The sequence below is a fragment of the Phaseolus vulgaris genome, chromosome 2 (assembly GCF_000499845.2).
Source record: "Phaseolus vulgaris cultivar G19833 chromosome 2, P. vulgaris v2.0, whole genome shotgun sequence".
NCBI classification, from domain to species: Eukaryota; Viridiplantae; Streptophyta; class Magnoliopsida; order Fabales; family Fabaceae; genus Phaseolus; species Phaseolus vulgaris.
Window position 1 is genome coordinate 4,458,199 of NC_023758.2, and position 60,948 is coordinate 4,519,146.

General features: G+C 30.8%; 8 protein-coding genes across 8 annotated transcripts; 1 reads left to right on the forward strand and 7 right to left on the reverse strand.

Annotated features, from left to right (window-relative positions):
• Positions 1-1,801: 1,801 nt before the first annotated feature.
• LOC137810405 (small ribosomal subunit protein uS8z/uS8w-like) lies at positions 1,802-3,771 on the reverse strand. The gene is made up of 4 exons (XM_068611645.1): positions 3,697-3,771; positions 3,375-3,515; positions 3,117-3,277; positions 1,802-2,192 (listed from the first exon to the last, which is right to left on the reverse strand). The coding sequence occupies exons 2-4, from the start codon at positions 3,505-3,507 to the stop codon at positions 2,094-2,096; spliced, it is 393 nt and encodes a 130-aa protein (XP_068467746.1). The 5' UTR covers positions 3,508-3,515; positions 3,697-3,771; the 3' UTR covers positions 1,802-2,093.
• A 6,914-nt stretch (positions 3,772-10,685) lies between these two features.
• On the forward strand, positions 10,686-11,659 carry LOC137809876 (uncharacterized). The gene is made up of 2 exons (XM_068610937.1): positions 10,686-11,471; positions 11,588-11,659. The coding sequence occupies exons 1-2, from the start codon at positions 10,686-10,688 to the stop codon at positions 11,657-11,659; spliced, it is 858 nt and encodes a 285-aa protein (XP_068467038.1).
• A 4,724-nt stretch (positions 11,660-16,383) lies between these two features.
• Positions 16,384-18,802, reverse strand: LOC137810406 (tryptophan synthase beta chain 1-like). The gene is made up of 5 exons (XM_068611646.1): positions 18,297-18,802; positions 17,813-18,172; positions 17,251-17,684; positions 17,054-17,148; positions 16,384-16,783 (listed from the first exon to the last, which is right to left on the reverse strand). Exons 1-5 carry the CDS (start codon positions 18,627-18,629, stop codon positions 16,602-16,604), a joined length of 1,404 nt encoding a protein of 467 aa, XP_068467747.1. The 5' UTR covers positions 18,630-18,802; the 3' UTR covers positions 16,384-16,601.
• An 11,590-nt stretch (positions 18,803-30,392) lies between these two features.
• On the reverse strand, positions 30,393-39,947 carry LOC137810407 (homeobox-leucine zipper protein PROTODERMAL FACTOR 2-like). The gene is made up of 13 exons (XM_068611647.1): positions 39,726-39,947; positions 39,262-39,422; positions 34,090-34,366; positions 33,864-33,981; positions 33,375-33,563; positions 32,840-33,274; positions 32,553-32,654; positions 32,230-32,430; positions 31,957-32,131; positions 31,564-31,835; positions 31,301-31,396; positions 30,819-31,202; positions 30,393-30,723 (listed from the first exon to the last, which is right to left on the reverse strand). The coding sequence occupies exons 3-12, from the start codon at positions 34,317-34,319 to the stop codon at positions 30,837-30,839; spliced, it is 2,184 nt and encodes a 727-aa protein (XP_068467748.1). The 5' UTR covers positions 34,320-34,366; positions 39,262-39,422; positions 39,726-39,947; the 3' UTR covers positions 30,393-30,723; positions 30,819-30,836.
• A 3,075-nt stretch (positions 39,948-43,022) lies between these two features.
• Positions 43,023-45,910, reverse strand: LOC137809597 (COBRA-like protein 10). The gene is made up of 2 exons (XM_068610710.1): positions 45,213-45,910; positions 43,023-44,438 (listed from the first exon to the last, which is right to left on the reverse strand). The coding sequence occupies exons 1-2, from the start codon at positions 45,781-45,783 to the stop codon at positions 43,039-43,041; spliced, it is 1,971 nt and encodes a 656-aa protein (XP_068466811.1). The 5' UTR covers positions 45,784-45,910; the 3' UTR covers positions 43,023-43,038.
• Positions 45,911-46,696: 786 nt separating this feature from the next.
• Positions 46,697-48,959, reverse strand: LOC137810408 (pectinesterase-like). The gene is made up of 2 exons (XM_068611648.1): positions 47,628-48,959; positions 46,697-47,549 (listed from the first exon to the last, which is right to left on the reverse strand). Exons 1-2 carry the CDS (start codon positions 48,577-48,579, stop codon positions 46,852-46,854), a joined length of 1,650 nt encoding a protein of 549 aa, XP_068467749.1. The 5' UTR covers positions 48,580-48,959; the 3' UTR covers positions 46,697-46,851.
• Positions 48,960-50,937: 1,978 nt separating this feature from the next.
• LOC137810409 (pectinesterase-like) lies at positions 50,938-53,219 on the reverse strand. Its single transcript, XM_068611649.1, has 2 exons — positions 52,228-53,219; positions 50,938-51,785 (listed from the first exon to the last, which is right to left on the reverse strand). Exons 1-2 carry the CDS (start codon positions 53,186-53,188, stop codon positions 51,088-51,090), a joined length of 1,659 nt encoding a protein of 552 aa, XP_068467750.1. The 5' UTR covers positions 53,189-53,219; the 3' UTR covers positions 50,938-51,087.
• A 4,709-nt stretch (positions 53,220-57,928) lies between these two features.
• On the reverse strand, positions 57,929-59,939 carry LOC137810410 (pectinesterase-like). Its single transcript, XM_068611650.1, has 2 exons — positions 58,933-59,939; positions 57,929-58,748 (listed from the first exon to the last, which is right to left on the reverse strand). Exons 1-2 carry the CDS (start codon positions 59,933-59,935, stop codon positions 58,051-58,053), a joined length of 1,701 nt encoding a protein of 566 aa, XP_068467751.1. The 5' UTR covers positions 59,936-59,939; the 3' UTR covers positions 57,929-58,050.
• Between the last annotated feature and the right edge of the window lie 1,009 nt (positions 59,940-60,948).

The window sequence follows — 60,948 nt, forward strand, 5'->3', positions numbered from 1 at the left end:
AGAGGAATCAAAGAAAGAAAAACGTTCACTCTCCCAATCGTAAGGTTCATTAGATTTGGGTGCGAAAGATGAGAACAATTTAAACGAGTCTCTATACAAATCCAAGGGTCCAAGGTGAAGAAAAGAGAAGCATATTTCATTGCATTTTCTTCTTTTGTATATAATATTTTTCAAACAAGGATGAATATTTGATTTATTGTTTAATGGTTCTCCACTATTTTATTAACCTACTCCTTAACTATATACTCTTTAACTTTTCATTTCAATGTTATTAAGAGAAATTATTTTTGAAAAAAAAAATACTAAAAAAACCGAAATAAAAAATGCGATACATAGGCAAGTCAGTACCTTTGTTCCCGCTAGTATTAGATAAAGTTATAAAATAAAAAGGCAGTTATTGCATTCTTCATTTCAATATTTTTTTAAAAAAACAGTTGAGTAGTAAATAGACTTTTGTAATGTAAAAGACTTTTTTCGAAAAAATTTACATGTTTTTAATAAAAACAGTAATAATAAATATTTAAAATGAATAACAAAATCAATCTTTCTCTCTCTCTCTCTTTGGGAATATAAATTTTTCTTGATATTAAAGTTTTATATAACTACTTTTTTTTTTATGATAAAAACAACTTTGGAATAACAATATAAATTACTGGTCAACATATTGTTTAAAACTAATTTCACTAAAATAATGTTATATTTTGAATGATCAAAGAAACAAAAATATATAGAAGATAGATATACCTTATAAAGGAGATAAAAGATATATACCCTTCAGAGGAAAGTGGTATCTATTTGATACAAGAAATTATAGTTTCTAATTCTTTTATTGACAGGTATTTTGTATTTTAAAAGTATTACATGGCAAATAAATTGTTTTACCAACATATATAATTTTTTATTTCAAACAATGTGTTCCAAGACAGTAATTTTTAGTTTACATTTTTATATTATTTTTTTTTATTAAATCATTTCATAAATTTCTCTTTCACTCCTTTCTCATAAAATAAAATTTTATATATTTTATCTCTTTTATCTCTTCTTTCACTCATAAAGTGGAGTTTTTTTTATTGTTTTGATAATATAAATTATGTTATTTTTTATTATATAAGATATTCATAATAATATACAATAGTTTTTGGATATTTTATATTAAAATGTTTACTGTAATATTCCAGTATTATACTTCCACACACACATATATATATATTTCAAATTGAACTGAAAATAAATTAAATATTTTATTTATATCAATTAGGTATATATATGAGATAGAGGGTATTTCTCAGTATATATTTTTATTATATAAGATGTTCATAATAATATACAATAGTTTTTGGATATTTTTTATATTAAAATATTTACTATAACATTCCAGTATTATACTTTTATATATATATATATATATATATATATTTCAAATTGAATTGAAAATAAATTAAATATTTTATTTATACCAATTAGGTATATATATGAGATAGAGGGTATTTCTCAGTATATATTTTTGTAATGATTCTACTGATAAGATAGAAGAATACTTGTTTTTATTAAAAATATACGTTAATTATTTTTAAAAAGTGGTCATACTTATAGCTTTCACAAAGAAAATACTTAAAACTTCTTAATAATTATAAATTTTATCTTTTTTATTTCTATTTTTTATTTTCAAAAAAGTTTACTGAACCACTAAAATTTTAAAAAATAATTTTTTAAACTATTATTTTATGAAAAAATATGACAGGCTTAATTCGAATCTAACCTAGAATGAACTCTAGCCAAAAGAAAAATGAAACGCCTTCACCTTTCTCAAAATCAAATATACCTTGTGGAAACCACAAAAAGTTTACCAGATACAATTTGCAGTGCCTAAAATTAATCTTAGCATTTGGTTCGACAAAGAAAAATTATAGAAATAAAGATTAGGACGAGAGTGGTTTTCACAAACAATAAAATGCAAAATAGGCAATAGGAAAAACTACAAAAAGGATCATTTTGCTCTCTATAATTTACGTCGCAAGCAAACTAGCACATTCTCCATCAAAACCGGTGAATCTCAACCTGAAATCATTGCCAACCACAAACAAAAAACTATCCTAGTAGAAGAAACCCAACACTTTACCACCAACATTCTTTCTCCTGGCCTCTTCATGATCCATGATACCAGCAGATGTTGTCAAGACGATATACCCAAACTGCGTGATTATTACCAATCAAAGTTTAGGGGCAAACAGGACAAACCATATGCATACACCAGAATAACGGATAACATTAAGTTCAATAACAGATAGGATAGCAATTTCAAATCAACACAAGTAGTTTTAGCTCATCTCTAGATTAGAGGAACTTGGAGGGAATGAAAAGGAGATTTCAAACATTTTTAACTGTAATGGCTATAGAACATCCCTACTTATGTTTTGAAATTTAAAAGTACAAGAATACAAAGAGTAAATCAATTTTTAAAACACTTCTCCTGTCCTTATAAAACCAAAAAAGAAAATGATTGTTTCCCCTCTCTCCCATAAAAATTCCTCATCTCCTCTCAACCAAACATAATATCTAATCAAAATTTCTCTCACCTTCCCTCTCCTCATTTGAACTAAACAGTCGCTGAATTAATAATCCTTTTAGAATGAATTACTTTCAGTAGTTACTTTAAAATCTGTCAATACTCCTTCCTTTTAAACTTTAAACAACTACCTTACTAAGGAACACACTGCAATGTGTTCTTGGTGAGAGAACTGTCAGTATAGAAGTATCCCAAAAAATCAAGGGGTTACCAAAAATAAAATCAGGGGTATGTGTGAATTGAAAGAAGCTAAAGGAGGTCTTGGCGTAATTTTGAAAAAAAAATAAAACTTAACATCAGTGTCTTAATTAATCTTATCATTATGTTTATTTTCATAAACATCATGTAATTCTCTTATCTCAAAGATTAAAAAAACTGTTCCAATCCCTTCCCCTCCAAAACCCCACATCCAAACACACCATTAAAAGATGCTTCATAACAAACACAATGTTGAGAAAATATGACTCAAATAACTAACTAACTCATCAACCAGATTATATCTTTTTTACAGCTTAGGCAAAGGCATGATTCAGCAGGGTTACAAGGCTACCTGTCTGGAAGGAAGCAGTCTAGCAGTCCAACCTTCAATCTCTTTGACACCAACATCAAAGCGGGGGCTTATAACCCCACACTTATTCAGCCTCCCATTCAATTCCACCACGATTTTCCCAGCCCTGTGATCATCAACATACTCAAACTCACCAATGTACCCTACAAATCACCAGAGCACAACAAATTGTGACAACACTGAAACAAGTCGTTATTATATTCAAGTAGGTAATTAGGGTTTAATGTTGAGAAAAAATACCATGCTTCTGCATCACCATGAGGAATTTTATTATAACCTTGGAGGATGGTCTAACCATAACCTGGCGCTTCCCACGCTTCTCGGCGTTGTACATGCTCTTGAGAGCATCGTTCAAGACACTAACCCTCACCATTATCACAACTAAAAAACCGTTTACGAGGATACAAAGTAAGAATAAAATTGCACAGAAGAAACATAAGTTCATTCATAAAAATGATAATCGAAACGAAGTTGGAGTGGAGTATAAGAATAACAATTGAATATGAATGAAATCGAAAGGACGAAGGCTTGGGATCGGTAACAAATTGAAAGAAGTTCTTACCAGAATTGAACCTCAGAGACGGCGCGGAGTGAAAGACCTTCGCTGCGCAACCAAACAAGTTATTATGTGTTTCTTCAACGGGTATGGGGCTTGGGCTTGGATCGACTTTTGGGCCCACCCGAGTTTATATTAGGCTACTCCTATTCACACCCCTATGTTCCGATATGCACACTCTACTTTTTGTTTCTTTTAATTAAAACATCATATTTACCCTTTTCCCCTCCTTGTCAAAATACTCTTATCTTCTTTCTACTCACACACCCATAAAAATTAATTAAAAGCAAGTTTATTTTCCCTAATTAAATTAATTTTTTTATCCTCGTATTATCATGTGTATTTCCTCACGAGAAGCTTTTGTTAGCAGTATCTTTAAAAAAATTGAATGTTTTTCTAACATTTTAAAAAATATTTTACAAGACACTAATGTTTTTCATGTTTTAAGAAATACTCATAAAATGTTAAGGAAATAAAAGCATGTTCTCAATAGTAATTTTGAAATAAAAAATAAAAAATGCTTTTAGAACGCTCTCTTTGTAATTTAAAATGTATTTTTCAAAACAATTTTTTATTTTTTAAAGGTTTTCTACAAATTATTTTAAAAAGGCTAAAACATAACAATATTTTAGAAAATATATTTAGAATGTAAAAGAAAAATATAATATTTTAGAAATTACTTTTTTTAATCTCTTTTCCTTCTAAAACCTATTTTCTCAAAATATAAAAAATACTCTCTAAAACACCTCTTTTCTATAATCCGGAAGATATATTTTGAAACCCAATTTTATTTTTTCCAACATTCTAAAACAAACTTCTGGGAATATTTTTATTTATTTAACATTTCAGTAAATATTTTTCAAGACCTAAAAAATGAAAAATAAAATAATATATATATATAATTTTAAATATATTCAGGTTCCTCTTTGGTTCACAATAAATAAGAGAATCCACTTTAATAACTTCTAATAATTAATTATTTGTATTATTTTGTCTAGCGGTTAAATACAAAATTAAAAAATATATAAATGCCTAATGAATTGATTAGTTTTTATTTTAAAAGTGCATATTAAGTGTTAAAGATACAATAAATGGTTAAAATATTATCATAACTTCTTCGCTTATTAAGAAAACGAGATGAACAAGAGAAAAATTGGAGATGAACAATAGAGAGCAAACAACTAGAGGCGATAAGAAAAATAACGCATAAAACATTCCTATAATAAAAAAAATCCAATTTGTTAAGATTAAATAATTTTGATACATTAATTATTATTTATAGAAAAAATGTTAACGTACCTGTCATACTATTGTTGAAACATTACTGATGGTTGGAAAGTATTTTTTCTAATATTTTTATCAATCTGAAAATTTCTTTCAACTAATACTAACCAAAAAATATATATATTTTTATTGATGTTGGTCGAATTTTCACTTAAATAATTAAAATGTAGTAACATGTTTGTTAATATCTTAACAGAATAAATAATAAGAATATTACAAGAGTTTTAAGGTAGAAAAATTATAATTATTATAGTACCGAGTACTTAAAATATAAGTATTTATAATATATTATGTATTTATAATATTTATAGCAGTTTGTTTTGTAACTCGACATTAATATTTATTTACATTATTCACAATTGGCAAGTACCAACACAATAGGGTACACATTAAAAAGAATGTGACATGACATCAACGATTACGGATGAAGTAATTATTTTATTGGATCTCTATTTAAATTCATAAATTTATAAATATTTTTATTATTAATTGAGAAAGTTAATTTATCTCATCTTTTTATTTAGTCACTTACAAAATTTATCTGTATTTTTATTAAACGAAGAATCTTATAAAATAATTCGAAAAACTTACAAGTACTATCAATATCACAAAAGAATCATAGCTCATCGTGGATAACGTATATAAAAATTTATGGGATAAAAATCCTACAATTACCAGTGAGTTAATATCACGAGTTCTCGGTGATAATTGAATCGTGACAATAAATGATTAATAATGTTATGTTCTAAGGGTCGTTGATATTCAACATGAAAATTATGAGTAAATAAAATAATATAAAATAATAGTTTTTTTTTTGCTAGAGATTGTGAGTTGACTGGTAGAATTGGGCCATGGATCCAAATGATTAAATTAATATATTAATATATTGATATTTTGATAACTTTGAGATTCGTATATAATTGTATGATTAAATTAATATATTAATATATTGATATTTTGATAACTTTGAGATTCGTATATAATTGTACGATGAGTTTTATGGGAAATTATTAGCTAGTGGAGCTGAAATGAAAACCTAGTACAATAATGTATACAAAACCTAGTACACATGGTCACGATGGTTTCAACATTATTATTTTCTGCTTTTATTTAATAATAAAAAATATTTTATTTTATTTTCAAAATTTACTTTTATTAATTAAATATAATATCTTATTATTGAAAGAAGTTATAAAGTGGAAGTAAAAGATGAGAATATCAATGAATAATTTTTCTAAAAAATACTTTTGAAAACAATTCCTAAATCATGGTTAATACAAACTTCGTTATAAGTTAATTAGTTTATCAACGGTTAAGATTATTGTCAATAACTATTTTGTATGACGATTTAAGTAAAAGAAAAATTGTCATAACATAACTTAACAACAACGAACTGATATCAATCGGGGGATGTAAAAAAAAAATTGTCGGTAATCCCAAAGCAACTAAATATAGGAGTAGTTGTATGTCGATGAAAATTGTAACATATAAATTAAAAGTTAGTATAAGTCTTTATATAATAAATTAATTTATTATTGTATTTTTTAATTATAACATATTATTTTATTTTAACTTTTATCAACATGACTGACAATTGTTATTATTTATTGTATTACAATAATTACACTCATATCTTCTGATTTGTTTATAACACTACAACCAAAATCAACATAACTAGTTCAATCAATTAACAATGCAAATATGGAAGAATAATACAATTTAAAAACCTTTTAAACATTATTATATTTGTTCTTATTAGTCGTTTTTGTCAATAATTTAACTTTGTTAACGTAATAATATTAACTCATTTTAAAAAAATAAAACGTTTAAAATGAAATTGAAAAAAAATCTAAAAAAAAAATATTAAATGTTAATAGAATATAGATTTTTTTAATATATAATTAAAAAAAAATATTCAACTCATGTATTGATTATTTATATTATTATATTATTATATCATATTATTGTTTTAGTTTTTAAAAATATATTTTTAATATTTTTTTAACTTCTATTTCTTTTATTTTGTTATAACTAAAGAGGATTTCGACACCTAATAATTTTTTATATTTATTTTATATTCACTTTTTTATTCTTTATTCTTTATTTTTGTTGCTGAATGGGCCTTGTGTCAAGAGAATTTTTCTGTTTATTTTATATTCACTTTTTTTTTTCTTTATCTTTTCTTTTTGTTACTAAATGGACCTTGAGTGTTGCTGCTGCCTTAACTGATATGATCTGGATTCAATCCCTTCTGCATGAGCTGCGAATCCGTTTCACTACACCACGTCTATACTGTGATAACTTGAGTGTTGTTCAACTAGCTGCAAACCCATCATGCATTCTAGGTCTAAACATTTTGACTCGACCTTCACTTTGTCAGGGATCATGTACTTGCTAAGAGTCTCACTCTCATTCACTTACCATCTCAATTTCAAGTTGCAGACATATTAACTAAGCCTATTTCTGACTCTCCCTTTCACTCCTTCAGGTGTAAACTTAGGGTGTTTGATAAATCCTCCCACCTAAGAGAAAACGGAGGCGCGTTTAGGGTTTGCGGCGGCGCGTTTAGGGTTTGCGAAGGCGCGTTTAGGGTTTGTAGCGGCGCGCTTAGGGTTTGCGGAGGCGCGACAGCGTTCCATCGGACCAGTGAGGAGCGACGATCAGGGGCGGCGGGCGTGCATTCATGTTTTCCACCAGCGCGGCGGCTCTGATCGCGTTTTGTGCGAACCTCTCCACCAAGTGCAGTGGACGAAGACGACCAAGGGCTGCAGGGGCGGCGCGCAACTGGGTCTGTGCGCAGTGGTGGTGCGTGGCGGTGGTGCAGTGAGCTTTTGAAATGGCAGAGGGTTCTAATGGTTTCATCATCCCATGGAAGTGTTTAAAGGATAGGGAAGAATCTCCTGCGAAGACTGTATATGCTAAGTCTGGACAAAAGAAAACTTTTGCTCAGGCTTTGGGAACTACATGTGATATTCCTTTGTCCGAGTTACCCACTCCTTATATTAAGGGAGACATGATTGTGGTCCGGATCGATGAAACAGAATACTTGGCTGGCCTTGAGGATTGCAAGACTCATTTACATGGTCGGGTTATTCTTTCTAAGGGAGATAAACCTCTCACACACCTAGACTTAACTAAAAAGTTGCAGGCGGTGTGGAAGGCTCTTGGACCGTGGAAAGCAATTCCTCTTGGGAAGGGTTTTTATGAGTTTGAGTTCGCTTCTTTAGAAGACATGCGGTGGGTTCTCGGGATGGGTTCCTTGAAGTTATCTCCGGGTTTCTTGAGACTTTTTGCCTGGACAAAAGATTTTGTTCTGACTACCATGAAGAGTACAAAAACTCAGGCCTGGGTTAGAATCTATAGTTTGCCTTTGGAGTATTGGAGGCCACATGTGATTTTTTCAATCATAAAATGTCTTGGTACTCCTTTGGTTTTGGATGAGAATACTATGAGAAAGAAAAGGGGTATGTTTGTTAGAGTACTGGTGGATATTGATATGTTGTCCCCTCTTCCTGATCATCTCTGGGTTGAACGCTCAGACTTTACCTTTGTAGCTGGTGTGGAATAGGAATGGCTCCCTCCTTTTTGTTCTCACTGTAAGGTGATAGGCCATGAGCTTGCTCAGTGCCGAGTGATTCATGATCAGGGTCGTGCTCCTGGGTCTCAACATAAATCTTTTCATAAGATAATTTATGATGAACGAGATCAGGGGAGGACTGAGGTCCCAAAACAACGTAAAGAGTATCGTAAAAAAGATCCGCAACCGAAGCAAGTGGAAGGTTACACTGATAAATTGACCATTAATGCTTCTGCCGGAGCTAAAGCAGGGTCACTCTTGGGTTATACTGCTATTGATAAACCAGGTGGAGTGGAGGACGATTTTGCTGATATGCCTTCTCTTGAAGATGTCTCGGATCATGAATCCATGCAGGGATTGCCCACTCACACTTTGAATTTCCCAGAAATGGGGACGCTAAGGAATTCACCTGCCCTTATGCAAGCCAAGGGCTCTGATCATATGGAGGTCTTGACTCCTGTAGTGGTACCCATCTCTCCTCAGCGGGTTAAATCACCTGTTCCTACTACAACCCTATCCAATAATCCAATTGATGGTCATTGATAGCTGTCGTTTTGCTGTCAAATTAATATGATTCTAGCGTAGACTTGTCTAACACTAGAGAGATGATAGTATAATTGTGGCCAGATGACCCCAAGTCGTCTCCCAACGAATCCAATAGTAAAATCAGTTGATCACGGTTTAGAATCTATCTGCAAGCAATAAAAGTTAGCAATAACAATAAAGATAAAAAGGGGGTTTGAGATAGTTGTGTAGAAAATATAAAAGAGATTAAAATAGCAAATAAAAAGCGGTTGACCCCAAGTTCTTCCACCATTGAATTCTTCACAGGTTCTCTAAAGATTAATCTTTTCTCAATCCTCCAACAGAGCTAAACCAGATTGAACATGCGCCGATCTAATTCAACTGAAACTCACCAGTAAAGCATGCGTCTACTAGTTTAATCAATACCCACTTTGTTCCATGCGTATACTCCATGAGAATGCTTACCTCCTCTCTCTTGAATCATGCGCCCAAGAAATTAATTAGAACGATGCAAACTAACTAAGAAACCAAAGTTTAAGACAAGGAAGACTCTCAATCATGCGTTCAAGTACAACCTCTCACAAAAACTAGTTTTCCAGGAGATTAGACAATAAAAACAACTGCTATAGAGACTTAAAAATCGAAACTTTTATAGAACAAAACCTCATAATTCAATGGGGAATTACAAAAGAATCAACCAAAATGGTTTAGCCTTCCATGCGGAGGCAAAACAAAAGAATTATAAAGAAGAAAAGAAACTAAGAAAATCATATGAAGCTCTCCCTTTTCTCCTTGGTGCTTGTGTCCTTTTATAGGCTTTTCTGCTCCAATGATCTTGAGAGAATATTGTAGTTTATATTTTGTTAACCGTTTCCAAGTTTCTATCTTTCTAGAATTCTTGTATTTTGCAGAAGATTTGCTTCCAATTCTGTTTCTGAGATATTGTAGATTTTATTTTCTCTTTCTTCTCCTCAGAATTTGTTTCCTGTTTTGGTTCAAGAAGCAATTTGGACTTTTGCATATTTGGCCCATTCATAAAGGTAGATGCTTCCTCCGGATAATTTACTCTAAAAACACAAAATTAACAATAATAATAGTTAAGGCCCAAATAAACCCAATTATAAGAATATTAATTAAAATAATGGATTTATTTATTATTATAGTCCAATAATCTATGAATAAGGCTAATGAGTGTGAATAAATATATGCTCATCAGTCATCATGAGGAGGTCTCTGCTATTGTGATTGTACCATCCCCGTCGTCGGTGCTAAAAAATCACTTCTCCTCTCTTGATGGTTTAGACACTACTGATGTGGGAGGTGATCCTTATATTGGTACGTCTAGTGCCATTGTTGAACCTCAGAAGGGTAAATCTTCTGCGGATGTTAAAACACTATCGTTGGTCCTGCAAAATCACTTTTCCTCTCTTGATGGTTTGGAAAATACAAATGTTCTTTCAAAATTTTGGGTTGATCCCAACGAGATGGAGGAGGATGACAGTGATATTGGGGAGGAAATAGTTTGCACTAAAAGAAACCTAGGGAGACCACCTAAGAAGAGTGGTAAATCCAAAAAAACTGCTAAGGCAGTTCTCTCCACAACGTCGCAATGAAAGTCTCTTCATTTTTCTGGAATGTTAGAGGATTGGGAAACCACAAACCTGTGGAGATGTTGATTAGTTTACTCAAACTACACAAACCTCTTCTGGTTTTTCTTGCTGAACCTATGGTGCCGTACATTGATGCTTTTGAAGTCATTTTCAAATCTGTTAATATGCATTTGGTGGCTACGTCTCCTATTGTTAATAAAGCTGCGAAGCTTTGGTGTTTGTCGGTTCCTAATTTGGTTCGAAATTTCTTGGTAAATGAACAATTTATTTCTGTAACTTGTCATTTGCATGATAAATGTTTTAGTTTTGCAGGTGTTTATGGTGCTACCACATACGTGGCTAGACGGGTTTTGTGGAGGGATCTTAGTTCCTTCATAGGGTCTTGGTGTATTATGGGTGATTTTAATGTTGTGCTCTCAGCCGATGACTGTAAAGGAGGGGTGGCTCCTAATCAGGTTTCTTGCAATGAATTCCTTGATTGGATTAATACTAATGATCTTTCTTGTATGCCTTTTACTGGTACTTGCTATACTTGGTGTAATGGAAGGAGAGGGCTCCATAGAATTCATAGAAAATTGGATAGGGCGTTATGTAACGAAGTGTGTTTGGATGAATGGGATTCTTGTACTTATCAGGTTCTTGTTAAAAATTGTTATGATCATTCCCCTATTCTTACTAGTCTTGCTAGTAATTCTTTGAAGAAGGTTAGCAATTTTCGTTTCTTTTCTATGTGGCTTCAAGACGCTTCATGTATGAAGCTTATTCGTGATTCTTGGGCTAATAAGGTTGTTGGTTGTCCTATGTTTATTTTACATCACAAGTTAAAAAGGTTGAAAGTTGAGCTACGTGACTGGAATAAAAATTCTTTTGGTAATGTTCACAATGTCGTTTTCTTAAACAGGGTCTTTTGCTTGGTCTTCAACAAACCTTAGAGACTGCTAGTATGTCTGATATTGATGGACTTCTCTATTAAGAAAGGATCGCTAAAGTGGAGCTTGATCAGGCTCTTCACTGTCAATATTTGTTTTGGAAAGAAAGGGCTAAAATGCTTTGGTTTAAATATGGGGATAGAAATACTGTTTTTTTCCATGCTGTGGTCAAGAGGAGGAATAATTTTAGTGGGATTCATCGTCTACGAATTGATAATGTTGTTACTGAGGATCCTACACTCATTGAGGAACATATTTTGGACTTTTATAAAACTCTTTATGCCGAGTCTATTTCTCATGATCAGGATGCAAACAATATGGAAGATTTTATTGGTACTTATATTCCTGAGCTGGTTTCCTCTGAGGAGAATATGATGTTGCTTAAATGTCCTGATTTTTTGGAAATCAAGAATGTTGTTTTTAACCTTAATGGTAATAGTGCTCCAGGTCCTGATGGCTTTGGTGGTGTTTTTTATCATTCTTGTTGGGATATTATTGGGACAGATGTTTGTAATGCAGTCCAACAGTTTTTTAAACAAAACTGGGTTCTCCCTGGAATGAACAGTAATGTGGTATCTCTTATTCCTAAGATTCAGGGTGCTGAATCTATTAAAGATTACAGGCTGATTGTTGTTGCTAATTTTAAATTTAAGATTATTTCCAAGATTTTGGCAGATCGGCTTGCTCTTGTGGCTACCAGAATTATTTCTCCTAATCAGTATGGGTTTGTGCAGGGCAGACAGATTCAAGATTGTATTAGTATTGCTTCTGAAGCTATTAACTTGCTTTCTAAAAAGGTTGACGGAGGCAATGTGGCTTACAAAGTTGATATTCACAAAGCTTTTGACACTCTAAGTTGGAAGTTTTTACTATCAGTTTTGTCACGCTTTGGTTTTCACCCCTCGTTTGTCGGTTGGATTAGTACTATTCTCCGTTCAGCTATGCTTTCTATCAGAATAAATGGTAGTTTGGTGGGTTTTTTTCCTTGTAGTAGAGGTGTTAGACAAGGTGATCCTTTGTCTCCTATACTTTTTTGTCTTGCAAAGGAAGTTCTTAGTAGAGGTCTCTCAAAGCTTGTGAATGATAAGAAGATTCTACATATGGCTAGTCCACAAGGTTTTCTCACTCCCTCTCATATTTTATATGCGGATGACATTTTTATTTTCTGTAGGGCGGATACTAAGTCTCTTAGAAATTTGAGAAATTTTCTTAAAACATATGGTGATTTCTCTGGTCAATATGTTAATAATTCTAAGAGTAGTTTTTTCACCATGGATAATTCTACAAGATTTGTCACCAAAATTCAGCGTATTCTTTCTTGTAGTCATGGTTGTTTGCCTTTCACTTATTTAGGAGTGCCTATCTTTGTTGGTGCTCCAAGGGGTCGTTTTCTTCAACCTTTGGCTGATAAAGTCAAATTGAAGCTAGCTTCTTGGAAAGGTAAATCTCTTAGCATGATGGGTCGAGTTCAGTTGGTCAATACGGTGATTACGGGTCTTCTAGCTTATAGTTTTAATTTGTATAAATGGCCTGTTTCTCTTCTTAAGCAAGTTGAACAGTGGTGTCGAAATTTTATCTGGACTGGTGATATTCTGAAAAAAGGTATAGCTACTGTTAATTGGAATACGATTTGTTCTCCCCTTGAGAATGGAGGTTTGAAAATTATTAACCTTCACCATAAAAATAATGCACATCTTCTTAAGCTTGCTTGGAACTTTGCTTATAGCAACAAGCCTTAGTCTCTGCTCTTGAAAGCTAGGGTCCTTAAATCAAAATATGAGTTTCGAATGGTTTATAGATCGTCATCTCTTTGGCCTGGAATTAAGCAATTTTATTCTACTATACATGATTATACTTCTTGGACTGTTGGTACAGGTTCTCTTATTAATTTTTGGAATGATAAATGGTGTGCTACTACTTCTTTAGCAAATATTTCAGGATTATCTGATGGTGCTAGTATTCCAGATATAGTCTCTCAGTTTTGGACAGGTAGTGATTGGAATATTCCATTGTCTTTACAGCAGATGCCTCATCTTTTTAGTCATATCATGGTTAGGGCAGTACAGGATATTCCTAATTGGATTCTAGATGAGTCTGGTCGTCTCACTCTTAAATCAGCTAGGACTTTTTTCTTAGATCCAGGGGTTTCCTGTGGTTGGGGTAAATTTATTTGGTCTTCATATATTCCGCCTTCCAAAACTCTTGTCCTTTGGAAAGTTTTTCATGGGCGGCTTCCTACAGATCAGCATATTCAAAATAAAGGTTTGCATATTTGTTCTGTGTGTACGCTTTGTGAAAAGCACGAGGAATCTATTCAACATTTATTTTTTGAATATGCTAATGTTTTGCGTATTTGGAGTTGGGTTCAACACATTTTTCCTACTTATCATTTCTCTAATAAGGATGATCTTCTTTCTTTTATTAAGAGTTATGGTAGTCTGTTGTTAAATTAATTAAGCTAGCTGTGATAACTTTTTCTATTTGGATGATATGGCGTATGAGGAATTATGCTCGTTTTCAGGATAAGATTGAGGTTTCTAGGGCTATTTTGGTTATTAAAGACTTAACTTGTCTAGTAGGTAATTCGTCTAAAGCTTCAATGAAGAATGATATGTTTGATTTCAATGTGCTAAAGTTTTTGGTATTAACACTCGTACTGGTAAAGTTCTACGTCCTCTTCCTATTAGATGGGAGTTTCCTTCACCAGGTTGGGTAAAAATTAACACTGATGGGGCTGCTAGGGGTATCCTGGTCTTGCTAGTTACGGAGGTATTTTTCGTGGGAGTATGGGGGAATTTATTGGAGCTTTTTCTGCGTTTCTTGAAGTTCAAACTGCTCTGGTTGCTGAGTTTTTTATGGGGTTATACATGCTATGGAAGAAGCTCAAAAGATGGGGCTTACTAATGTCTGGCTGAAATGTGATTCTACTTTGGTTTGTGTTGCGTTTACTGCTAGGACAAATGTTCCTTGGATGCTTCGTAATCGATGGAATGCTTGTCTTAATTACTGTGGGAAAATTAGGTTTACAGTTACTCATATTTTTCGTGAAGGAAATGCGTGTGCTAATAAGTTGGCTAATTTAGGATTTTTTTCATAGAGAACCTTTTCTTTGGTATAATAGGCTTCCACCTTGTCTGTTCTTAGAATTCTTTATGAATAGGTATAGTCTACCTATGCATCGTTTTTGTTAACATATAGGTTTTGGTCTAGTCCCCCCGTATTTTTGTATTTTTTTCTTTTGTTTAATAATATTTTTTTCATGTGATGGTAAATGATTGTTGTTACTTGAGGTGTCAGCCTAGTTGAGATCTTAAGTGGCATAGTGATATCTGATATGAAAGCTTTTATTTAAAAAAAAAGTAAAAAAAAATCATAAGGTGATAAGGGAATACAAAGTTATGTAAATTATTGTTTGGGAATTACAAATTTGTATAATAAAAAATAAGCTTTGAATTTATTTAATTGGATTTAAAGAATGATAATTTTGATTACTTTTATTGATGTTATATTGATTTAGTTTTTAGTTTTTATTTTATTCTTATTTTCCCTTAATTATCACTTCGACTCTCTTTTTAATCCGATCGTTCCTTGATTTTGAAATAAATGAAGGTAGGCTTACTATAGTCAAGTTACAACTTTGATCTACCACTTTTTTTTTTTATAATTCTATAATTTTATATTTTGGTTATGTATAAGTATATTTAATTATATAAATACTTTATGAATTTTTAATTTTAATTAACTTCTTTAATTGAATAAAATAGAATGCTGATTATTTTTATATCTTAAATTATTTTATTGTAATTAATAATTAAAATTAATTTGAAAAATGTTAATGATTTAATATTATCCCATAATCAATAATATTTTACTTTAGAGTTTTGATATATTTAAAATTCAAAATTTTGATATTCGTATAATATATAATGTTTATTTATAAATAAATTTGAGGAGTCGGAGCAATAAAGTAACGAAATTATATAGAAAATAGAATAAATGCATGGTATCCAATCTCTCGACATTACCAAAAAAAAATTATTAAATAGAAACTAATTTTAGAGATTAAAAATAATTATTTGTTACAATGACTAAATTAGTTACTATTTTAAAATTTAAAAAAATATTAATTTTTAAATTAATTTCTATTAATCAATAATATAAACTAATTTAAAAATTAATAATTTTTTTAATCTTTAAAATAGTATTTAATTTAGTCATTATAACAATTAATTAGTTTTTATCTTTTAAATGATTTTTTATTTAATAATTTTGTAGTAACACATATGAACTATTAAAATTATTTATGGGTTTTGAAAACAGAAGAAATTAAATATTATATTAAAAATGAAAGTTTTGTAGGTGATGGAAATAGAGTTAGTCTCTTTAATGTCACAGTGGGAGTTTATGTCTTAAATGGTCACATCATAGAATTTGAGCACATATATAATAGTTATGATCGTTTCCCTTTTTCTTTCACTTCGTGTATTTTATTTTTTTGGTGTGTGTCTATAAAACATACCTTAAACGAGTTAAAAAAAATACCAGGAAGGTCAATGCAAATATAAAGAGGCTCTGATTGAACCAGCACAGAACACTATGAAAGGAACCAGTCAGTTAATATCACGGCTCTTCTTGTTCATAATTGAATCGTGACAACGAAAGGAACAACATCATGAATAATGTTATGTTCCGGGTAGATATTTGATTATGACTAAATAAAATAAAATACCATAAAATAAGAGTGTTTTTTTTTTTGTGGCTAGTAATGTTTGAGTGTCTCGTAAGTGTTGGTCCATTATTGAAAATGAGTAGGTCAATGGAACTCACTAATGTTTTGTGATCACCATACAAAACGTACAACGGTTTTTGTGGTTGTTATTGGGTGATATTTCACCATCCACAATTTTTAATATTATTACTATAATATCTTTTCATATTATTTAATTACAAATTTACTTTTCCCTATATATAATTCTCTCTTTTTTCTTATTTGTCTAAGAGTCTGCGTTCGAAGACTATAGCTGCATCCTTATCTCCACGACCACTGCAATTCACAACAACCTTAGTTCCGTCGCATAGTGTCGGAGCCAATTTGTCCAAGATACCCAATGCATGTGCAGCCTCCAGGGATGGAAATATGCCCTCTAATTTGCATAATTTTTGGTAAGCTGCATAATGTGTCACTGAATTAGTTAATAAATAAATAAATATTACTTTCATAATTGATAATTAAAAACATCAATTTATCAATATAATCCATATAATTTTTAAATTATTATTCTAGAAAAAGTTGTTTCACTTTTCAATTACAAGATTTCATTGTCAACTTTCCCTTTCTAGTTGTCATGCATGATTGTGAAAGTATCACTAATACTAATAGGAAAAAGTTTTCTTAACATTGATAAAATTTTCATAACTGAAAATATTATAATACGCACCATCAAGAGCTTCTTCGTCAGTTGCAGCACAGAATTCAGCACGCCCAGTTTCTTTCAGAAAGCTTAACTCTGGACCAACTCCTGGATACTCCATTCTGCAAGTTCATATCAAATCTGGGTTTGTAAGCTTTTGAGGACGAAGTTGTGATTAGGGAAAGATATCAAATGATTAATTAATTAATTGGTTAATTACTGACCCAGCGGCGATGGAATGTGGATGAAGAACTTGGCCATGGTGGTCCTGTAGTAAGTAGCTGATGGCGCCGTGGTAAACACCCACTTCTCCTTTGGTCAACGTTGAAGAATGTTTTCCACTTTCTAGTCCCAAACCTCCACCTTCAACTCCGATCATCCTTACATCTTCGTCTCCGACGAACTCGTGAAACAGACCCAAAGCGTTTGACCCCGTCCCCACGCAAGCCACCAGAACATCTGGCTTCCCTCCCCATTTCTCCAACGCTTGCATCCTCGTTTCTTTCCCTATCACCGACTGAAACTCCCGAACCATGCTCGGACATGGGTGTGGCCCCACCGCTGAACCCGTCAAGTGGTATTTCTCTTCCAAATCCCCCACCCAACACCGAAACGCATCTGATGCTGCATCTCTGAACCCTCCCTCAACTGCTTCAACCTATGCATCCACAAACCACCAGTTACTAACGCAGAAAATATTAACCTATAAGTTTCTAACACAACACAGATACTTGCTGATAGAGCTCTACCGGAAAAAAACATGGAAAATGGAATAATGGTTTATACCTGAGCTCCTAACAGCTTCATCAACCGCACATTTGAATACTGTCTGTCGATGTCTTTGTTGGACATGAAAACCGTGCACTCCAAAGCAAGTTTTGCGCATGCTGCAGCTGTTGCAAGGCCGTGTTGTCCAGAGCCAGTGGCGGTGACCACGCTTTTGCAGCCCATGCGTTTAGCGATCATGGCTTGCGCAAGAGCGTTGTTCATCTTGTGAGAGCCACCGTGGTTCAGATCCTCTCTCTTTAAGTATATATCAGGCCCTTTCCCATTGTTTCTGCTCTTATAATACTCCGACAACCGCTCCGCGTGATACAGCGGCGTCTCTCTCCCAGCATAGTCTCTCAAAGCCTCCGCCAGCTCCGCCTGCGGGAACGGAAGAACAACCATCCAAGGTTTTGTTTAAAAACGTTTCGAATTATTGTTCCATATATACAGTACGTAATTAATAACAATGAATTTGATTAATTTTGGTAATTAATTAATTAACCTGAAAAGCATCATCGGAGATGGCGTTTTTGAACTCAGCTTCAAGCTGGCTCAAACACGCTACAATTGTTTCAGGCACAAATTTCCCTCCAAACCTACCGAACTTTCCAGAAGTAGAGGTGGAAGGGTTTTTCACGTGGTGGTGAGTTTCGAAAGGCTTATTGTCTATGGAAGGTGGTGGAGGGGGAACGTAGGTAACGGTGAACTGAGGGAGCTTAGTTTGGTGAGTGACCACCGCTTGAGCCACCACGGAGGCGGCGCGTTCTTTCTGATCTACGAACTTGGAAGTTCTGGAATGGCAGCTAACGAGTGCCCCTTGCAGTTTGGAAGCCATGATGGTGTTTGTGTGAGTGAGTGAAGAATGAGAGAGAGTTGTGTTTGCTTGCAACAATGGCTCCTCACAGAGGCCATATTTATAGTGTGCCTGGCTTCATCGCACCATGTTACGAACTTCACTATTTCACTATCACCATTTCACAACGTCAATTAAACTCTTCAAAGTGGAATGAACAACTTTCATTTGCGAAACATAAATATTTTAAACGTGTTTTTCAGACCATTATTGCTTTTCTTATTTTTCACATTATCCGGTCAGACTTAGAAACATGGTTCAAATTTCAACCTCACGAAACACTTATCCTCATCCACATCCTCTTCCAATTCCTTTATTTAGAAGGAAAAAATAACCCTTTTTGAATACAAGAAAACCTCTTTATAAGGAAGATATAGTATTTTTTTTATAAAAAAAACTATAATTGTGATTTTTTTTAAAAAAAAATACAATAATGAGTGTAAACACTATAATGAAATTAACAAGTAAAAAATTTAAAAACAAAAATAAATAATTTCTATATTGATTAAATTAGATATTATTTTAAAAATTAAAAAAACTAGTCATATTTAAAATAATTTTTATTATTAATAAAAATTTATAAAATGGTTTCTGAAATAATATCTAAATTAGTTATGAAAGTTTAAGTTAATAGTATTTTAGATACTAATTTAAAAATTATTAACTTTTATTAAAATAAAAATTATTTTAAATATTAATAATTCTTTAATTCATAAAACAGTTTTTAATTTAGTGAAATAGTAAATAATTATTTTGATCTTTAAAATTATTTTATTTAATGAATTTTTTATAAGAAATATGCAGATTTATTCAAATAAAAAATATATTTTAACAATAGGATACCATATAATAATATGTAAAACATAACTTTTTTTTAAAAAGAATACAAGTAAGTGGATTATGAGTAGAACAAGTAGTAAAATAATTTTTTAAAGAATGATTAATAGAATAATTTTTTCAATTAAAAAATTATAGATAAGATAGTTTGAGTCACAGTATATTATTACGTACCCTTTATATTAATTTGAATATATTTAACCTTTTCTTCCTTCAAATTATCTTTCTAAGACAAATGCTCTTTTTAGTTGGGATGTATGAAAGCTTAATCAATCAATAAATAATACAAATTTAAAATTGTTATCTATTTATAAATTTTTAAATAAACTTTTATCGATATAGAATTGAATGAATGTTAAATATAATTTTAATTTTCATCGGTATATGATTATTTAAAACATATTTAATATATAAGGTGTGGGTGTATTATAATGAATGGTGTCTATTTTTTTTAATCAACACATTTTCAGTTATGTCTGTACAACATTAATTATGTTTAAAATTTAGTGAATTATGCAAAATTCTTCTTGTTCTTTTAACACTCGTATACAATTTTAAAAAAAATATCATACCAGTTTTTTAATATGTCACTCTATTATTTTGATTATTTAAAAAAATTATATGTACTTTTTCCTATAAAAAATATTATAAATATAAAAGTTTTTTTTTTCGATAAATGGTGTTAACCAAAGTTAAACAAACAATGTTTAGGTCAATGTCACACTAATGATATCTAAGTTTAACGTAATAATATCTTACTTAAAACTGATTGATTGATATTCAATGAAAATCCAACCTAACATATATTGATTAAAGAGCTAAAAGATTAAAAATAATAATTTTTAAGAAAGTCTTAATTTAAGAAATTGTAGAGCTAATTTAGTTAATTAAGTGTTAATAAAATTATTCGTTAGTTTGAAATAGTAAATGAATGATTGAGTATTTATAAAACTAATTAGATGGATTTGATTTAAGATACTTTCTTAATGGATTGATTTTTTTTATAATAGATAAATTCGTCGAAATTATACATGAATGGATGATAAATAAATGGTGGGTGATGGTGTTGTTTCTTTTGTTTTGACTTAATGAACGATCATGATTAACCCCTCTTCTATTAATTTAAGAATTTTACTATGGATAAAAAGTGGTTGATTTTATATTCCAAGTTGTATCCAATGTTTCAATCATGGTACGTATCTGTGTCTCTTAAACGTGCGTAAAACTTAACAGAAGAAGGAAAATATATTTTGACACGTTCATACATAACTTATTTTAATAATATAATATTAGATGTTATAAATAAATAAATATATAATTAAAATATTAATATTTTAAATTGTTGGATCTCGAAATATCACTATCGCTAAAGGAAAGGTTTAAGGTTTGTCTTTTTGCACCACCAATGAATCATGCCTTCTAGCTATTTTTCGACTGTTTATTCCTCCACCTCTGTAGGTTATTCTGCCACCTACATACAAAACATAAAAATATTTTTTTATATTTTTTCGCTACCTCCATGGAGTAGCTTCCGAATTATGTAATCTGGACACATATTTAAAAAAAGACTTCCAGATTACATAATCCAGAAGCCAAAAAATACTTCCAGATTATATAATCTGAAAACTAATCATGCATATAAAAAAAACTTATGAATTATGTAATCCGGAAGCTAATTAGGAATTTATAAAAAGACTTTCAGATTACGTAATCCAAAATATTATAAAGGGATATTTTTGAAAATACAAAAAATTATGGAGGTGAGAGAAGAATATATGGAGGTGTAGGAAGAAATAGTTTTTTTTTTCTTTAAAATAAAGGTCCTAATGGTTTTTCTTAGTTTTAATTGGACTTGTCAACTCAGATAGGGCAATTTCTTCCTATACCGTATCAATTTTAACCTGTACTCTATCATTTTTCAGAATTTTAAAATTATCCTTATTTTAGATTTGAAAATTCAGAATAATAAATATAATTCAAAACTAAAAAAATACATTCCGCACAAAAAAATTCCTAATACAAAATTGAAAATACATTTTGGATAAAAATTTCCATTTTTTTTTATCAGAAAAAAAAAATTGTGTTTTGGAAATCTAAATCCAAAATATTTCTGGATAAAAGTTTATGGAAATAATTTTTATCTGCACCATCCTTTTGTTTAAGGTTATTTTCATCATTTTTTAGAAACATTTTTATCATTTTCAATAACAAACTCGTTGCATGTTGTAATTGATATGGTGCAGGGAGAAATTACCCTCGTATAGACTCATTTGGTTGGGCTTGCCCTGTGTTTGTAAACTTTTGGGCTGAATTTGGGCCAGTCCACAATTTGCCAACATAGTGTCAGCTATTAGTAGTGTAAAAGCAAAGTATACTTCACCTTTTTCCCACACCTCCAAATTAAATATAAAAAATTCAGTTTTAACCTTTAAAAAAAAATCAAATAATCCAAAATAACATACTCTCACTTTTTAAATAATCTTATCTGCATCCCGTACCTCCCTTACAACCGCAACATTTTCATTATTCTCCAATTACAGTATTTGAGATAACAGTTTTATCATTTGAACGTGTGTAATTAGATTGACGAGAAGATTCGTTGTAATCAACATTTCTTAGTACGAAGATAATATTTTCCTTTTAGATTTGTACTTCATTCTTGTGTCTTGTTGGGTTGGGTTTTGTTTTGTGGCTTTAAAAAAAAAAAAAGACAAGCGAATGAAAACACATTCACCACTAATAGAAACACCACAAAACTTACCTGAACCATAACTTTCATCATCACTCACCACCATTTGAAAATACACACTCTCCACTATATTTAGAAGGATGTTATTGGAATTAAAAAAATATGGAGGTTCAGAGTAAGAATGGGGGTGGAGGGAGAAATTGCAAGTAGTGAAATAACTTACCTACCCACTTTTGCTTGTTTTGTACAGGGGTTGCAAAGTGGGCCTTAGCCCATGGCTTTAGTCAGTGTCTATTCCGTTGCTTTGTTTTGTTTTGCTCCATAGATGGGAGACTGTTTTTTCCTGCACCTCCATACGTTCTTCTTGTGCCACCTCCATATTTTGGATTACATAATCCATAATGGTATTTCGGATTATATAATCCAGAAGTTTGGATTTTATAGTAGCTTATGAATTATGTAATTCAGACACACATTTGAAAAAATACTTATGGATTACATAATCCGGAAGCTAGAAAAGACTTTTGGATTATGTAATTCAGAAACTAATCATACATAAAATAAAAAGACATACAGATTATGTATTTCAGAAATTAATTATGAATTTGAAAAATGACTTTCAGATTATGTAATCCGAAAGTTAATTACAAATTTAAAAAATGACTTTCAGATTATATAATCCATAATATTACATATAAACATTTTTGGAAAAACAAAAATTTATGTAACTGGGAAAAGAACCTATAGAGGTGCAGGAGGAAACAATGTTGAGGTGATGGACTGGTTCGTAAGCTCACTATTTTTTGAAATTTTAAATTTAAAAATATATAAAATATGAATGTTTTTTTATTATGTTATTTGAAGATTGTAAATATTTATATAATTAAATATACTTTTAATATATACATAAATAATAAATTTTTAAAATATAAAATTAAAAAATAAAAGTTAAAAAAAAGTTGGTGGAATAATATTTTAAATTGATCCAAATAAAAACTAGTTTAAAATATAAAGTATTAATTATCTACGTAAGATAAGATACTAATTTATAAACCATTTTATAAATTTGTATTAATAATTAAAATTAATTTAAATATTAATAATTATTTTAATTTATAAAATATCTTTAATTTAATAAAATAATAATTAATTATTTTATTTTTAAAATTAATTTTTATTTAATAATTTTCTGGTAATATATAAAGTAGAATAATATGTTAATATTAAAATATATTATTTATACATATATTATATTAAATAATTATAATTAAAAAAAATAAGAGGCCAAGGTCCCCCACCCCACCCTACAGGCTAGATCCTTGACGGGTTGGACCAATGTGGCTGTTCTTCATCATCACTAGACCATCAGTGGGCCTTTTATGCATTCACTGTTTCTACTTGATTTAATTCCCTGGGTTTCATTCTATTTAATTTTTATCATTTATATTTCTAATAATATTAATTGGTTCGGTGGGTTAAGAAAATAAGAGACTAAAAAATAAAAACAAAAACACAATTTTTAAACTCTTTCTATTTGTTTGATTTGTTGTGTGATAAAGTGGATCATACGAAGAAAAAAATGTGTGTTTGTTTTTCAATATCTGCTTAATCTAATCATTCTAATTATAAAACAAAAACATAATACACAATAAAATCATGAAATAGAAACCAATTTTAGACACAAAAAATAATTAGGTATTATAGTAACTAAATTAGATGCTAGTTTGGAAACCAACAAATTTAGAAACTATTTAATCATAATAGAAACTAATTTATAAATCATAATTTTTTTTTTAGTCTCTAAAATGGTTTATAATTTAGTCACTATAACAACTAATTAATTTTGGTCTCTAAAATTGGTTTCTAATTTTGGTCTCTAAAATTGGTTTCTATTTCATAATTTTTTTTAGTAATAATTTGTGGAGGCAGATGCTTAATTTTTTCTTTGGATTAAGCTATATGTATGAATAAAGAAATTGTATTTATTTGAATAGCATTATGTATTTTTTTTATGGTAATGTGTATATTTTGAAATGTATTGAATATGATATGTATTTGTATGATACACAAGTGGTGAGAAGATGAATAAAGTTTTATATCAAGATTTTTTATAATAGATACAAACAATAATTCTGATATAAGATATTTAGATTGATTTTATCTTTGATGTTTTTCGTGGATTAAATTAGTTTTTATTATGTTTAATATGAGTTTTTTTTTTTTAAAGATGTCAAGTACTATTTTGAATATTGAAATGTGTGAATATTTTGGATTGAGATTTAGATACTTTATTAGGTGATTAAATATTTATGTGGTTATAAGTATAAAATAATATGTATATGATATTGATCCTTGTTATATTAACTTGTATCTATAATGTGAAATGTGGAAAAGAATTTGAAGAAAAGAAATGAATAAAAAATAGAAGTTATTTTATTGAAAAAATATAAATTAATACATTGGGATAGTTTAATTTTAAATTATTATTACTATTATTGTATTTTAATGTTTATTTAATTATTATTAATATTATAATAACAAAATGGGAATAGTATACTAATAAAAGCTAATTAGTTATACATAACACATAATAGAGAATACGAATATTTTAAAACTTAGAGTGGAACGTATTAAATTTTGGAAAAAAATTCTTCAAGACTAGTTTTCTTTCAACTTCAATTTTACAACCCTCTTAATAATAAAATATTATATTTTTTAATAAAAATTAATACAACCAAAATTTTCAAAAAAAATAATAATATATTTAATTTCAAAGTGAATGTTGATGGCAACTAATATATTAATTTGTCATTATTTTTTAGATTTTGAATAAAGTTTCTTTAATATTTTAACAGTAAAAAATATTTTGTTAGGTGTCACGTAAATGGAGGGTGTAAAGGTATCATTTCCCTTAATTTATAGAACATTCTTTACACTTCTATTTGGTATATTCATTCCCAGTGAACAAGGGAAAAAAATACGTATAGAAAGTAATGTAAAAGTAGATGTTGCTTGATTGAAGAAAAATAAAAAATAAATATAATAAGGTTAACTTTTTAGAGTTATATTGTTTTAAAGTATTATTATTTTTACTTGTTTATATTATCATTTGAAATATAATTAAAAAAAAAACACTGCAGCAAAAAAGAATAGACAAAAAAAAAAAATATAATTAATTATGTAACTTTTTAATAAATAAAACTATATATATATAGAGATATAACGTGAATATTTTATGTATTATTTATTAGATTACATTTTATACCGCAATTTCAATGCTTTTTCTTTGTCCGTTAAGCAGTTGTCCACTTCAAATTTAATGTTATCTAATCTTTCATTTTAAAAAAGGCTGTTAAAAAAATATACACTCATTATACAACTCAAAATATTCTTATTTTAATTATATTTCTTCTATATTTTAATATAAATTATAAACATATATTATTATATTATTAAAATAAATTGTAAGGTATAACTATTTTGTTTTGTGCTTTACACTATAAAAAAATCAATAAATAAAATTAATTTTAAAAATTAAAAATAATTAATTATTATATATTATTTTAAAGACTAAAAAAATTATTAATTTTTAAATTAGTTTCTATTATTATTAAATAATTTATAAATTAATATGTAATTAGTTACCAAATAATAAAATTTTAATTATCAATTATTTAATGTTTTTTCTATGATATTTAAAAAAAAATAAAAATGACTCCAAATGACTTAGAAAGACGTAGGTTTCAGTGATGAAAATTGTAGAATCCGCATGCATAAAGAAAAGCTAGCTTGTGAAACTGAACTGCATATTCGAAGATTCATATTCCAGCTCCAAATTTCAGAACAGAACCTGATGCAAAATCACCATCGTTCATGTACCTTCACTTCTCGTTTATATTTAAAAACCACTTTAACCCTTGCCAGAAAGACAGAGAAAAGAACAGAGGAAGGAGAAAAAGAAACAGTGATCACCTAACACCTAGCTAACCTAAAAAGGCAAATTAACTCTTGTGTTTTATGTATTCAGATTCTATGCTATTTCCTTCTTCTTCTTCTTCTTCTTCTGTCTGACGAAATTAATAATAACCCTACGGTCTCTGCCTTCAACTACGCCTCTGCCTCAGCATTCTTCAGCAAAATTATGAGCAGAACTTGGTGATGGATGCAGATGCTGTAACAGTAATTTAGCACCCTAGCTCCAACTGACTACTCTGCTGCTGTTTCTTAATTTCCGGCCGGCAACGATATTAATGTCCAACTGATTTTCTCAGTTTTCCAGTGCTTATCATCTCCCTTATTATGTGTATTAAATACTAACTGCATATATATATATATATATATATAATGTATAATTTAACATATGTCATACCATCTCACGATCTGTGCTACACATATAGGTATGTACCTTCTGCAGATTCTGCAGAAAATTTAATCTACTTTTCTGCGAAATAACTGTTACGACAGACCATTAAAGTTTGAACTATAACTGCGGCAAATCCTCACCACAATCTCCTTCACAATTCATACGGGTGGCTACATCTGTGTTAATTCACAGCTGATGTATATATATATATATATATATATATATATATATATATATATATATATATAGTTTTAAAACTGTTGTGAACCAACGTAGTAAATAGGTACGTGGGTTGTAGTTATTACGTATATGTAATCTTCGTTTAGGTATGTGACAGTATAATTACGAGGCACTGTATTGTACTGTAAGCAGAGATTGGCGGTGGCCAAGGAGACAGTATAACGAAGAAGAAGAAGAGTACATGCAGGCTGGTAAAAGTGAAAGACATGGCCATGCCATTGTCAGCACCACCTTTCTAATTTTCATTTTAAAACTTAATTTTTTAGAAGGATTGAGAGACACAGGGTTGAACTGAAGTGTATGTATACACTAAAAACATTTATTAAATAAAAATTAATTTTATAGAAAAAATAATAATTAGTTGCTACACTAACTAAATTAAAATTTATTTTAAAGGTTAAAAAATTATTAGTTTTTAAATTATTTTTTATTATTAATAAATAATTTTTAAATATTAATATTTTACATTTATTATTGAATACTCTTTAATTGTATGAAATAATTTTTTTTTATCGACAGAAAATATAATAAAATTTTAAAAAATATTTAAGAGACAGTTAAACTTTACACGTAAATAACAGTAAAACACTGAATAAATCCTTATATTTTTTATTCATACCCCCACGTAAATCTAACCTTCTAAGAACAGTTTTTCTTACTATCATGAATTAAATTTAAATAGTGGATTCCCAATGGTATGAATATGACATACCTCTCTTTTATTGAAAGCATCATTAAGAATTGTAGATATTTATAGTGGTAAACTACAAAGTTTGCGATGTATACAGTTGTTCATGGCTTAGCTAGGATGAAATCTAAATTTTACATTGGTTTTCATTATTATGATCAAATTCCAAAACCAATTTTGAAGGAAATAAGATGAACCAGTCTTATATATATTCTTAAAATAAATATCCAATAGTTTTAGTATAGTGACAATATTTTAATTTACTACAAGAAAATCATGAAACATAAATTAATTTTAGAGATAAAAATAATTAGTTGCTAACTAGATTAGAGACTAAATTTTCTTTTATTTCTAAATTAGTTTCATAATTTCTAAATTGATATCTAATTAGTTATCAATATTTTAACTACCAATAATTTAGATTTTAAATAATTATCTAAAATATTTCACATTTTTTAAATAAGATGATGGGACAACATAAAATTATGTTACTATGATAACATTCTAACATTTCCATAAAAAATTAAATAGTTGAGACTTCAAAATGAAAAATATATAAATTTTGAATATTTAATAGATAGTTCTTTTTATAGAAAATACCTGAAACTTAATTATTTTTTTTATAATAAATGCATGCTTAAAAGAACATTTAATAATATTTTTTGTAATTTATAACCTAAGTAAATAGGTTTCACTCATAAGTAATTTCATGAATAATAATTTTTATGAATTATAAAATGCATTTAAAAAATATTTTATAAAATATATTGTTAAAAAGGACGAAATATACTTGAATCATTTCCATAACTTTAGGCGTGGAATCATTTTCATACCCCACACCTCTTAAAAATAACACCACCTACTTAAGGACCTCTGAATGCTCTTGTTTATAACAACATTCAATGGTTTCACCAACTTCTGTTCAATTTTCATGACTTTATATGTTTGAAGTTTGAAGTTTTCTTTTGCATAACAAGTTTGTTTTACCATATACAGAAACCCAAGTGCCTTATTTTTTTAGAAACTATTTTAACTTATTACAAATAAGGATATTAACGTTTATTTATATAACAAATAATAAATATTTTTTTAATATAAATAGTATATTATGATTACATTTATAATAAATACATATTTTTTTAAAATAGTGAAATATATTTTAACTATTAATAATATATTTTAATAATCATTGAAATTTAATTTATGAATAGAGACGAAGGATAGGAGATTGAATGTGACAAGTGGTTAAAAAAATGAAATATAAATATGGTGGTAAAGATGACAGTTTGAAATGGTTGAGTGAGAACAAAAAATTTAGGTTTGAAATGATGTCTGAAATGTACCATAAAAGGAGAAAAGAGAACGAGAAAATAAAATATGGAAAATCTCCGATTGAGAGAAGAGAATAGAAAAATGGAACCCTTGTTTTTCGCATTTAGTATTGGACAGTAACAGAATTAGGGTTCTTATTTTTTTATTTTTTTTGCAAGGCATTTCAAAACTATTTTAATATCCAAATTTTCAAACTAATGCAAATCATTTTTTAATGCAATGACAACTAGAATTAAATGTAACATTAGAATCTCATTATCTTAATTTTTTTTTTCTCATGGAAACATGCATATGTGATACTGAGGTATCTTGGAAATAATTAAGTCCTATAGTTTCGATAAGACAAGGTCAAATTACAAATAAAATTTCATTTACTTCTGTTTTGATTAAAGAATTAATATTAACTTAAAATTTAAAATTTCATGTTGTGAGTAGTCATATCGAGTGCCCATTTCTTTCTGAATATATATATATATATATATATATATATATATATATATATATTAAGAAATTGATGATGAATGTAATAAATTAAATAATCAACAAACAATAAATAAATACAAATATAAAAAAAATACTTCCAACTTTTATATATGAAAAAAATTTGAACTACATTTCTAAACGCCTAGTAAATTAAATATTAGACACATTAATATAGAATAATTTTAAGTCTAATTTAATGGTGAAACTTTAATACGAGATTTACCATCATTTATATATTATAAAATAATTTTATATTTAATTGATGTAGGGTCTTATATTACCATAAAATATATAAAGGAAAAGAAAAAATATCTGAGCACAAGAAGTACTCATAAAGTGATATTTGTTTGTTTCAATTAATTTTCACGAGCAGTGGTATATAATCATAATGTTGGGAAGGAAATACGTACTGTTTCACTGAATGAAATCATATACTTGCCAAAAAACTGGTATCCGTCTTAAATACATGAGTATATATGGTAGTCGATTACAGCGTTACAGAATTCAGTTCAGTTACCACCAACATTTATTTACCTCAACCGTGGAAACAACTTTTACCTTAATTTAGGTAGGTTTCTTAACGGAACATTTTAAGTCACACTACCAAATGATTATTTTCTAATTCAATTTTATAAAATCAATTTATAAAAATCGGTTTTATAAGATGATAAGTATTATCTAGTTTATCTGAAATTTCAACAGATATTTTTAAGATTTAAGAATGTGATCCTTATCACTGCAATATTTTTACGTGAGAATTTCATAAGAAAACCTTCTACTTCTAATAGGTTATGAACTATATTATTCTCAATGAATAAGATGTGATTCCATTTTTTTCATCATGCGCCTTTTATTTTTAATATGTCATGAACTATATCAGAATTATTCTCAACGAGTTTATAAGATGTGATTATTTTTTTAATCGGGTCAGACAAAAAATTAAGTGCATGTTTATTTTAAACCTTCATCGAGTTAACTTTGAAGCATTGAATATAGTTAGTTAAAGTGTTGAGTTAAGTAGTTTTAATAATAAATTCTATAGTAAAATGTTTACGCAATGAGAAAAACTGCGATGACAAACATACCGGACAACGTTAAAAGAACACTCGAAGAAGAGACGAAAATTTGCTTTTGTTAACAATACAATAGAAAAAGTCAACATAACCCCACTTGAGAAAAGTTTGCTTAGGCCTACAAATACAACACTCCTAAAATAAATAGCGAACATGAAAATCTGCAGTTATTCTAAGTTAAAATATTACAAGTTGGATGGAACTATTTTAGTTTTCATCGGTGTAAGTCAATACCCGAACCTAAGATTCTTCAAAGTTCTAACGTTGAAGTGATTCTCCGAGGTGCGTTCATTGACTTCTTTCCCTGTTTTGAAAACGAAATAGGCACCACTCTGAGCTTGTTACTTTCATCTCTACTACCTTTGTTCTCACTGCAAAAACAGAAGGTTTGAAAATACTTACTTCAATGATTTTAAGAAAATGAACATCACCCCTAAAACTTTTTCCAAATGGTGAATTTGATTACCGTATGAAGGTTCTGAAATTAGGTGTTGTCACGTATCACTGCAACCTTGATCCTTTCAACTGTGCACTTAATTAGACTGTTAACAGTAGCCACTGAACCCAGAGATAGTTTTGCTGTTGGGGCTGAATCAACTAAGATCTGGAAGGCAACTGTGAGTAGAGAACCTCCAGATCCAACATCATGTATTGAACCTCTGTTTATTCCAGGCCCATCAGGAAGAATAGCAAAGCCTGATGGAAGCAGGGCAACATAATCTGGATCCCCTCCACCCAACACTACATTCATAGCAACAATATCCACAGGAGCATAAACTACATATGAGCCAGTAGAATCAGTGCAACTCTCTTGAAGTATCAGCATATTACTTTGGCTCGAATTTGCACTCTACAGCATATATATCAGAAAGTGTTAGATTATATCTTATGTGTCATGAGATTTAAGCCAAAAAGATTCCTGACTGGAATGTTATAGCAGCAACTTACATTGACTCTAAGTAGGGACACACAGTTGCCAGGTTCACGGCCATTTGCTATGTGTGCCAATTCTTGAACTAGACCCCCATTGGAAAGAATGTCCCACTGTGAATGTATTCAATTGAATGTATCAGCTTCAAGATGAATATATATAATTATATACGTTGGAAATCCCAGATATGTTACCAATTAAGCGAGTAATTCATACATGTAAGTTACTTTATGAACATGGATTTAAAAGATGTAAGTACTGAAAAAAACATTATGCATACCTCATTTCTTGAGTTTTCAGCACGTAGGAAATCAAAAACCTTCTTTGGAGGAACTGGGAGCCAGAAAGAAGTGGCAGCACTTAGCACTATACCGGGTGGTCTGCCAGGTTCGTCAGTGCTCTTTCTAGTCATGACCCTTACGTCATCAGATCCAGTTGCGGAGAGTGTTGTCCAAGCATGTGCAGTAGAAGCACCTACACCAGTGCAGTAGCTAATCACCATTCTCTCTGCCAGCTTCAGCATACTTTTCCTTCCCTCAGCACTCGTTATCACTGCATATATTTAAGGATATTGCAAACAAGTTCACACTCTATCTACTCATCTTTTTTATTACATGTACTTCTTATATTAACAAACAGACCTTATAATACAAAATTAAGTCGATAAACATACCACAGAGGTTCCCTGGTTGTATGTTGTTGGCCATTGAACTGGCAAGACGTTCGCACTGTCTGTCTAATGTAGCCACCCAGCGTTTAGCTCCAAAGGCGAGACCGGAATTGACTAAAGTTTTATATATGCTATGCACTGCTCTATCATCCACTTCTACATGTTCGATCCATGTAACCTGATACATTAGAAGAAGGCAGAAACTGAGTTTTCTTGATATTATACACCATGGAAATATAAAGCTAGAAACTTCAATTTTTGATGAAAATGTGTCACCTTTGAGTACCCATTTGGCAATTCTTGAATTAAACAGCCAGAGGGCCTTCTCCGGCTTCTTGAGATCGTGCTGGGTCGCAGATTATCCAAGGAAACATCCACCACCGCCCATATCCCATCTGGTTGCTGCTTACAGTACCTCACGAAATAGTTCTCACGAGTTGGAACAAGCGGTGAAGGGACTTGGAACTCGGCTGACATCTACAACATTAAAGAGAAACACATTGTTAACCAAATGAAGGTCTCAACAATTCTCTTAAGAGGTGCCAGAATTGAGAAGTGGAAGGAAGATAAAGATATAAAAAAAGTAGTAAGATTAGTACCACTTGCAAGGCTCCGTTGTAGTTTCCTGCTACACCAGTTGAAAGGACTTCAAGGGTCAATGCTCTCGAGACAATACCGCAAAACATAGTCGACCATTGGTTCTGAAACCGCCAACAACCAATGTCATTATCAAGGGTCTAAAATGAGTCAGAATATTACCCTTATACAAATATTCGCAAACATTACATTACAACAACACCAGCCACATTAATATACCATACCAAACACATCAATATACCATTAAAGAACACTGTTTTGTAAGGGGGTTTGTTTAATTATCACTCACCACATCCATGAGGATATCAATAAGGTTAATGTGATTCATGATGATCACCACAGATTCCCTTGAAGCTTCAGATCTCAGGCCCAAAGGTTTGGGACCCAAACTTCTACTAGGGAAAGTCCTCAAATAGTCTTCTTCATTTAGAATCTCAGAGTGGTGGTTGCCGGGGACCCATAAAGAGTCTCCAGCCTGAGCTAGTCTTGTGAGTTCCTCCATAGCTGCAACAGCAAGCTCCACGATCATGGGCTTGTCAGCATCAGCTGGAGCTGGGAGTGACCTAAAAGGGTCACTACCACCATACATTTCTCCTACCGTGTCTGACTGTGCTCCATAGTTACCGACAGGCATGCGATTGTTGTTGAGAGATGAAAGGTTGGAGTACGAAGACGTCACCGGCTTTCCAACATACTTGGCCGCAATTCCTGAAATCCTATCAATCTGAAGATTTTTTTTTCCATGCACAAGAAACTTAGTTATATAATCGAGAAGAAAAGGAACATTTAATAATCTTTTACATTATGCAGCGTACGTGACGTACCTCTTCTCTTAACCGAGCATTCTCTATCCTCAAGTGCTGCTCGTCGAAAGACATTTCGCCAAGGGCAGCTGGGCCTCCGCAGTTGGGGCATGTAGCATTGGTTAGGGCCTCCTTGTACCTGTTGTTCTCAGCACGAAGCTTTTCATTTTCGGCCTTCAGAATAGAATTTTCATGTCGTTCATGCTGAGTCTACACGCCAGCATAATTTAAGAAGAGTGTTACAAATTGAACAAATTAAGTACACTAAACAAATAATTACCGTTAAGCACTGATGGTATACATAAGAACTGCACTATGAAAGACCCAATAACCTTATCCAAACCATACAACACAATCAACGAAAACATCTGAACATAGCACTACCACCAAACCTTTAAAGACAACCAACAACTAACAGAGACTTTAAATCAACATCATACATATCAAACATGTCAACGGAGCAAGACACTGATAAGATAAGAAGTAATCCAAAACTAAGCCTTAACTTACCTTCATCTGGGTGCGCTTGTTTTGGAACCAAAACTTGACTTGCAAAGGCTCTAACCCCAAATCCCTGCTCAGCTCTTTTCTTTGCTTGTCATCTGGGTGGGGACACTGTTTGAAGAAGCTGATGAAAGTGAAGTGGAAAAAAGAAACCAAGTAAGCAAACATATATGATGTTATCATGAGATATAAAGAGTGATATATAGTGAAGAGGAAATAGAAGGGTCCTTACGCTTCCATTTCTTCTATTTGGCGCTGTGTGTGGCGACGGTAACCCTTCTTTCTGGGTCTTGGGTTAGGGTCTTGGTCGTCACCGGAAGGAGCGTCCATGGTGTCAGTGCCAGACTTGGTCTCATATTCATCATCTCTGGGCCTTCCCAAGTCAGTCTCAGAGAAGGTAGTCTTGTGGGGTGACATATCAAGCATGTGAGGGTGAGAATCAAACATGTTGGTGTGAAACATTGACTTAAATCCCAGGTTAAGGAACCACCACCACCTTCTTCTCTAGTCTGCCACAACACAGGAATTCAAGAACATTTAACACGAGCGTGGGGAGCAAAGATGTGGGGAGGGAGAAGAAGTAGCATACAGCAAGTGCCCCTAAGAATATATTTTATAAAGAACTTCAATATACTATACGTTAAAAGCTTAATACATTAAATGTTCATAACTAGGTAAGGTAAATATTTAATATTTTTGGTATAATAAATGACCAATGCTATACATTTTAAATTATAATAATATAAAATGTATTGAAAAATAGAGACATTTAATATCTCAAATAAAAAAAAATATACAAATAACAATTTGTCAGTTGTTGTCCATACATGAACACACAAAAAAACATAATTCTGAGAAGAGTTACAATTAAAGATGTTCACTGTTTAAGATTAGGTTGTGAGAATTTTTTTAACTAAAAGAATATAAAATATAAATATTTTTATTTAATTCGCAAGTAATGGTTCACCAATCCATAATTATTAAAAATGGTTTTAATAACTTTTTTGTTCCTATTCTTATAAGGTTCTTTTCTAATTATTCTTTGTATTTGTTTTACCAAAATACCTTTAATTATTTCAGCCCCTAATTATTCTTTTTGATACATTTTATATTACTTTTTGTTCGGGATTATCTCTTTCTCTCTCTCTCTCTCTCATGAAGATAGAAGATTAAAATAAAATTTGACAGATATTATTCTTTCTCCATATATTAATTATTTAAATATAATTTAGAAAATACACAAACAAGTTTTTTAAATGGTTAATTTTTTAATAAGACATGTTTAATATTCTCGTGTTGACGAGCATGTATTAGAGAAATTAATACAAAAAGGGAACATGTTAAATGCTCATTAAGATTCTACCCATTTTCCTTCTGTGTGTTGTTTAGTTGTAGCACAAAAATAACTTTTTTAATATTTTTATATTTTTGGGATATTTTCTTGTTATTTTTGAAAATTATAATGATTATGAGCAAAACAATAAATTTACACTATCAATTTATAGAAAAAGCATTATTTATGATAAATATTAGCTTACTACCACACGAAGTAACCATTAAGATAAAAAACAAACTTCAGTAAAAATGGAAAAACTCAAAAAATGAAGCAATTGTAAATAATTTCTGATTAATCAAAACGAAACAAAATAAAAAGTAGTCAAGATATGTGGTCTAAAAATAATAATAATAATAATAATAAAAGGGATAAATAAGTATTTTCTTTTGTAATAAAGGACACGATTGTTAAGATTTACTATTTTACATGTTAAAAACTATTAAATTTATTACATTTATTTTTTTAGGTGACTGAAACCATTTAAGTAAATGTTCATTTAATGTTGGTTAACTTGTACACCAACAAAAAAATTGTTTTAATAAAATATATACGACGTATAAATAACCACTCCAACAACTCATTACGATTATTGTAACATGGGATAATTTGAATATAAGATCTAATGTTTATCGAATCAAAATACAAGGAATAATTTTCAATTTTCTTACAATACCTTCTTATTAATCTTCATAGTTGATAAAATGAAAATGTACGAACCACTTTTACATTTTAAAATGTGAAATGTATTGAATTTTCTATTTAATGCTTTCTACTTGTATATCTATTTGTTTTGAAGAGGGGATATGTACAATTGTACAAAGGCAGGACAATAGTATAAAAGTGTTTCTTAATATATTCCATTTTAATTATTCTTTTATGATAAAAAAAATTAAGTATATCAGACCATCACAATGCCTAAGTGCTTCTTGTTTTAATTTTCTGTATCTCAAGACCTAAGCACCTTACACTATCATTTAAACCAATACTAAACTTATTTTTTATTTAAAATATTTTTTTAGTTTGATAATATTGTTTAACTTTAAACAGCTTTTAACTGAGATAGTCTGAAGCTTTTGGACACGTTAAACTAAAATTCTAGCATAATTTATTCAAAAAAACACTTGTCCTTTGTGTTTGAATTGTGAAATTAAAGTGTAGAACTATAATTTTTATTTTAAGTTGAATTGAAATTCATTTTTACTCATGTAATTAAGTAAGGGTTGGGCTATATCATATTCAAATGGTAATTCTTGTAATATAATATTATTATTAATAATTATTATCATAGAAGTAGAAGTGATACAATGAAAAAAAAAAGATTTGGAATGAAGATACAATTATGTTGTTTACCAAAGTACGAGGTTTAGATGTGTGAGAAGAAAGTAAATTTATAGCTTATCATTTGGCTATTCGTGTATCATTACAAGAAAATCATGAAATAGAAACCAATTTTTAAAAACTAAAATTATTAGTTGTAATAGTAACTAAATTAGATACCATTTTAGAAACTAAAAAGAAATTGGTTTCTAAATTAGTTTCTATTATTATTAAATAGTTTCTAAATTGGTATCTAATTAGCAATCAAGGTTTTAACTACCAATTATTTAGTTTCTAATTATCTAAATATGGACATGGAGAAATATGAAAGATAGAAGCAATGCTAAATATGAGTCATGGTGGTGAAGAGATTTGCTATGTGGGGAGGTGAAGCAGGGAAATGAGTTAATGAATACACTGATTGGAAATTGGATGAAGGAACAAATATAAACTTTTGGGAAGATAGATGGATTAAGAATCATTATTCTTAAATAAATTCTAGAACATATGCAAATGCAAAAAATGATAGGGAGCAACAATAGAGGAGTCAAGAACATGGATTGACAATAGATGAGAATGAAATCTACTAACTAGTGAGAGAATGTTTTTTTAATGTGAAAAATAATAATTATGAACCAATTGTTTTTTTTATAAGGGTTGAGACACTTCTGAAATGTCCCTCTTAATTTAATTTTATTCTTTGGTGATAAAAAAAATTATGCAAGAGGTAACGAGGAACATTCCAAATATAAATAAGGAGGATAAGAGATAGATTCATGTTTTGTAAAATTTGCATATAAGAAACTACAAAATACTCATAGAATGAAACTTTGAATTGTATTACATGTTTTGGAAAATAAAATTGAAAGGTCATACTTAGTGACAATACTTAGTGGCAACGAGAGAAAACCTAAGTTGTCGGGAAATTAATGTTGAAACATAAGTGTTATTTGTGGCGTACGTAAAGAATTTGTAATCATTTATTTTTTTACGTATAAGATTGTGGATTGAATTTGGAATATGTGTGATAGCTTGATTGGGGTAAGTACATTATCTCACTCATCAGTAATATTTATTTTTAATAATTTAACTTATGACGAGTTGATAACAAAGAAAATAGGATTTGAAGGAGTATGTGGATATTTGTGACACATATAAGCTAGATAAATATAAATTCCTAAAAGTGACTTTCACTTATTTTTACTATTACCTATTCCCCAAAGTATGCATAATATCCTTAGTACAAAAGTCTATCAAGGGCTATGTATCAAACATAGGGGAAGGGGTTAAAGCAATTTCATAAAAGGGTCTAGAGTGAGTAATTGTTTTGGGAGTTGATTGGTGACTAAGTTGGGATGTTATTTATAGGTAAGTTGAATTTTGTGGGAAGTATGATTTCCTTTGTTTAAAACTATACATAAAAGTGGCAAAATGTGGTTGTGATGACCACTTTATTGAAGCTGGAATAAAATAGGTTAATTGTCTATGGGAAGGGATAAAGGGTTCAATTTGTGATTCAAAGATTAGATAGATACTTAGACAAAACTGAATACATTGACAACAACCATGTTTTGTAATCAAATAAGGTCGCAATAGTCTTGGAAACAATACAACTAGTGTTGGAAAGCCTAACATGTTATAAGACACCCTTATAGTCTCACATTATTTATAAAATTCTTTTTTGATAATAATAAATCTAAATGGTGAGCTTCTAAGAGTGAAATGTTTTGTTAAATCCAAAATTTGAGGAAATATTAGATAAATTTAGAAATGTTGGTTTTGGCCTAAGCAATAAAAAATGTATTGTTAATTCTTCTCTTTCTTTATCCATATATCTTCTCTTCTAAATGAGTTACAACATCCAAAATGTTCTAGTTATATAATTATTTTTGCTGATAAAAAATTTACACTATTTAAATATTTTAAAAATTAAATTATGAATTTTGTAACATCTTACTTCTTTTATAATTTTATGAAATTTTTTATTAAAATTTAATTATTAGTTGAGTATGTTAATATATATATATATTGTTAACATAAAAAGGTGAAGGAGCAGCATAAAGAGGTAGTAATTATGCAATGTATAAATAACGTACAAAGTTTTGATTTTAGTTGTATGAAGATTATGATTTATTTCTAAAATGACTTCATTAAAATTCCAAATTAAGTGTTAGTTCAAAGTTTTAATTGCGGTGCGAATTTCATAGGTCAGCAAACGTTTTAAAAGATTAATGTGGGAAAATTGAGTTTGGAGGAGATGAGTTTTTTCTTCTTCTTTCTGACCCACAGAAGAAACTTTCTTTCCTATTATTTCTCTCTCAAATAAATACTAAAATTTGATTTTTTTTTATTCTATCTTCATCCTCTTCTACTTAAGTTCATATTAAAACAAACAATGAGTAATAGAATTCCAATCCTTAAAGAATAATAATAATAATACAACATATTCATAGTTTTAACATTACTAACTACTTTTTACAATTCTTACAAAGTATTAAAAGGGTTCTATTGAACAAAGATAACACAAACTTAAGCTGAAAATATTCAATAACAACAGCAACGAATAATCGAGTTATGCAAAATTTCAGAAAATGTTTAAGTTTTTTCCATTTATTCAAATTGCAGTTAAAGTAAAAACATGCAAAAACAATCTAAGATGGAAGTAATTTTCTACACCACAAAGAATAAGAGAATGTTTAAGTTTTGGCATTTGTTCTGTGTGTGTTTAATCAGGAGAAATTAAGTGATCACCTGTTGGATTAACCTTGAAGATGATTGCAATGAAAATGAACCGATCCCTTCTCTGAATGGGGATTTATGGATTTTTTCCGACCACTCCTTAGTAAACCCGAAACTGATAAAAGCATTCCTCGTCGTTTAACACATGTAGCTGTCTCTGCATCACTTTTTGTCTGTCATTTGAGATTAACATGCACGTTTAACACAGAAGGAGATGGTTTTGTGATTCTGAAGTTAAGGTTGCAATAGGATGATGAATCTTAACACTCTTATCCCAAAAAGAAATGCAAATGAATCAGAAAACACAATGGTAAAGGTAGAGTATGAAAATATGATACGATGAATAGTATAAGACTACAATAACCTCTCTCAGATATAACATTACAGAGTCTCTCAGATATAACATTACAGTGTTAAATAGTAATGTCTAACATGAAAACTTTTATAAAAAAAATACAGGGAAGAGGGAAGTGAACCTTAGTTGTTGTTATGTGTTGATGAGTAATGAAAGTGCTGTGGATGTGGGTATGAGAGAAACAAAAGTGTGAGTGGGAATATAGGAAGTGAAGGAGTGGTAATGGCGTTGAAGAGGAATGGTTGTGTGGGCCAAAGGGATAGAGAGGGAAGAAGAAAGCAGGAAGAGAAAGAGGAGATGAAGTGAATAAATAGAAGGTTAGGAGTTGTGAAGTGAAAAGAACAAGTGGAGAGGTTTGGTAGCATGGAGTTATTGCAGAGCAGAGGATGTAAAAGCATTTATGAAGTAGATAGATAGTTAGATAACCACAATCCATACAGAAGGAATACAGACAAAGTTATAGTATCATATAACCCTAGCCCACTACAAACCCTTCACCTTTGCCCTTGCAAATTTGACTTTCGAAAAAACTATATATAAATGATGATGCATCCTATGCAAATGTAAGAATTTCTTATAAGATTTTGTTTTATTTTAAATGAATCTTAATGTAGGTTATTTTTAAGATTTTTTTTATTTTAAGATTTTTTAAGTGTTTTTTAATGTAAATGTCTTGTCAGATTTATATTCTTATAATTTTTTTTTTCAATTTTTTTACAAGTTAATTTAATTATTATATCAAAATTTTAAAAAATACTCTTAATATAACATCTCAATACTTAAAAATAGAGGTGACAATTCAGACCGATCCTCAACTCACAATGAAAAACATGAGACAAACTTGTTATTTTGGTATGTTGATCTGCTTAAGTCTATCTCACATAACTTGCAATCCACGCAGATTAAAGATGGACAGGGCGGGCCAACACACAAGCTCGCTTAATAATAAAAAGAGGGCAATTGCCCTTAAAAAAATGGGATACATATAAAATTACATTTCGGACCCCCTTTTTCAGAACACAATAATCTCTTCCGGATAAATTTTTTCAGAATGCATTATTTTCAGTTCTGGATTTTTTTATCCGGAATGGGATTTTGATTTTTTTTTCTGAATTTTTATATCCAAAACACAAAAATCTCTTCTGGATTTATTTTTCCGAAATGCATTATTTTCAATTTCGAATTTTTATTTCCAGAATAAAGAGTATTTTCGGAATTTTTGAAATTATGTTGGATGCAGGTTCAAAAGTGTTGGGTGCAGGGAGCATTTGCCTAAAAAGAGTGTTTCTTCATGCAACCCATCAATTCCAAAATTCAAAATCCAAAAGTCCAAATAATTGTTATAAATTCCGGAAGATAAAATAGCTCAGAAGATTATTTTGATTTTTTTTTTCACTTTTAAATTTTCATTCAACAATTGACTTTTATGTTATAAAAAAATAAATTTCGAAATTGATGAAGTTTAGGAATAAATTGTTGAAGTGCAGAGAAAAGAAACACTCTAATAAAAAAAATAAAAAATTATGATAAAACATAAATTTAAAACTTAATATCTTTACTAATAAAGTGAAACAAATTCCAATGCAAAAAATGGAGAATGAACATTTCCTTGTTAAGTAACAACATTTAATTTGATTGGTTAAGAAACAGAAAGAAGTGCATACTCTTTGCACCAACTAAGCCAATATAATAAAGTACATATTCACCTTATAGAATTATTTAATCTGGGGTTCTCATATCATTCACCTAGAATATATGTGCATTAATTCACTACACACAAAAGAAATAATGGAGATGATACCTAAATTTCTCTATCAATTTTATTCTGTATAATTTAATCAGTTCGAATTTGGACTTTGTAAGATATCATTTGTGTTAAAGTTTAAATACATTTCTTTATAAATACTTATAAAAAAATGTTTTATCAGAAACTACCAAGTTAATTTATAAAATTAATATATATATATATTAATTTAAAAAAATACTTTTAATTTACGCATAAACCAATTTCACTATATAAATACTTTTATCAATATCATTGTTTCTGTATTGGGAAGTTGGGGTGTGTTAAGAGGTTGATAGGTTTTGAATTTAAAATTCCCAACAGGTAAGTTAATTCAAAAATTATACTTTTTGACAACAACCAACAATCCAGGAGTTGTATGCAGGTGATAATTTTAATAAAAAATAATATCCTAAAAAGTAAATCTATAATTAAATTGTGTGAAAAAATGATTAAAATAGTAATATTAGGAGTTGTAGAAAAAATATTTTTAAATTTTTTATGTATTTGTGTAATTTTCTTATTAAATTATACCATTTAAAAAAAAATTAAATTATACCATTTGTGAATTAGTTGTTTATCAAACATTACAAGCTCTATGCACTTCTTCTCTTTTGTTTCTATCATGGAGCATTTTGGATATGCTGTTATGTGTATACGTTTAGTGCATGAACACCAATCATTCTACCTGGGTACCACTTCTCATGTGTGTTGCTACCGACGGCATGCCCAACTCTGGTGATCACTACAAGAAAATCATGAAATAAAAATTAATTTTTAGAAACCAAAATAATTAGTTGCAATAGTAACTAAATTAGAGATTATTTTAAAAATTAAATAAAATTTTGGTTTTTAAATTAGTTTTTATTATTGTTAAATACTTTCTAAATTAGTATCTAATTAACAACCAAACTTTTAGATACCAAATTTAGAAATTAAATATTGGTAGTTAAAACATCGGTCGCTAATTAGATACCAATTTAAAAACTATTTAACAATAATAAAAACTAATATAAAAAGCAATTTTTTTATTTAATTTCTAAAATGGTCTCTAATTTAATTATTATTACAACTACTTATTTTGGTTTCTACAAATTAGTTTCTATTTCATGATTTTCTTGTAGTGTCAGGACTCTGGTGAACCAAAGAAAATGTTGGGAAGATGAGTGATGCAGATGAAAAACAAGTGCAGAACTTTCTTCATCTATGCAAGAACTCTTCCACCAACAATCATCACCGTCAAGTTTAAGCACTGCTAATCTCAAGAAACTGGATGGAAAACGATGGTTATGGAAGCCAAATGACAAAATTCTCTGTTACAGAGCTTTGTTTACGTACATGTGTTCTTCAGCATTGTTTTTCAAGCATCCTCAAATATTACAATTTATTTAGTTTATTAATTGCTGATAAAAGAAATATGTGTGTATATAGTTCACTATCCATATAGTAAGCGATTAGAAACATTTTTTGAAAAACTTTTGTTTGTGTTGTCATTAAATTTTGTGACTAATAGCTAATAAATATTATAAGAGTGATGGTTTTGATGGTTTCAGTTGAGTATTAGGGACCATTTTATACTGTGTTTTGTAAGAGAGATAGAGAGCTTAAAACCTGTGTAATGGAACTGTTCTTAGCATTAGCTAGCATCTTATTACAGCAGTTGAGTGAATGTAAAAGCTAAAGCCAAAAGCAATAGTTGGTATGCTAAATCTACACTAGTTTGGTTTCCACTTCTGACAGGGAATCGAGTAGGAAGAGAACACTCTTCACCGTTGAAAATGACCTTTGAAGGGAACCCATCTCCTTTTGCAATTCGGATATTCGGTGAATACTTCTTGGTGAAGGAGATAACAGATTGCTGTTTTCCGGGCACATTCGGTTTGGTTGAATTGTCTAAAGCTATGAGGTAGTTTGATCCTAGAATTCCTTGCAAGAAAACAGTATGGTTGAGGGTTGGAATGGTTGTTCCATTGAAAGAATATGCTTTATCGTAGCCGCGAGGAGTCTTCTTGAATTGCAGTGCAGTGAACCAATCCTCAAAGTTGGTGCTCAACCAGTTGAAGAGAGTGAGTCGAGCACTCCACCCACCTTTGAAATCGGAAACCACATGCCAGTTTATGCTCACTCCACAGTGATCAGCACATGGTAGTTTTTTGGGGATTGTGAAATGCTTCAGTTTGGCCCAAGCAACGGCCTTTTGTGATCTGTTCTTGAAGGGTACAAGAAGAGCTTCTGGGGGGAGAAGCATTGCTGGTGAATTGGGGTTGCATTTTCTGGTGTTTTCATTCTCACAGCCGCAGGCACATGTGTTGCATGGGATCACAGACTCATTGTAATAAGCTGAGAAAGAAACACAGCAGCGACTTCGCCCTTTGGCTGGCTTGGTGATGTTGCAGACTATTTGCCAACTTGAAATGGCTATAACCGTTGCTTCAAGTCCTCTTGAATCTGGAAATCTTGCAGGCTCCACTCTTCTGGGTAATCCACATTTGTAGTTGGGGTTCAGAATGCCCGTTATTTTCCATTTCTCTGGAGGGAAAATTGAAGTTTTGTTTAGATCAGGTGGAATTTTGAAGACTTGCATGGTGAAAACGGATTTGGATTTGCTGGGGTCCATGATCACAGGTAAAAGAGTTCCGTTTTTGCAACAGTTAGGTATCTTTCCAAGTTCAGTGTCGTTGTATTTCTCTGGAGGCAAGTCACTGAGAATGGGGTTTATCTGACAGTTAATCATAGAGAAATCCATGTCTTTGTAGTACTTTCCTGCTTCACCACTGATGCAACTTCCAGAGTCTATCTCACGTGTGAAAGCACCTTTCAGAGAGTATATAAACTCCCCTCTTGTCCACTCCCACGTCAAGTTCCAATGATCCAACCGTCCCAAGTAGTGTTCATTCTCCATCTTCACCTGAACCATGTAATTATTCTCAAACACTTGAGTCACGTCATAGGATATCAGAAGATCCCCTTTCTGCCTTGCCAAGAATTTTGTCTTCTTAAGTGTAACCTTGAATTTAGGGTCCTTTTTGCAGCACGCGTACATGGAACTCTCTGTGGAATATGATTTAACCAGTTAGATCACATCTCAAACAAGAAATGTCGTCTGCTATTATTGTTGGAAACTTGTTTCAGAACAAACTTGATAAAAGCTTATCATAAATCATTAAAATTGGAGAATCATGAGCACATAACATACAATGATATGTGATGTTTGTGAAATATAAAGTGTAAGGTGATAAACTGAGTCCGATCATTGAAACGGTTTTAATGTGAATCTATGTAAATAATGATTATGAATTTATTAGTTTTGTTGGCTTACGTTTGAGGCTAGAGGTACGACGTTATGGACTCAACCCAATCAAATGGTGAAAAGGTCTTAATGGCGATCTCTGAAACTAAGAAAAAAGATCTTATTTATTTCTCATAAAGAGGGGAGAGGACATTAAATGTGGAGATTAATTGTATATGTAGTATTGTAGTTAATTTGGAAATATGACTCAAGATAAAACCAGATATAAGAAGAAGGGGAGAACATTATCCTATGTAAGAGAAAGAAGATGACATGGTAAAAGAACATACAAGATATTACTAGAATTGAGACAAGGTAACAACTGGAGAGAGTATTTTCAACTCATATTTTACATTATATTCATTATATTTTATATTTTATGTTTTTAATAACTTGAGTGTCGGAGTATATTTTGCAAGTGGAGCCATCTCGGAGTTTAAGAGACCTCAACTTCATGTTCTGGTTGAGAGATATCCGTCTCCGCTAGAACATAAAACATGGAAAAGGTAATTATGTAGATGAAGAGTAGTACTCACTACGGGTAGTTGGTTTGGGGCACTTGTAACCATCATTTACCAACTTGATGGTTTTTGGCATAGGAATCGTAGGAGGCTTTACTCCAAACTGGGTTCCAATAAGCTGGATGATGGCTTGGATTTGGCTTAAATCTTGAGCTGTGTTGATTGCGGTATCCAAGTCTGGCACAGAGCCTCCAACAAAGGTAGTGCCATTTCCAACAGAAGCAGGGAACTCTGTTGCTTCTTCTATGTTACCTCCACCGACGGAGACTAGAATCTCGTCATGTTGAAACTCTATGAACAACTTCCACGCTTTCACCACTTCCTTGCCTGTGTTGAGAACTGTTGCGGTGGAATTGAAGGCCCAAGATTGCGCCGTTACATTCTTGACGTGAGGGTATTCTTTTTTTCGAGTGAGAAAGTCATAGGAAATGAAAATCCCGCTACAAGTTTCCCCTGCTGGAGGCAAAGCCTTGGCTTGTTGGCCCTCACACTCATGAACTAGTATTGCACATGAAAGAAAGAAAACTGCTATCACTGCTACCAGTGATGGTGAAGGTGATAGATATGGCAATAGTGTAGTTGCCATGCCCTCTTGTTTGCAATGAGCTTAGGATGGTGAAAGGTGAGAAAAAGGATGCATGGTAGTTGGTGGAGAGAAAAAAACTGAATAGTTGGAAGGTTGAAGAATGGAAGAAAGATATAGAGAGTGAGATGTGGTGTGGGAGTAGAGTTATGTTATGGATAGGAAGGAAGTGAAGTGCATGGAAAATCGAAATATGGGTGAAGAATAAGTCACAGCCTTATGTGTGCGATGGATTTGGCGGAGACAACGACTAAGGCACATTTTCAAATCTCTATTTTTGCACTCACACTATGGTATAAAAAATATTGTTTATTGGAAGATCATAGTTTCAAATTTATCATTCTTTCATACTTCCATTTTACAATGAATATATGTTACTACTTTATCTTAAAATTTTGTTTAGAAACATGATAGTTTCACACTTTTAAAAATTACTTTTATTACAATTTTTATTTAATAATTTAATTTATATTTTAGTTAAATAATTTAATTAATTTATTATTATTATATATTGTTGGAAATCTCACGTCGACTAGAGATTAAGACATTTCATTGTATAAAAGTGGATGCAAACCTCATCCCATGACCCTGTTTTATGGGGTTGAGTTAGACTTAAAGTTCACTTTGTTATATGGTATCAGTATCATTTCGAGTCTATCCTAACGACTGTTTGTTGGGCTTCTCAGGCCATCCGCTATCGGATCATTATCAGATTACCCAAAATATGTTATTCCACGTACGAGCTGTCACTATCGGAGCGAGAGGGTGTGTTGGAGATCTCACATCGACTAGAGATTAAGACATTTCATTGTATATAAGTAAGTGCAAACCTCACCCCACGGTTTTATAGGATTGAGTTAGGCTTAAAGTTCACTTCGTAATATATATAGTTGTTAAATAAATGTAAGAAAAAACATGAGTGCCAAAATAGTTTTTTAGGTATGAAAGTATTATTTTGTGTTACATGGTGGTTGAAAATGCGTAAACAGAAATTCCAAAACCTTGGCCATGCAGCAAATATCCTCTGTTTTATTTGATATCTGCATTAGATAGAAGGAGATAGGCAAATATTTATAGACCTTCAATGAAGTTGACACCACTGTTCTTCAACCAAACATCACCTTGGATCAGGTTTTTTACAGTGAAGTGGTTGGCCTCAGCCTCAGTTTTGATGATGTGGTAACCACTCCAATTCACTCTTTCACTGGTACCAGCTCCTGGTCCTTTGTTCATGTACTCTCCATAATATAGGGTCTCCAAATAGCTTTTATGTTCCGCATCCCATTCGGCCCATCCCTCAGGGTCAATGTGCTTGTCCAAAAACGATTGCATCACAACAGTTCTTGAGAAGTTCTTCCACGGGCGGCCCAAATAAGTTTTGAAAGAGTCTATAACGGGCCTGAGATCCGCGCAGGGGGAGAGCTCACACTGTTGAATTGAAGTTCCTGTGTTCTGGTTTGGGTCTGTTCGTCCTTGGGCCGTCACCATGTTTTTCTGACTACTCATGGGCTTCCGGGCCTCTAGCTTACAGTTCTGGAACACAGCAGCAGCGTTTCCGAAGATGAAGTCAATGGTGCCCGCAATGAAGGAGTCGCGGTAGAACTGTCTGTTGGAATGGGCGTAGAGAGTGTCTTGATATGCGTCCACGCGGCAACGATTTATCACCGATTCGTCAGAGCCCACGCGAAGAGCCACTGCCTGGTGCTTTTCTGGGCCTGCTGTATTCTGAAACCAAATGTCTTGGGCTATAAACCCATCCCCAACCGCCGCTGCTTACACCAATTATTAACAGTTAATTTTGAACAGGCCCAAAATGTATTATTTAAAAAAAAAAGGAAGGTCCGTACCAACAGTAGCAGTTCTGAAGGTGCCCGTTCCGTCGATGAAGTTCAAGCTTCCGGTGATTATAGTGGTATTCATGCCGTCACCCACCAGCATCACGTTCTTCTTTCTCTTTCCGATTTCAACGTTCTCTTTATATGTTCCGCTCTTCACATGAATAACATACCTCTTCTTGCTTTTCTCCGGCGCTGATGCCACCGCTTCAGCAACCGTCTTGAAGTCACCACTCCCGTCCTTAGCCACCACAACGTTCGCCGTAATCTCTCCCGCCCAAGACTCCAACAGCTTCCGATCCCTGCTTCTCACCCATGACGGAAACTTCCCATTTTCCGACACCTCTTCCACCTTCGGATTTGGAGGCAGAACAGCAACAAGCATGGCTAAAGAGGTTCTTGCGCGCGAGATCAATTCCTGAACCTCTTCCTCCATAACCCTTCCACCTCGCTCCTCCAATCCATCCAAGCATGTTACATGATTGGTGAGCACGCTGCTGAGCCAAGTGTGTGCATCTTCAACAGAATCAGCGGTGTCTTTGGCTAGGCTCGCCTTTGAGTCCCGAACTCTTTCCATGGATAACTCCATGAGCTCCACGCAATCCCGCAAGGCAGCTTCTTCTCTTGGATTGTTCATCCTCACCCTTGTGGCGTTCGCTGCCTCCATCGCTTTCTCAATGTGTGAAGCGGATCTCGCTAAAAAAGACTGGAGCAAGCCGAATTTGTGGTTTTGCGAGATCGGATCTTGTACCAGTTCTAAGACATGTGCTAAGCATGCTGGAGTATCAATTGCGTGATCGCAAACATGGTGAGAGATGGTGTGGCTGAATAAGATGGTGGGTTTTGTGAGATAAGAAGCGATGAGAGCTGATGAAGTTAGCACAACAGCTACAGAGAGGATTAAGCATATGGTTTTGGAAACGGGTTTTCTAGGGTTTTCTAACAGAGATTGGTGTGTTGCCATGCTTCTCGGTGTGGATGTTCTTGCTTATCTGTGTTTGGTTCAGTGTTCTTATATAGACGGATGAATTGAGTCACTCTTTTAGAGTGCTGATAACATGTGACTTTTGCTTTATGAAATATCTGTTTTGCTTTTAGTTTTGCACTGAGGTTTTTCTTTTTCACTGCAGAGGACATTCACGTGCCTCGTACAAATAATTTCATGTTTTTTTTACTTCACTTAACTAATACTTGTGTCGGATTGAAGGCCTAATAGTAATGCAGCAAATATCAGTTGGAGGCTGCAACAGTTTGCAAATGTCACAATCTCTTTCTCTTTTTCTTTAGTTTTTGTTCCGGACAGATATGGATATAGACCCTGTACAACTAAGGCCTGTAAAACTGGAGTCTCTTTTATAAGTACCATTTGAGTTTGAATTTTGATCGAATAGTGAGAGAAGAAGATTTGCTTAAAAATTATTATTTTTTAAAATAATTTTAATTATTAAAATTTTTTATAAAATAATTTTTAAATTAGTATTCAACCATTAATTAGAAAAATTTAACTACTTAGTATTTTATATTATAAATTAGTCTATATTTAGATAAAATTTATATAACTAATTTAGATATAAATTTAAAAATCATTTTATACATTTTTATTAATAATAAAATTCATTTTAGATAATTTTTTAATCTCTAAATTAATATCTAATTTAATTAATATATTTATTAATTATTTTATTTTTAAATTTAATTATTATTTATTATTTTTTTTTTTTGAAATCTTATAACACACTTCATTCAGCTTTTGTTTTGGACTTTTTCCAACTTTCATCTCAATGATGAATTCTCTTATAAACAAAAATATGTTAAATAAAATATATATGCATTAACATTGTTGAAAAAAATAACTAAATTTTTGCTTATGAGAAAAATTGCATTAATTATTATTAAGCTTTTAAAAAATATTAAACAACATCGTGTAAAAACAAAGTTAAAGAAATGTCCTTCACATAATCCCACCTCAATGTATTGTATTGTATCCATCGTACATTACGTCCTTTCTGATTCTTCTCGTTTTTCAATCATCGTACTATGTTAAATCAAATCGTAAAGATATTTTTGTTTATTTGTTTTAAAAACATTATTTTATATAGTAGTCTTGAAAACATGATTTGATACATAATTTAAAAATATTATTTTAAATAGAATATTGGAATTTCTTATATTTATCACATCACTTATAATATTTAATAAAAAAATTCACAGATCCACCATAAATGTTTTAATTCAAACAACTTAACTTTTTCTTATATCTCCTTTCAAGTTACTTTAAATTTACTTTCTCAACTACTCACACAATTTTTTTTTCTAATCCAATCATGTTATTCTTTTAAAAAATAATAAAATTTATGAATAAATAGTAATAATTGCAGCAAGAAAGCTTACTTTAATAATTACTCGGAGACAAAAAGCAAATGATTTTAATACTGACATGTGACAGTGGAGTTAATTGTCTTTACCCACTTATACATGTCTAAAGTTCAGCTTTCTCAATCAACTACTTTTTTTTTATGAATGTAAAAGTTATATTCTACAAACATAGTTTTTATTTTTTTTATATTTTATAACGTAAGATTGTGTTCGATATATTTTTTTATTTCGAATTTAAAGTGTTATGTGATATCCAAATGTTAAGTTGAAGACTTTATCATCTTACACCAACCTATTCTAATTAAAATTTGTCATAAAGTGTAGATATTAAATTTAAAAACTAACCCAACCAACCATGTTCTAATAAAGGGACCAATTACTACAACTTTCATTTGACAGTACCAGTAGTTCCAAACTTAGTAAGAAATAAGCTAATGAATGAATGTATAACTGAATACTAATGAATAGCACTTACTACCAAAGACAAAACTCCACATTTCTCAATTTCTCACATCATCTAACATTTAAGACACTTCTCAATAATATTTTCTTTTTCTTGTTCTGTTTTCACATGTGAAGTATAAAAGTACTATATTGTTTTCAACTTTTTAAAAATAGAAGTAGAAAATAAAATAAAAAATGTTTTTGTTTTCCTATATATATATATAATTAATTACAGCTTTAATTAATTACAGCTTCATGGAAACATTCATTTTTATATTTATTTAATCTTTTTTTATAAAATATTTATTGAATTTAGCATGCGTGTTAATATTAAAAATAGAGTATATAATATTAAAAGTAATAGCTAAAATAATAAAATTACAGATATCTGTGTCATCCTATCTCAGTAAGTTGTTTTAACAAGTAATATATATATATATATATATATATATATATATATATATATATATATATATATATATATATAACACAGACACACATCTAAACATAACTGGTGCGTGCTCCAAGAAAAACATCCATAAGAATATTCAGGGTTTAGGGTCCTGGCACATAAGTTTATTTAAGGTTAAACATTATATAGTACCGGTACAAACCAAACCTTGGTCGCGCCCCACATAGCAAAGATTACATTTTAGAGGCCTTCTATATAGTTCACCCCTGTGTTCTTCAACCAAACATTTCCTTGGATAAACTGTTTTACTGTGAACTTGTTGGCTTCTGCTGTAGTTATGGTCTTATGGTAACCAGGCCAGTTCACTCTTTTGCTGGTTCCAGCACCTGCTCCACTGTTCATGTACTCTGCATAATACAAAGTTTGCAAAAAGTCCTTACTCTTGTCATCCCACTCTGCCCATCCTGCTGGGTCAATATGGTTCTCTATTGTCGACTGCATCACAACAGTTCTGGAGTACTTCTTCCATGGTCGACCCAGATAAGTTTTGATGGAACCCGCAACAGGCTTGAGATCTGAGCTGGGTGTTATGTTACATTGTTGAATTGAAGTTCCTGTGTTTTGGTTTGGATCTTCTCTTCCTTGAGCCGTCACCATGTTTTTTTGGTTACTCATGGGCTTTCGGGCCACCAAGTAGCACTTTTGGAAGACGACGGCGGCGTTTCCGAAAATGAAGTCAACGGTGCCGGTGATAAAAGAGTCTCTGTAGAACTGCCTGTTGGTGTGTGCGTAGAGAGTGTCTTGATAGGCATCTACGCGACATCGGTTTATGACGGATTGGTCGGCACCTACTCGAAGAGCCACTGCTTGGTGCTTCTGTGGGCCTGCAGTGTTCTGGAACCATATGTCTTGACCTATAAATCCATCCCCCACAGCAGCTGCAAACCCATGTTCCTAGTTAGTTTCAGTTTTTCAAAATTTATCACTACTCTCACAACTCACAACCAATTCCACATAGGAAAATAGTAGCTTAATGCAAAAAAGAACAAAGTTTGGTAAAAACATTGTAGTAAGCAGAAGAATGATATTTGGAGTATTATTCTACTAAACTATTATTCACGTTTGATTTTAAATCTCGTCAAAGTACCATAATTCATTTTGGGTTGATTTTTTAATATCGGGTTAGTTTTTGAATTTGAAGTCGTTTTTTAACTATAGTGTTAGTTGTGACAGGGTATGGTTATCTATGTCTCTTTTGTTTTTCTTTTGTTTTGTAACAAGTTTGTATCATCCTAAACTTTACCACATGTATTATATCTTTTATTTGGTGATAAAAAAAGCAGAAGAATGAGAAAAAGAGAGAGAGGGAGAGATCCATACCCACAGTTGCAGTCTGAAATGTGCCCGTTCCGTCAATATAATTCAAGCTGCCGGTAATTACAGTTAGATCCTTACCATCTCCAACGAGCATCACGTTCTTCTTCTTCTTACCAATTTCAACATTCTCTTTATATGTTCCTTTTTTCACGTAAATAACATACCTTGTCTTACTGTTATCAGGTGCAGATGCCACAGCCTCAGCCACAGTCTTGAATTTCCCACTTCCATCCTTTGCCACCACAACGTTGGCATTGATGTCCCCAACACTGGACTCCAAAAGCCTCCTATCCTTGCTGCTCAACCAAGAGGGAAACTCCCCATTCAGTGGCTCATCGATTGGTTCAACCCTCGGGGGCAAAACAGTCACAAACATGGCCAGAGCGGTTCTTGCTCTGGATATCAAGTCCTCAAGTTCAGCCTCCATAAGGGCTCGAGCTGTCCCCTCTAACCCATCCAAACAAGTTGCATGGTTAGTGAGCACGCTACTTAGCCATGTGTGTGCATCTTGCTGTGACTCAGTGGTTTGGTTTGTTAGAGTTAGCATTGAGTCCAAAACTCTGTCGATGGATAAATCCATCAGCTCCACACAGTCGTTCAAAGCTGCTTCCTCCTTGGGACTGTTAACCCTAAGTTTGATGGAACTAGCTGTGTTCATGGCTCTCTGAATGTGTGAGGTGGATTTCAATAAGAAAGAGTGGAACAAATTGAAGCTGTGGTCTTTTGTTGTGGTGAAGATGGGACCTTGAACCACTTCTGAGAGGTGTGCTAAGCATGATGGGTTATCAAGTGCATGATGACAGAGATGTTGAGGAGAGGATTGGTTAAGGAAGGAACTGGGTTTGATGAAATAAGAAGCAGCAAAGACTGAGGAGCATATGAGAGCAGCCAAAGAGAAGATTAAACAGATAGTTTTGGTAGCAGAATTTCTTGGCCTCTCTAGCAGAGATTCTTGGATAGCCATACTTGTAAGTGTTACTAGTGCCTTGTTTTAGCCATGCATCATTGCCCTTATATATAGGCCAAAACACTTCTGTAGATAACATATCATAAATGTTTTTTTTTATAAATAAAACACCCTAAACATAATTTTTTTAATTTTAAAAATTATTTTATCATTTTGTTTATATTTTCATGAGATTTTTTTTTTATAAATATTAATATTTTATTGGATGTAAGTGAAATTGGGTGTAAAAATATCATCACCCATAACATATACCTGCTTCTAGATTTAGAATATTTTCATCATTTCATAACAAAAAAAATTGAAATTTATTTTTTAATAATTATATTACTTTTAAAAATGAGCTATTAAATGATGGGTGAAATGTCAAAATATTATTTTTATTATTAGAGTGTAAAGATATTAATCCAAAATAAGATAATAATCTTATGACACTTTGTTAGAGTCAACACTGATTAGTAATCCTATAGACATGTAACTTCAATAATTCACCGTTTTCTTCCCCTTTGTACTTTGTACTTTGTGGATGTCACTACTCAAGAGACATGTGGCTTCAATAATTCACCATTTTCTTCTCCTTTATATGTTGTGGATCCCACCATATATTCTTTCTGTAAACCGTGTGTTGCACGTGATTTTATTTAAAAATATAATATATTTCTTATATAAATTTGATTTCACAAAATTTAAAATAATAACAAATAATATGTATAATATATATAAAAGTTTATTATTATATAACTTTGAAATTATATTTGAAATATAATTTTAAACCTAAAGTCGTACATTCTATATACTCTTTTCAAATAAAAAATCCTATACTCAAAATCTTTTTATATATACTTAAAGAATGGGTGAAAGTGTTCATACTACATTTGAGAAAACTTTTAGCTTGTGATAACATAAGATAATGTTATAAAAATGTGAGGAGAGCCTCTTTTCACATCTTATCATACGCTTCGACGTGTGGTTTGGATTAAATTTTCAAATTTAATTTTTATTATTTTACTTGTCTTTTGTCGGTAGAACGTGAAGAGCAACGACAAGTTCATGTCCCATTTGTGACATGTCCAAATGTATATAGAAACGTGGAGAGAGAAGAGAACATGTTATTTTTCACATTTTTACGACACCAATTCAATTGTGTGTAGAAGTAAGAAAAATTCCACGTACTAAATATTAGAGCATTCTCATATTATATATTCTGATATTATATATTCTCATATTATATAAGTGCGTGCAAACTTCATCCCATGAGTCGATTTTATGAGGTTGAGTTAGGCTTAAAGTCCACTTTGTAATATGGTATTAGGAGTCATTTTGAACATATCCTAACTAGTGTTTGGGTTGGATCTATCGTGTCACCCGCTATCGGACCACTATTGGACCATCCATAATATATAGTCTCACGCACGAGTTGACAAGTGCAAACCTCACCCTATGAGCCGGTTTTATGGGGTTGAGTTAGACTTAAAGTTTACTTTGTAATCAAATTCTCTTCATTTTATCATTAAATTAAGTTATTATCCATATTTTTTCATGTGATTTTCATCAAAATTCTACCGATTTAAACTACAAGTATAATTAAATTTTAAGTTAACTTTAGTTTTGGATGTATTATGTTGTTTCATTCAGTTCAATTGAGCCTTAGACTAAATATCTTTGTTTAAGATACCTTAAAAATATATTAATTAATTAAAATAATAATATAAAACACATAAACGGCTAAAAGAAAATAATAAAGACAAGTGATGTAAGGAACGTATTTTATGGTTCCATTTATTTATTTTTTATTGCTGATAAAAATAAGTATTTTAGCTGAAAATAAATTAATAATTAAACTTAAAAATATCATATAAGTATTAAATTTGAGCAATGCGATTCATATAATATATTAAAATGAAAAGTCACTTTTATTAACTAATAAAATTTTATTTTTTTTGGAAATAATATATTTTAAATTTATTAACGTAGCCAGAACTAAAATATATTTAAACAAATTTCTCTAAGTAAGTCTGTTTGGGAAAAATCAAAAAATGAAATGAAATTTAAATTTTTGTATAGATAAACTAAAAATAAGAATTTAGATAAGTTATATAAAAGAGCTGTTATATATTAATTTTTAGTTATATATTATTTATATATACCTATAAAAGAGTTTATCCAAATATATTCTAAATATTCCATCATAATAATGTTAGTGCATTCGTTGTGTCCTTAGAACTAAAATAAAATAACCTTTTTTTATATTATTTATTTTAAAAATAAATATCAGTATTGTGTTATTAATTTATTATTTATTATTAGTATTAATGGTTTATTTTTATGTTATTATTATAAAAAAAATAGCAACATATTGCATTTAAGGTTTTCACCAATTCAAAATGTTGTCCGTTGTTCACAATAAATGTAATAATGTATTGAAATTTTAAAATGTACGAGATGATAAGCATAGTATATATATATATATCATAATTAATTAAAAATCATAGTATTTTAATCTAAAATATTAAAAGTACATTTTAATTTTTAATAATATAATATTATAATCTCCAAATTATAATACATATGCAGATCATGTATGCCAAATCATATATCGATAACGTATCACACTTGTTACATAAACATAACTTTCAAGTCTTGGACAAACAAAGTCATATAAAGCCTAATACCATATATTTTTAATTTTTAAAATAATATTTAATTTAATTGATGTAATAATTATTTATTTTTTAATCAACCGTGACACCACAAAATAAACTCCTTAAGTTTAAACTTTTATATTTATATTTTTTCAGTTATTAAAAACATTTTGCAACCTACAAAATATGACGTTAAAAGTTATTCTTTTGTTTGAAAGCATATTTTTAAATTGCGTAAATAAAAGTAATAAAAAAGGAAAAAAGGTATAAAATATTATAATATTTACGATGTGTTTACATCAAGTCAAATACTATTAATTACGTCGAGAAAAGGAAATTTTTTTCTCTTTCACATGCAGAAATACACTAAGAAAGACACGTAAAATTCGGTGATAACAAATAAATGCTCCTCTGAAATACGAGATGACCATTTTTTTCTTTATTTTTTAAATTATTTTTAAAGATAAAAATATATTTGTAAACTTATATTTTTAATATTTTTAATATTTTAATTTTTTTTTATATTTATCACACTACTTATAAAATTCAATTATTTTTTTTTCACAAATTCAAAATACATATTTTATTCCAAATAATCTAACTATTTTTCAATTTCCTTTCAAATCATTTAAAATTTACTTCTCCCGACACTCACATATTTTTGTTTCTAATATGTATTTTTTTTTAAATAATAAAACTTATCATTATCAATAATTAATAATGGCAGCAAACAAGAAAAATTATTAAATAAAAATTAATTTTAGAGATTAATTTTTTTAAATTTTTATTATTGTTAAATAATTTTTAATTTGATATGTAATTAATTACAAATATTTTTCTATCAAATTTAAAATATAGATTATTGATAATTAAAACCTTGATAATTAGTTAGATATCAATTTAAAAACTGTTTTTTTATATTTAAAATGATTTATAATTTAATTAATATAACAATTAATTATTTTTTTCTATAAAATTAATTTTTTTTTAATACAAGAAAGCATGATGGACAGTGGAGTACCATAATTTCAATCCAAGTAAATTGTCTTTACCCACTTATACATGTCTAAAGTTCAGCATCTTTTGCACTATTGAGTGTAAAGAAATAGACTCAAGAAATTACCATAAATTGTAAAATCATTACAAGATTGAAGTGAATCAACTATTTTTTTTAATGAATGTGAAAAAAGTTATATTCTACATACAAACATGATTTTAATTTTTTATATATTTTATAACGTAAGATTGTGTTTGATATATTTTTTTATTTCACATTTAAAGTGTCATGTGATATCCAAATATTAAGTTGAAGCCTTTATCATCCTACATAAACCTATTATAATTAAAATTTGTCATAAAGTGTAGATATTAAATTTAAAAACTAACCCAACCAACCATGTTCTAATAAAGGGACCAATTACCACACCTTTCATTTGACAGTACCAGTAGTTCCAAACTTAGCAAGAAAGAAACTAATGAATAAATGTATAACTGAATACTGAATAGCACTTACTACCAAAACACAAAACTCCACATTTCTCAATTTCTCACATCGTCTAACATTTAAGACACTTCTCAATAATATTTTCTTTTTCTTTTTCTTTTTCTGTTTTCACATGTGAAGTATAAAAGTACTATTGTTTTTCAATTTTTTAAAAATAGAAGTAGAAAATAAAAAACAATTGTTTTGTTTTCCTACATATATATATATATATAATTAATTAATAGATGGAAAGGTAGTTTTAATTAATTACAGCTTCATGGAAACAATAATTTTTATATTTATTTGATTTTCTTATAAATATTTATCGAATCTTCTTTATAAGACTGAATTTATTATATTTTATTTCTTCTTCTTTCTTTTGTAAGGTGGAGTTGTATTATTTTTACCTTTTAATTATATTTTCTTATTTTTAACCCTTTTATTATATAACATATTGATAGTAACCTTTTAATAAGGGTTGTAAACTTGAAGTGTTCCCTTTAAATTAAAATATTTTTTTACATTTAATTTTAAATTTATGTTTTATTATATATATTTATTTTTAAACTGATTACATCAATAGAGTTGTATACAGCTCGGGTTATGAAATTATGATTTTCAATAATAATATCCAGGACTTAGGGTCCTGACATAAGTTTATTTTACGTTAAACATTATATAGTACCAATACAAAAGCGCAAACCTTAGTCGTGCCCCAACATAGCAAAGATTGCATTTTAGAGGCCTTCCGTGTAGTTGACCCCGGTGTTTTTCAGCCAAACATTTCCTTGGATGAGCTGTGTTACTGTGAACTTTGAGGCTTCTGTTGCAGTTATGCTCTTATGGTAACCAGGCCAGTTCACTCTCTTGCTGCTTCCAGCACCTGCTCCACTGTTATTGTACTCTGCATAATACAATGTTTGCAAAAAGTCCTTACTCTTTTCATCCCACTCTGCCCATCCTGTTGGGTAAATATGGTTCTCTATTGTCGACTGCATCACCACAGTTCTGGAGTACTTCTTCCATGGTCGACCCAGATAAGTTTTGATGGAACCCACAACAGGCTTAAGATCTGAGCTGGGTGTTAGGTTACATTGTTGAATTGAAGTTCCTGTGTTTTGGTTTGGATCTTCTCTTCCTTGAGCCGTCACCATGTTTTTTTGGTTACTCATGGGCTTTCGGGCAACCAAGTTGCACTTTTGGAAGACGACGGCGGCGTTTCCAAAAATGAAGTCAACGGTGCCGGTGATGAAAGAGTCTCTGTAGAACTGCCTGTTGGAGTGTGCGTAGAGTGTGTCTTGGAAGGCATCTATGCGACAACGGTTTATGACGGATTTGTCGGCGCCTACGCGCAGAGCCACTGCTTGTTGCTTCTGTGGGCCTGCAGTGTTCTGGAACCATATGTCTTGACCTATAAATCCATCCCCCACAGCAGCTGCAAACCCATATTACTACTTAGTTTCAGTTTTTCAAAATTTATCATTACTCTCACAACTCACAACCAATTCTACATAGGACAATAATAGTTTAATGCAAAAAATAATAAAGTTTGGTAAAACATTGCAGTAGTAAGCAGAAGAATGAGAAAAAAGAGAGAAAGAAATGGAAGAGATCCATACCCACAGTTGCAGTCTGAAATGTGCCCGTTCCGTCAACATAATTCAAGCTGCCGGTAATTACAGTTAGATCCTTACCATCTCCAACGAGCATCACGTTCTTCTTTGTCTGACAAATTTCAACATTCTCTTTATATGTTCCTTTTTTCACGTAAATAACATACCTTGTCTTACTGTTTACAGGTGCAGATTTCACAGCCTCAGCCACAGTCTTAAACTTGTCGCTTCCATCCTTGGCCACCACAACGTTGGCGTTGATGTCCCCAACACTGGACTCCAAAAGCCTCCTATCCTTGCTTCTCAACCACGAGGGAAACTCCCCATTCAGTGGCTCATCAACGATTGGTTCAACCCTCGGGGGCAAAACAGTAACAAACATAGCCAGAGTTGTTCTTGCTCTGGATATCAAGTCCTCGAGTTCAGCCTCCATAAGTGCTCGAGCTGTCCCCTCTAACCCATCCAAACAAGTTGCATGGTTAGTGAGCACGCTACTTAGCCATGTGTGTGCATCTTGCTGTGACTCAGTGGTTTGGTTTGTTAGAGTTAGCATTGAGTCCAAAACTCTGTCGATGGATAAATCCATCAGCTCCACGCAGTCGTTCAAAGCTGCTTCCTCCTTGGGACTGTTAACCCTAAGTTTGATGGAACTAGCTGTGTTCATGGCTCTCTGAATGTGTGAGGTGGATTTCAATAAGAAAGAGTGGAACAAATTGAAGCTGTGGTCTTTTGTTGTGGTGAAGATGGGACCTTGAACCACTTCTGAGAGATGTGCTAAGCATGATGGGTTATCAAGTGCATGATGACAGAGATGTTGAGGAGAGGATTGGTTAAGGAAGGAACTGGGTTTGATGAAATAAGAAGCAGCAAAGAGTGATGAGCATATGACAGCAGCTACAGAGAAGATTAAACAGATAGTTTTGGTAGCAGAATTTCTTGGCCTCTCTAGCAGAGATTCTTGGATAGCCATACTTGTAAGTGTTACTAGTGCCTTGTTTTGGCCATGCATCGTTGCCCTTATATATAGGCCAAAACAACACTTCTTTAGATAACATATACGTGCTTCTAAATTGATTATGTAATTTTTATAAGAGCTTAAAATGATAGTTTTACAACTTCAGCACACAAGATTCTAAAATAAATATATATAATAAATAGTAAATTTGTAATTAATTGATATAAAAAAATATTAAACTAATAGTATTAGGAGTTGTATTACCTTCTTTCAAATATAAACATTTTAAAACTTAAAATAATAATATTTTATTTATAAATTTTTATTTTAACTTAAAACTTTAATAGCTATTATTATAATGGTTAAAACTCTTAAGTCCGTTAAAGATATATGTAGATAAGAGATTAAAGCATTTCAAAGGATTTCAAAATATATAAGGGAGTCTAAATCTTACTTCATAACTCAGTTTTATGAAATTGAGTTATGTTTCAAATTTATTTCTTAATATGGTATATTTATTAATCTGATTATATTTTGACATTCTATACATTTTTATATTTATTGTTTTATTTTCTTTATATATATATATATTTAATAATTATATTAATTTTAAAAATGAGTTATTAAATGATGGGTGAAATGTCAAAATATTATTTTTATTATTAAAGTGTAAAGATATTAATTACAAATAAGATAATAATCTTATCACACTTTGTTAGAGTCAACATTGATTACTACTCCTGTGTATAGACATATATTTTGACATGTAACTTCAATAATTCGCGATTTTATTCCCCTTTGTATTTTGTGGATGTTACTCGTGACATGTGGTTATGAAGTTCGAACACTTCTCTTAAATGGTGTCTAATTCAAAAAATATTTGTTAGATTTCTGACAATTCTAGTAGGGTCTAACACAATTTTAAAAAGGAAAAATACATTAATTTTCTAAAAATTCAAATTTTATTGTATAAATTGTCATTATGATTATAAAAATAAGAATCAAATTCTTGTGAACCAGTCATGAAAAACATCTTTCTGCTCTAAAAAAAAAATCTGAAACATATT

What these genes read in the sequence shown, in the direction of transcription:
- LOC137809597 (XM_068610710.1), bottom strand. Translation starts at nt 45,783, where the DNA reads ATGGCAACTACACTATTGCCATATCTATCACCTTCACCATCACTGGTA. An exon ending in CCCCAAACCAACTACCCGTA is followed by an intron (nt 44,439 to 45,212) that starts GTGAGTACTACT and finishes CATATTCCACAG; the next exon opens with AGAGTTCCATGTACGCGTGC.
- LOC137809876 (XM_068610937.1), top strand. Translation starts at nt 10,686, where the DNA reads ATGAAAGTCTCTTCATTTTTCTGGAATGTTAGAGGATTGGGAAACCAC. An exon ending in GTGATTCTTGGGCTAATAAG is followed by an intron (nt 11,472 to 11,587) that starts GTTGTTGGTTGT and finishes TTTCTTAAACAG; the next exon opens with GGTCTTTTGCTTGGTCTTCA.
- LOC137810408 (XM_068611648.1), bottom strand. Translation starts at nt 48,579, where the DNA reads ATGGCAACACACCAATCTCTGTTAGAAAACCCTAGAAAACCCGTTTCC. An exon ending in CTTCAGAACTGCTACTGTTG is followed by an intron (nt 47,550 to 47,627) that starts GTACGGACCTTC and finishes TGGTGTAAGCAG; the next exon opens with CGGCGGTTGGGGATGGGTTT.
- LOC137810410 (XM_068611650.1), bottom strand. Translation starts at nt 59,935, where the DNA reads ATGCATGGCCAAAACAAGGCACTAGTAACACTTACAAGTATGGCTATC. An exon ending in ATTTCAGACTGCAACTGTGG is followed by an intron (nt 58,749 to 58,932) that starts GTATGGATCTCT and finishes ATGGGTTTGCAG; the next exon opens with CTGCTGTGGGGGATGGATTT.
- LOC137810405 (XM_068611645.1), bottom strand. Translation starts at nt 3,507, where the DNA reads ATGGTGAGGGTTAGTGTCTTGAACGATGCTCTCAAGAGCATGTACAAC. An exon ending in CATGGTGATGCAGAAGCATG is followed by an intron (nt 3,278 to 3,374) that starts GTATTTTTTCTC and finishes GGTGATTTGTAG; the next exon opens with GGTACATTGGTGAGTTTGAG. An exon ending in GACTGCTTCCTTCCAGACAG is followed by an intron (nt 2,193 to 3,116) that starts GTAGCCTTGTAA and finishes ATAATCACGCAG; the next exon opens with TTTGGGTATATCGTCTTGAC.
- LOC137810406 (XM_068611646.1), bottom strand. Translation starts at nt 18,629, where the DNA reads ATGGCTTCCAAACTGCAAGGGGCACTCGTTAGCTGCCATTCCAGAACT. An exon ending in TGAAGCTGTTAGGAGCTCAG is followed by an intron (nt 17,685 to 17,812) that starts GTATAAACCATT and finishes GTGGATGCATAG; the next exon opens with GTTGAAGCAGTTGAGGGAGG. An exon ending in CCACATTCCATCGCCGCTGG is followed by an intron (nt 17,149 to 17,250) that starts GTCAGTAATTAA and finishes ATGAACTTGCAG; the next exon opens with AATGGAGTATCCAGGAGTTG.
- LOC137810407 (XM_068611647.1), bottom strand. Translation starts at nt 34,319, where the DNA reads ATGTTTCACACCAACATGTTTGATTCTCACCCTCACATGCTTGATATG. An exon ending in CAAATAGAAGAAATGGAAGC is followed by an intron (nt 33,982 to 34,089) that starts GTAAGGACCCTT and finishes CACTTTCATCAG; the next exon opens with CTTCTTCAAACAGTGTCCCC. An exon ending in TTGATATCCTCATGGATGTG is followed by an intron (nt 32,655 to 32,839) that starts GTGAGTGATAAT and finishes TGGCGGTTTCAG; the next exon opens with AACCAATGGTCGACTATGTT.
- LOC137810409 (XM_068611649.1), bottom strand. Translation starts at nt 53,188, where the DNA reads ATGGCTATCCAAGAATCTCTGCTAGAGAGGCCAAGAAATTCTGCTACC. An exon ending in ATTTCAGACTGCAACTGTGG is followed by an intron (nt 51,786 to 52,227) that starts GTATGGATCTCT and finishes ATGGGTTTGCAG; the next exon opens with CTGCTGTGGGGGATGGATTT.